The sequence below is a fragment of the Anabas testudineus genome, chromosome 7 (assembly GCF_900324465.2).
Source record: "Anabas testudineus chromosome 7, fAnaTes1.2, whole genome shotgun sequence".
NCBI classification, from domain to species: Eukaryota; Metazoa; Chordata; class Actinopteri; order Anabantiformes; family Anabantidae; genus Anabas; species Anabas testudineus.
In genome coordinates this window covers 590,645-662,733 of record NC_046616.1, presented here as the reverse complement: position 1 = coordinate 662,733, position 72,089 = coordinate 590,645, and the positions used below count along the sequence as shown (strand labels likewise).

The window sequence follows — 72,089 nt, the reverse complement described above, 5'->3', positions numbered from 1 at the left end:
AACCCACTCATGAATATCTGTAACCATTCCAGGACCTCTGGACCACAGAAGCCCTCAAAGATCCATCAGAACTGTTCAAGGACTACTTTAACCCGTCATGAACTAGCGGGACATTTGTGAGGAGGCTGAGATCCTGCTTGAGTGGGAGTAGAACCCGATGGAGGAAGGACGAGCTGCCACAGTTGATTTCCTACTTCAGTGGAGCAAATTTAATCAAACCAGCTTCTGGAGCTTTTTAAGGACCCACAGTAGGACCCTCCAAACCGCAGTCTGCTGATCCCTGAGACCCCCTGACCTTTGTCAGTGACATAAGTGAAACAGTAGAATGTGAGGTCAGCAGACAGCTGATGTTCCGGTGGTTCTCTGTCCTTCACAGTTTTTAAAGTAAAGTTTTTGGATTTTGAATCAATCCTGATCAAGACTGCATCACCAACCTCCTGGCACCCGGGTTTACACTGCCTCATTCGGGTCGAGGTGATTTGATTCAATTTGCTCCAGTGACGACGACTCCACCCTCGCGGCTCCAACCCTTGCCAAGTACAAACCTAGTTTCTGTGTCGTAACATTCCTTGTGCTAACCCTAACCCGGATCAGCACCACCCCTCCACTGATTCCCAGAACATTAAAACTAACTAGTTCTGAAACTAAGAACACAGAGCCCGAGAACCTCACAGTGGAACTCCAACGCGACCTCAGAGAGATAGAAGATCTGCTGCAGGTGATTTTACCATCAGCGAAGCAGAAAATCACTGAGTGTGTGACCGACCTTCAAAAGGGGACTGCAGCAAAAACCACTGCAGCATTAATCTGAGGGGGGGGGGGGGGGGGGGGGGGGGGGGGGGGGGGCAGAGGAGGGGGAGAGGAGGGGAGGGACAGAAAGACAGAAAGACAGAAGGGGGGATGGATAGAAAGACGGAAAGACAGAAGGGGGGATGCTGCATCGTAACGTCAGTTTCTCTGGAACTATTCTGGGCCCCGAGCCACGGCTTCAAAACCAGGAGGTCAGAGGTCAACGATCTGCAGTGGAACCACGCTGCTGCAGCACAGACGATGATCAGGAAGGTCTTCTTTGTCCTTCTACCTTCGTCCTCTCATCTTCACGAGACTCTTCTTCTTCTAACGGACTCCAATATGAGTCTCTTCCAAACGTTATCACTCGTTATCTTTGGACGCGTCCTCCCTGACGCTACAGCTACAAGACGATAATGTTAGCTAGCATGGAGCTATGCGAGGACTCAAACACACAAATATCGTCGTCTACTTGTCCCACAGACGAGACATCACCACCCAGAGTCTAAGTTAAATACCAGGAAGTAAATGAACAGCACCAGTTTTTGGTGCATATTCATTCATGACATTCTATGACTTGAATTTCAGTCCAGAAACAACTGAACAACAAATGACTACCGAGGTTTTAGTTTCCAGTCTGACACCGATGCTGCAGGACGAAAGGTTGTGAGGACGTGAGTGACGACAGGGAGCCGCTGCCTTCAGAGCTTAAAAACAGCAGAATGGTCCTTTAAAGAGGGTTTGGCCTCAGCCCCAGTTTGATAAATCAGGTGCTGAAGGAGGTAACCTTTACAGACGCTGTGAGAACGGAACCTTTTCTCTGTGATTTAACATGAGCCTGACCTCCTCCACCACCTCCACCTCCACCTCCCTCTGTGTGAACGTACAGACCTTTCTCCCCCCCCCCCCTCGACTGTGTGACTGAGACCTTTCCAGGTGAGTTCATATAAAAGACTGATCCAGATTAAACGATGTGATAAAGTTGTTGTTCTCTCTTCTTTCCTTCTCAACGGTCTCGCTGGAAATCAGCTGCTTTTATCCTCGGCTCTAATTAAACAGTTCAGCTGGAGCCGAGGTCGACTAGATGTAAATGTCACGAGCTGCGACTCAGCAGCTGCTGCTGTCACATCAGGCTGTTACGTTTATTCTTCCTGTTCATCATTTCACACTAACACGTGTCTTTTATAGGACAAATCAATGTTTATGTCCTATTATCTGTTCTTATTACTGCACGTACTCGGTTCTCTCTGCAGCCTGTAATACTGGATGTACTCTGTGTATTTTGCTGCGCGTGCTTGAAGTGTGGAAACTGGTTCAGCGCTGATCTATGTATAGGTCGGCTCCACTGTACATACCAAACCATTCCTGTGCTTCTCTTACTTATATGTGACCTGTTTGGACTTGTGCTGCTGCAGAAGTTCTTCTTCCCTCAGGTTCAATAAAGTGTGATCATAAAGAGCAGATCGTACGTGTCAGGTCTCTACAGGGAGGACAAAGGTTCCAGCTTCACTGCTGATTAATGTGAACTGTCCCCCACACACAAAGATAAGATGGAGCTGCTGCAGGTGGAGTGTGAACGTTGAATTTCACACACAGATCGAGCACAGAGACACAAACACAAACAGGAAAACAGCCAAACAGAACGGGGGGTCTGAGCCCTGATTCTTACAGTGCATACAGTTCTACACTTCAAGGCGTCGTATTCTGATTTTCATGTTCTGGCTGATGGTCAAACGTGCAGGTTCAGCCTGGACTGTTCAGTTCAATGCTGCAGCGATTATTGTCCAACATTATGGAAATGCATAAGGCGCCATCAGCGTTGGGCTCCTACACCCACTGAATGCACCACAGCGTGTTGGTGCAGAGGTCGACACGTCTCTCAGAGGACACGGGACTGACCAGAGGAGCGGCTGCACAATAACATATATTTGAAAATCAGCCTCAGAGTAAAATGTAAACCCTGAACTAAGCAAAGAGATATATGACCACTTCAAGGACAAATCAGGTATTAGTGTTTTAATGTATTTATACTCCCACTCTACTACATCTTAGAACTACATGTTGTACTTTTTACTGCATCAGTTACTTTATAAATTAAGATTTGTGTCACGTCTTTAGTTTGTTTCTATGATCTGAGGATTTTCTAACTACAATTTGAATCATTTTAATATATGAGGTCTGGAGTAAACAGAGGCAGTGAAGGCATCGCTGTCTCCTGATTCATTAGGTAGGAAGATAATCAGCTAACGAAGATGATCCATGACTGACAGTCCTGTGGCTGCACACATCAAAACGTGAGAGAGGATGATGATCAGCCAGTCACTGATCAGCCAGTCACTGATCAGCCAGTCACTGATCAGCCAGTCAATGATCAGCCAGTCACTGATCAGCCAGTCACTGATCAGCCAATCACTGATCAGCCAGTCAATGATCAGCCAATCACTGATGAGCCAGTCACTGATCAGCCAATCACTGATCACCCAATCACTGATCAGCCAGTCAATGATCAGCCAATCACTGATCAGCCAGTCAATGATCAGCCAGTCAATGATCAGCCAATCACTGATCAGCCAGTCAATGATCAGCCAGTCACTGATCAGCCAGTCACTGATCAGCCAATCACTGATCAGCCAGTCACTGATCAGCCAGTCAATGATCAGCCAGTCACTGATCAGCCAGTCACTGATCAGCCAGTCACTGATCAGCCAGTCAATGATCAGCCAGTCAATGATCAGCCAGTCACTGATCAGCCAGTCACTGATCAGATCCTAACAACAACAGTAACAATAATAAAGTGAATCTGGGTGTTAACTGTCAGTGAACCTGCACTTCCTGTGCTTCTTCTTCTTGACAGGTGCACGTGTGTGTGCAGGTGTGTGTGTGCAGGTGTGTGTGTGCAGGTGTGTGTGTGCAGGTGTGTGTGTGAGTCTCACCTCCTCCGTTCTTGTAGCACAGGTAGGGGAACCTCCACACGTTCCCCAGTCCGACAGCGAAGCCGACGCAGGACATCATGAAGTCCATTTGCCGCGTCCACGTTTCCCGCTCCGGGTACCCTGGTCCCGCCCCCGTCACGACGCTCCCTTTCTTGTCCGGGCCGGAACAAGCACCGGTGGACCCCCCCACCGCTGCCGTCAGCGGCACCAGGCTGCCGTTAGCAGCCGCCGGGGGGTAACTGCTGCTGCCGTTAGACAGGAGGAGGGGGCTCTTCTTGGTCTCCTCCAGGAGGACCAGGGAGCAGGAGGAGGCCGGGAGGACCTGCTTCTCCATCACTCACAGTAAGAAAACCAGTCAGGAACCAGTCAAGGAGCCAGTCAGGAACCAGTAAGAAAACAAGTCAGGAACCAGTCAAGGAGCCAGTCAGGAACCAGTCAAGGAGCCAGTCAGGAACCAGTAAGAAAACAAGTCAGGAACCAGTCAAGGAGCCAGTCAGGAACCAGTCAAGGAGCCAGTCAGGAACCAGTAAGAAAACAAGTCAGGAACCAGTAAGAAAACAAGTCAGGAACCAGTCAAGGAGCCAGTCAGGAACCAGTAAGAAAACCAGTCAGGAACCAGTAAGAAAACCAGTCAGGAACCAGTCAAGGAGCCAGTCAGGAACCAGTAAGAAAACCAGTCAGGAACCAGTCAAGGAGCCAGTAAGAAAACCAGTCAGGAACCAGTCAAGGAGCCAGTAAGAAAACCAGTCAGGAACCAGTCAAGGAGCCAGTAAGAAAACCAGTCAGGAACCAGTCAAGGAGCCAGTAAGAAAACCAGTCAGGAACCAGTAAGAAAACAAGTCAGGAACCAGTCAAGGAGCCAGTCAGGAACCAGTAAGAAAACAAGTCAGGAACCAGTAAGAAAACAAGTCAGGAACCAGTCAAGGAGCCAGTCAGGAACCAGTCAAGGAGCCAGTCAGGAACCAGTAAGAAAACCAGTCAGGAACCAGTCAAGGAACCAGTAAGAAAACTAGTCAGGAACCAGTAAGAAAACCAGTCAGGAACCAGTCAAGGAGCCAGTCAGGAACCAGTAAGAAAACCAGTCAGGAACCAGTAAGAAAACCAGTCAGGAACCAGTCAAGGAGCCAGTAAGAAAACCAGTCAGGAACCAGTAAGAAAACCAGTCAGGAACCGTCTCAGTCTCATTCAGCAGTCTCTGTCCCCTAACTGGACCGGTTCTGTCCCCCTTCCTCCGAGTGAGACACCAGTTCAAACCCAGTCCTCGTATTAATCCTAAAGCCTCCTCAGTTTGAGTCCAGAACCACCAGAAACCAATGAGAGGAGGGAGTCCGGCCCGGTCCGGCTCGGTCCGAGCTCTGGGACAAGAATCTAAAAGATGGTTTGAGTTCTCGGGTTTTTGTCGTGAATCCAAAAAAGAAAAGAACCGAAGAAAACGAACCAGGAGAGTTTGGATCGAGTCCGAATGAAAAGACACGAACGAACCGAACTAAACGGGGAGAACCGAGACCGGAGGACCGCGACCTTCAAAAACAATCCACGAAACACTTGAATGTGAGTCTGAAGAATCGCATGGGAACAGAGAGTCACGGAGGAGACGGCGGCCTGCGGGGGGACGGACGAGTCCGGACGGTCCCCGTCAGGGAGCCGGACGGCGAGCGGCGGAGGGCGGCTTCAGAGCGGGGGCTGCACGCCGAGGAGGGACGGTGGCGGCTCCATCCGCCGAGGAGAACAACCGAGGGAGGATCGAGGAGAACCGGCTCCGGCAGCGGTCGGAGTCCCGTTACAGGAGCGGAGTGAAGCGTCGCTCTGTCGCTCTGTCGCTCGGTCCGACGCGGCGGCGGCTTTAAAGGGGACGCGCAGGCTCGTGACGTCAAGGGACGCGGAGGGAGGGGGGAGGGCCCTCCCCTCGTCTCCATCTGTCTCCATCTCCTCCCCCTTTCTCTACCTGTCTCTCTCCTCCATCTGTCCTCCCCCTCCCCAAGTGGAGCTACAGGACGTTCCAGCTACATTCAATGAAGGACACACCAGAGAACCAGAACCGGAACCAGAAGCAGAGGTCAGGCCCCGGCTCGGAACCAGAACCGCGGGTCAGGAGGTCGGGGCCAGAGTGCAAGTAGCCGGGTCACAGTCCCTCTGTCCACCAACAAGAACCGGGCTCAGACTGATCGTGTAAAACGTTAGTTTCAGTCAAGAGAAGAAGAAACTGAGAAAGTTCAAAGTTCAACTTGTTTCATTTTATTTTATATCAGAGTTGGATTTTTATTTCTGACACATGGAAATATTACTTACTAGTACTGCTGTAGTAGTACTAGTACTGTAGTATCAGTACTGCTGTAGTAGTACTAGTACTGCTGTAGTACTGTAGTATCAGTTCTGCTGTAGTAGTACTAGTACTGCTGTAGTACTGTAGTATCAGTACTGCTGTAGTAGTACTAGTACTGCTGTAGTACTGTAGTATCAGTATTGCTGTAGTAGTACTAGTACTGCTGTAGTAGTACTAGTACTGTAGTATCAGTACTGCTGTAGTAGTACTAGTACTGCTGTAGTACTGTAGTATCAGTACTGCTGTAGTAGTACTAGTACTGCTGTAGTACTGTAGTATCAGTTCTGCTGTAGTAGTACTAGTACTGCTGTAGTACTGTAGTATCAGTACTGCTGTAGTAGTACTAGTACTGCTGTAGTACTGTAGTATCAGTATTGCTGTAGTAGCACTAGTACTGTAGTATCAGTTCCGCTGTAGTAGTACCAGTACTGCTGATAGAATAGTATTTCTACCAGCGTTGAACTCGTCCAGGTCTCAAACTGTTTCCTCGTTTCTCATAAAACAGGTTCCTGTTGTCTCGAGTTTCAAAAACCTGCTGAGAACAGAACTTTAAATGTCTGAAATATTTTTAACATCTCAAAGAGATCACAGACAAATCCACATCTTATAAAACACACAGTTTGTACAATCATCACATGTGCAGTAGTGGAAGAAGTACTCCGAAGTACCACAGTGTACAAATACTCCTAGTTCTGATAAATGTAGTAAAAACTAGAATATTTCCCTGTAAAATGTGGTAAAATAAAAATACTTCTTATTTTCTATTTCCGGTCCAAAACAGGTGTTAACAGATCAGATCCACTCAGAACCTCTAATGAAATATCCAGAATTCAAAGTAAATCCTCAGCGTGTTCAATCATCAGTTTTACTTCACCTCTACTATGTTGTCATTTATTCAGTACTGTATTTGAATCTGTCTGATACATGAAGCCGAGTATTGAAATGGAAATACTCAGATAGAAGTACATCAAATTTGTAGTACATATAATACGTGTATGTAGTTACTTACCTCTGGTAGATGAAGGGCTGTGGCCAACACCTGGAAAAAGACTGCAGGGTTTTAATAGCATTGCGTGGAGGACCCTGACTAATACTTGGTGTATGGTTGTCCTGGCTCCTGACTAATACCTGGAATTGGTGACGGTCCTGTCTAAAACCTGCTTTCTCTGCTGGTTTGTTGCAGCTTCAGGAGCTTTTTAGCCAAAGTCTGAAGTGAGAGCAGCTGATCTTAGAAAACAAATCCTTTGTTCCACTGAAGCTACAACATTCAGATGCTGTTCCTTCTTTCTACCTCCTCCCAACGTGACCTTTAACCTCACTTTCAACCTGTTTAGGATCTACCTGTGTGTGTTTGGCATGTTCACCTGCAGCTTCCTGCACGTTTCTTCTTTGAAGGTGGGAGCCAGTGGAACAGTCACTGTCGCCTCCCAGTGGCTCCACAACCAAACTACAGCCAAGTTTTATACAATTTAAAACTCCATGAACACTGAGTTGAGAAACATGTTCTACTTCAGTTAAATCATCTGAGCTGCAGAGAAATGAACATAAAACAGTTGAAAGATGAAAAGTGAACAAAGGTTTAGATTCACAGAACAAACTAATAACTAATAAACTAATAAAAGAATAAAACTCAAAGTGACTCTGTGGGAGCTGAGGAAGTGTTTAATCAGATGTCAGGTAGGTGTTCACACGATGAGCTGCAGAATAAAAAGTTAGTGTTAGTTAGTTTGTTCAATTCAATTCAATTCAATTTTATTTGTATAGCGCCAATTCACAACAGAAGTTATCTCAAGGCACTTTACAGTGTTTAAGGTTTAAGACCTTACAGAAAATATTTATACAAAAAATTATATAGAAAACCCAACAATCCCATTTGAGCAAGCTTTAGGCAACAGTGGAGAGGAAAAACTCCCTTTAGAGGAAGAAACCTCCAGCAGAACCAGGCTCATAGTGGGCGGCCATCTGCCTCGACCGGTTGGGGTGAGTGGAAAGAGAAGAGAGAAAACAACAGCAGGCAATAAAGACAACAACAAGCATCAAGAACATTGGGCAGATGAACTGGATTCTGGAGATGTACAGCTCCAGGCCGAGGATACCTGCAGAAAAGTACAGAGAGAGGGAGACAGAGAGGAGGAAACACAACTAAAAGAGAGAGAAGACACAAAGTTAATGACATGAAATGGTAGAATTTCAATGGATAGAGGAGAAAGGAGAGAGGAGAGGAGCTCAGTGTATCAGTAGAGGTCCCCCAGCAGACAAATCTATAGCAGCAGAACTAAGAGATGGTTCAGAGTCACCTGATCCATCTCTAACTATAAGCTTTATAAAAAAGGAAAGTTTTAAGTCTAGTCTTAAATGTAGAGAGGGTGTCTGCCTCCAGAACCTGAACTGGGAGCTGGTTCCACAGGAGAGGGGCTTGGTAGCTAAAGGCTCTGCCTCCCATTCTACATTTGGAAACTCTAGGAACCACAAGTAAACCTGCAGCCTGAGAACGTAGAGTTCTGCTTGGAAGATATGGAAGTATGAGTTCTTTAAGATAAGATGGAGCCTGATTATTAAGGGATTTATAAGTGAGGAGAAGAATTTTAAATTCAATTCTGGATTTTACACGGAGCCAATGGAGAGAAGCTAACATAGGACAAATATGATCTCTCTTACTAATTCCAGTCAGAACTCTGGCTGCAGCATTTTGGATTAACTGCAGGCTCTTTAATGAGTTATTGGGACAAACGTGATTAGACATAGTGTCTCTGAGGTTTTTAGGTCCAAACAGTATAACCTCAGTCTTGTCTGGATTTAGGAGAGGGAAATTGGAGGACATCCAGGTCTTTATGTCTTTTAAGCAGCTTGAAGTTTGACTAATTGATTGGTTTCTCCTGGTTTCATAAATAAATATAGCTGGGTATCATCTGCATAACAATGGAAATTTATAGAGTGTTTCCTAATAATATTGCCTAAAGGGGACATACAGTATATAAAGTGAAAAGAATCGGTCCAAGCACATATCCCTGTGGAACTCCATAGCTGACCTGCTGTGCATGGAAGACTCATCATTAACGTGTACAAACTGAAATCTATCCGATAGATACGATTTAAACCACTCTAGTGCTGTTCCTTTGATCCCAATGACATGTTCCAGTCTGTGTAATAAAATGTTGTGATCTATAGTGTCGAATGCAGCACTAAGATCTAACATGACGAGTATAGAGAGTAGTCCATTGTCTGATGTTAATAGAAGATCATTAGTGACCTTTACCAGTGCTGTTTCTGTACTATGATGTACTCTAAATCCTGACTGGAAATCTTCATACAAGTTATTGCTGCGCAGGTGGTCGTACAATTGCTTAGAAACTATCTTTTCAAGGATTTTAGAGATAAAGGGCAGATTGGATATTGGTCTATAATTCGCTAAGACCCCTGAGTCCAGAGTAGGCTTTTTGAGTAGTGGCTTGACTACAGCAACCTTAAAAGCCTGTGGTACGTAGCCTATTTGTAAAGATAGATTGATCTGATCTAATATGGACGTGCTGATCAAAGGTAAGACATCCTTGAGGAGTCTAGTCGGGATGGGATCTAAGAGACATATTGATGGTTTAGAGGAATTTATTACTGGAATTAATTCAGAATGATCTACAGGGAGGAAGCAGTCTAAGTACGAGCGTGGATCTAGAGTTGTTGTACAATCCATGCTATATGCAGGGATGATCTGATAAATTTTTTCTCCAATAGTTATGATTTTATTTGTGAAGAAATTCATGAAGTCATTGCTGCTGAGAGTTGAGGGAATACTAGGGTCAACCGAGCTATGACTCTTTGTCAGCCTGGCTACAGTGCTGAAAAGAAACCTAGGGTTGTTCTAATTTGCCTCTATTAATGAGGAGTAATATGAAGTTCTAGCTTTACGCAGGGCTTTTTTATATATTATTAAACTATCTTTCCAGGCTAGGCAATATTCATCTAAATTGGTGGAACGCCACCTCCTTTCCAACTTTCTGCTTTAAGCTACGGATTTGTGAATTGTACTATGGAACTAACTTCCTCTGACTCACTAGTTTCTTTTTCAGAGGAGCAACAGTATCAAGTATTGATCCAAGTGAGGCACCAGTACTATTAACAAGATAGTCCACTTGTGCTGGAGTAACATTGAAATAACTGCCTTCCTCTGTGTTGGTACATGGTTAGTAGCCCTAACTAACTAACTAACTAACTAGCTGACTAACTAACTAACTAACTAGCTGACTAACTAACTAACTAACTAGCTGAATAACTAACTAACTAACTAACTAACTAGCTGACTAACTAACTAACTGACTAACTAACTAGCTGACTAACTAACTGACTAACTAACTAACTAACTGACTAACTAACTAGCTGACTAACTAACTAACTGACTAACTAACTAGCTGACTAACTAACTGACTGACTAACTAACTGACTAACTAACTAGCTGACTAACTAACTAACTGACTAACTAACTGACTAACTAACTAACTAACTGACTAACTAACTAACTAACTAACTAACTAACTGACTAACTAACTAACTAACTAACTGACTGACTAACTAACTGACTAACTAACTGACTAACTAACTAACTAACTGACTAACTAACTAACTGACTAACTAACTGACTAACTAACTAACTAACTGACTAACTAACTAACTAACTAACTAGCTGACTAACTAACTAACTAACTAACTAACTAACTAGCTGACTAACTAACTAACTAACTAACTAGCTGACTAACTAACTAACTAACTGACTAACTAACTAACTAACTAACTAACTAACTAACTGACTAACTAACTAACTAACTAACTGACTGACTAACTAACTGACTAACTAACTGACTAACTAACTAACTAACTGACTAACTAACTAACTAACTAACTAACTAACTGACAAACTAACTAACTAACTAACTGACTGACTAACTAACTGACTAACTAACTGACTAACTAACTAACTAACTGACTACTAACTAATGACTAACTACTGACTAACTAACTAACTAGCTGACTAACTAACTAACTAACTAACTAGCTGACTAACTAACTAACTAACTAACTAGCTGACTAACTAACTGACTAACTAACTAGCTAACTAGCTGACTAACTAACTAACTAGCTGACTAACTAACTAGCTGACTAACTAACTAACTGACTAACTAACTAACTAGCTGACTAACTAACTGACTAACTAACTAGCTAACTAGCTGACTAACTAACTAACTAGCTGACTAACTAACTAACTGACTAACTAGCTGACTAACTAACTGACTAACTAGCTGACTAACTAACTAACTAGCTGACTAACTAACTAACTAACTGACTAACTAACTGACTAACTAACTGACTAACTAACTAACTAACTAACTAACTAACTAACTAACTAACTAGCTGACTAACTAACTAACTAACTAACTAGCTGACTAACTAACTAACTAACTAGCTGACTAACTAACTAACTAGCTGACTAACTAACTAACTAACTAACTGACTAACTAACTAGCTGACTAACTAACTAACTAACTGACTAACTAACTAGCTGACTAACTAACTGACTAACTAACTGACTAACTAACTAACTAACTGACTAACTAACTGACTAACTAACTAACTAACTGACTAACTAACTAGCTGACTAACTAACTAACTGACTAACTAACTGACTAACTAACTGACTAACTAACTGACTAACTAACTAGCTGACTAACTAACTAACTAACTAACTAGCTGACTAACTAACTGACTAACTAACTGACTAACTAACTAGCTGACTAACTAACTAACTGACTAACTAACTAACTAACTGACTAACTAACTAACTGACTAACTAACTGACTAACTAACTAACTAACTGACTAACTAACTGACTAACTAACTGACTAACTAACTAACTAACTGACTAACTAACTGACTAACTAACTAACTAACTAACTAACTAACTAGCTGACTAACTAACTGACTAACTAACTGACTAACTAACTAACTGACTAACTAACTGACTAACTAGCTGACTAACTAACTGACTAACTAACTAACTAACTAACTTACTTTCTGGTTTCCCACCTCCTCTTCAACAACAGTTTCTCTGTTTGTTCTGTGAACAGGAACAAAAACCAGAACCTGGGATCTGAAGGATCAGTGACAGTGAATCAGTGACGTTCAATCTCTGAAGATCCTGATGGCAGAAACAGTATAAAGGTACAAGTACTACACCTACTACTTGAGTACTGAGTTTGTGTACTTTTACTACTTCTGCTGACAAAACAGGAAGTTTCTGTTGTGGATCAAACGATCTCCTCAATGATACACGACGAGTACATTCTTCGTTTTTAGTACTGAACCTTTGTTCTATCGACTTCTTTTCTTTTCTCTCCAACACGATGTTAAAAACTAAAACAGATCTGGGAGTCGACACTTTCAGCCGTCTGCTGATAAACAGATCCAACGTGATCAAACTGTCAAGTATTCATACATACATAGAATTTAAGGACTCTTTGTCAGCCTGGCTACAGTGCTGAAAAGAAACCTAGGGTTGTTCTAATTTGCCTCTATTAATGAGGAGTAATATGAAGTTCTAGCTTTACGCAGGGCTTTTTTATATTATATAAACTATCTTCCAGGCTAGGCAATATTCATCTAAATTGGTGGAACGCCACCTCCTTTCCAACTTTCTTTTTGCTTTAAGCTACGGATTTGACGTGACCTTTAACCTCACTTTCAACCTGTTTAGGATCTACCTGTGTGTGTTTGGCATGTTCACCTGCAGCTTCCTGCACGTTTCTTCTTTGAAGGTGGGAGCCAGTGGAACAGTCACTGTCGCCTCCCAGTGGCTCCACAACCAAACTACAGCCAAGTTTTATACAATTTAAAACTCCATGAACACTGAGTTGAGAAACATGTTCTACTTCAGTTAAATCATCTGAGCTGCAGAGAAATGAACATAAAACAGTTGAAAGATGAAAAGTGAACAAAGGTTTAGATTCACAGAACAAACTAATAACTAATAAACTAATAAAAAGAATAAAACTCAAAGTGACTCTGTGGGAGCTGAGGAAGTCATTGTTTAATCAGATGTCAGGTAGGTGTTCACCCGATGAGCTGCAGAATAAAACGTTAGTGTTAGTAGTTTGTTCAATTCAATTCAATTCAATTTTATTTGTATCGCGCCAATTCACAACAGAAAGTTATCTCAAGGCACTTTACAGTGTTTAAGGTTTAAAGACCTTACAGAAATATTTATTACAAAAAATTATATAGAAAACCCAACAATCCCATTTGAGCAAGCTTTAGGCAACAGTGGAGAGGAAAAACTCCCTTTAGAGGAAGAAACCTCCAGCAGAACCAGGCTCAGGGTGGGCGGCCATCTGCCTCGACCAGTTGGGGTGAGTGGAAAGAGAAGAGAGAAAAGAACAGCAGGCAATAAAGACAACAACAACAAGCATCAAGAACTTTGGGCAGATGAACTGGATTCTGGAGATGTACAGCTCCAGGCCGAGGATACCTGCAGAAAAGTACAGAGAGAGGGAGACAGAGAGGAGGAAACACAACTAAAAGAGAGAGAAGACACAAAGTTAATGACATGAAATGGTAGAATTTGAATGGATAGAGGAGAAAGGAGAGAGGAGAGGAGCTCAGTGTATCAGTAGAGGTCCCCCAGCAGACTAACCTATAGCAGCAGAACTAAGAGATGGTTCAGAGTCACCTGATCCATCTCTAACTATAAGATTTATAAAAAAAAGGAAAGTCTAGTCTTGAATGTGGAGAGGGTGTCTTCCTCCAGAATCTGAACTGGGAGCTGGTTCCACAGGAGAGGGGCTTGGTAGCTAAAGGCTCTGCCTCCCATTCTACATTTGGAAACTCTAGGAACCACAAGTAAACCTGCAGCCTGAGAACGTAGAGTTCTGCTTGGAAGATATGGAAGTATGAGTTCTTTAAGATAAGATGGAGCCTGATTATTAAGGGATTTATAAGTGAGGAGAAGAATTTTAAATTCAATTCTGGATTTTACAGGGAGCCAATGGAGAGAAGCTAACGTTGGAGAAATATGATCTCTCTTGCTAATTCCAGTCAGAACTCTGGCTGCAGCATTTTGGATTAACTGGAGGCTCTTTAATGAGTTATTGGGACAAACGTGATTAGACATAGTGTCTCTGAGGTTTTTAGGCCCAAACAGTATAACCTCAGTCTTGTCTGGATTTAGGAGAAGGAAATTGGAGGACATCTAGGTCTTTATGTCTTTTAAGCAGCTTGAAGTTTGACTAATTGATTGGTTTCTCCTGGTTTCATAAATAAATATAGCTGGGTATCATCTGCATAACAATGGAAATTTATAGAGTGTTTCCTAATAATATTGCCTAAAGGGGACATATATAAAGTGAAAAGAATCGGTCCAAGCACATATCCCTGTGGAACTCCATAGCTGACTTTGCTGTGCATGGAAGACTCATCATTAACGTGTACAAACTGAAATCTATCCGATAGATATGATTTAAACCACTCTAGTGCTGTTCCTTTGATTCCAATGATATGTTCCAGTCTGTGTAATAAAATGTTGTGATCTATAGTGTCGAATGCAGCACTAAGATCTAACATGACGAGTATAGAGAGTAGACCATTGTCTGATGCTAATAGAAGATCATTAGTAACCTTTACCAGTGCTGTTTCTGTACTATGATGTACTCTAAATCCTGACTGGAAATCTTCATACAAGTTATTGCTACGCAGGTGGTCGTACAATTGCTTAGAAACTGTCTTTTCAAGAATTTTAGAGATAAAGGGTAGATTGGATATTGGTCTATAATTCGCTAAGACCCCTGAGTCCAGAGTAGGCTTTTTGAGCAGGGGCTTGACTACAGCAACCTTAAAAGCCTGTGGTACGTAGCCTATTTGTAAAGACAGATTGATCTGATCTAATATGGACGTGCTGATCAAAGGTAAGACATCTTTGAGTAGTCTAGTCGGGATGGGATCTAAGAGACATGTTGATGGTTTAGAGGAATTAATTACTGAAATTAATTCAGAATGATCTACAGGGAGGAAGCAGTCTAAGTACGAGCGTGGATCTAGAGTTGTTGTACAATCCATGCTATATGCAGGGACGATCTGATAAATTTTTTCTCCAATAGTTATGATTTTATTTGTAAAGAAATTCATGAAGTCATTGCTGCTGAGAGTTGAGGGAATACTAGGCTCAAAAGAGCTATGACTCTTTGTCAGCCTGGCTACAGTGCTGAAAAGAAACCTAGGGTTGTTCTTATTTGCCTCTATTAATGAGGAGTAATATGAAGTTCTAGCTTTACGCAGGGCTTTTTTATATATTATTAAACTATCTTTCCAGGCTTGGCAATATTCATCTAAATTGGTGGAACGCCACCTCCTTTCCAACTTACGTGATTTCTGCTTTAAGCTACGGATTTGTGAATTGTACCATGGAACTAACTTCCTCTGACTCACTAGTTTCTTTTTCAGAGGAGCAACAGTATCAAGTATTGTTCAGAGTGAAGCACCAGTACTATTAACAAGATAGTCTAATTGTGCTGGAGTAACATTGAAATAACTGCCTTCCTCTGTGTTGGTACATGGTTAGTAGCCCTAACTAACTAACTAACTAACTGACTGACTGACTAACTAACTAACTAACTAACTAACTAACTAGCTGACTGACTAACTAACTAGCTGACTAACTAACTAGCTGACTAACTAACTAACTAACTAACTGACTGACTGACTAACTAACTAGCTGACTAACTAACTAACTAGCTGACTAACTGACTAACTAACTAACTAACTGACTGACTAACTGACTAACTGACTAACTAACTAACTAACTAACTGACTAACTAACTAACTAACTAACTAACTAACTAACTGACTAACTAACTGACTAACTAGCTGACTAACTAACTAACTAACTAACTAACTAACTGACTAACTAACTAACTAACTAACTAACTAACTAACTAACTGACTGACTAACTGACTGACTAACTAACTAACTAACTAGCTGACTAACTAACTAACTGACTAACTAGCTGACTAACTGACTAACTAACTAACTAACTAACTGACTAACTAACTAACTAACTGACTAACTAACTAGCTGACTAACTAACTAACTAACTGACTAACTAGCTGACTTACTGACTAACTAACTGACTAACTAACTAACTAACTAACTAACTGACTAACTAGCTGACTAACTAACTAACTAACTAACTAGCTGACTTACTGACTAACTAACTGACTAACTAACTAACTAGCTAACTAACTAGCTAACTAACTGACTAACTAACTGACTAACTAACTAACTAACTGACTAACTAACTAACTAACTGACTAACTAACTAACTGACTTATAACTAACTAGCTGACTAACTAACTGACTAACGCTAACTACTGACTAACTAACTAGCGACTAACTAACTAACTAACTAACTAACTAACTGACTAACTAACTGACTAACTGACTAACTAACTAACTAACTAACTGACTAACTAACTAACTGACTAACTAACTGACTAACTAACTAACTAACTAACTAACTAACTGACTAACTGACTGACTAACTAACTAACTAACTAACTGACTAACTAACTAACTAACTAACTAACTGACTAACTGACTAACTAACTAACTAACTAACTAACTAACTAACTAACTAACTAACTAACTAACTAACTAACTAACTGACTAACTAACTAACTAACTAACTAACTAACTAACTAACTAACTGACTGACTAACTAACTGACTAACTAACCAACTAACTGACTAACTAACTGACTAACTAACTGACTAACTAACTAACTAGCTCACTAACTAACTAACTAACTAACTAACTGACTAACTAACTAACTAACTAACTAACTAACTAACTAACTTACTTTCTGGTTTCCCACCTCCTCTTCAACAACAGTTTCTCTGTTTGTTCTGTGAACAGGAACAAAAACCAGAACCTGGGATCTGAAGGAATCAGTGACGTTCAATCTCTGAAGATCCTGATGGCAGAAACAGTATAAAGGTACAAGTACTACACCTACTACTTGAGTACTGAGTTTGTGTACTTTTACTACTTCTGCTGACAAAACAGGAAGTTTCTGTTGTGGATCAAACGATCTCCTCAATGATACACGACGAGTACATTCTTCGTTTTTAGTACTGAACCTTTGTTCTATCGACTTCTTTTCTTTTCTCTCCAACACGATGTTAAAAACTAAAACAGATCTGGGAGTCGACACTTTCAGCCGTCTGCTGATAAACAGAGTATTCATACATACATAGAATTTAATGTCACAGAAAACACAGCAGAAACAGTTGTGGAGGCATCGAGGTGAACGAACCAAAGTACAACATGGAGAAAAAGACTTTTTCATGTGAAAATACTGTAAACTTTCACAATAAAAGCTTTAAGGTCACTTGAGGTGAAAGTTGCCTTTAAACAAACATCAGGTTCTTTAGTGTTACAGACGGTCAGTGTTCAAATCTTCAGTTTGAACTGGAAAAGAATAAATATGACCTTTTATTCTGAAAGGTACATGTTATTAAAAACTAACTAACTAACTAGCTGACTAACTAACTAACTAACTAACTGACTGACTGACTAACTAACTAGCTGACTAACTAACTAACTAGCTGACTAACTGACTAACTAACTAACTAACTAACTAACTGACTAACTAACTGACTAACTGACTAACTAACTAACTAACTAACTGACTAACTAACTAACTAACTAACTAACTGACTAACTAACTGACTAACTAACTGACTAACTAACTAACTAACTAACTAACTAACTGACTAACTAACTAACTAACTAACTAACTAACTAACTAACTAACTGACTAACTAACTAACTAACTAACTAACTAACTGACTAACTAACTAACTGACTAACTAGCTGACTAACTGACTAACTAACTAACTAACTAACTGACTAACTAACTAACTAACTAACTGACTAACTAACTAGCTGACTAACTAACTAACTAACTGACTAACTAGCTGACTTACTGACTAACTAACTGACTAACTAACTAACTAACTAACTAACTAACTAACTGACTAACTAGCTGACTTACTGACTAACTAACTGACTAACTAACTGACTAACTAACTAACTAACTAACTAACTAACTAGCTGACTTACTGACTAACTAACTGACTAACTAACTAACTAACTAACTAACTAACTAACTAACTGACTAACTAACTGACTAACTAACTAACTAACTAACTAACTAACTAACTAACTAACTAACTAACTAACTGACTAACTAACTAACTGACTAACTAACTAACTAACTGACTAACTAACTGACTAACTAACTAACTAACTGACTAACTAACTAGCTGACTAACTAACTAACTAACTAACTAACTAACTGACTAACTAACTAACTAACTAACTAACTAACTAACTAACTAACTAACTAACTAACTAACTAACTAACTAACTAACTAACTGACTAACTAACTGACTAACTAACTAACTAACTAACTAACTAACTAACTAACTAACTAACTAACTAACTAACTAACTAACTAACTAACTAACTAACTAACTAACTGACTAACTAACTAACTAACTAACTAACTAACTAACTAACTAACTAACTAACTAACTAACTAACTAACTAACTAACTAACTAACTAACTAACTAACTAACTAACTAACTGACTAACTAACTGACTAACTAACCAACTAACTGACTAAGTAACTGACTAACTAACTGACTAACTAACTAACTAACTGACTAACTAACTAACTAACTAACTAACTGACTAACTAACTAACTAACTAACTTACTTTCTGGTTTCCCACCTCCTCTTCAACAACAGTTTCTCTGTTTGTTCTGTGAACAGGAACAAAAACCAGAACCTGGGATCTGAAGGAATCAGTGACGTTCAATCTCTGAAGATCCTGATGGCAGAAACAGTATAAAGGTACAAGTACTACACCTACTACTTGAGTACTGAGTTTGTGTACTTTTACTACTTCTGCTGACAAAACAGGAAGTTTCTGTTGTGGATCAAACGATCTCCTCAATGATACACGACGAGTACATTCTTCGTTTTTAGTACTGAACCTTTGTTCTATCGACTTCTTTTCTTTTCTCTCCAACACGATGTTAAAAACTAAAACAGATCTGGGAGTCGACACTTTCAGCCGTCTGCTGATAAACAGAGTATTCATACATACATAGAATTTAATGTCACACAAAACACAGCAGAAACAGTTGTGGAGGCATCGAGGTGAACGAACCAAAGTACAACATGGAGAAAAAGACTTTTTCATGTGAAAATACTGTAAACTTTCACAATAAAAGCTTTAAGGTCACTTGAGGTGAAAGTTGCCTTTAAACAAACATCAGGTTCTTTAGTGTTACAGACGGTCAGTGTTCAAATCTTCAGTTTGAACTGGAAAAGAATAAATATGACCTTTTATTCTGAAAGGTACATGTTATTAAAAACTCTTAAAAAACTTAAAAGTTCCTAGAATCTTAATTCAGTCAGTTTTTAGTTGATACAAAAACAAAATACTGTTTTCTTCAAAATAAAGAATCTGAGGATAATTCATTCCTTAGTTTACAGTTAAAATAAGATCAATAATAAAATTATTATTGTCATATTAACATGGTCTGATTCTTTCAAAATAAATGTCTCAGTCATTAAACGACAATGCTTTGATATTTTCACAACAAAAACTGTGATATCAGTTCTGTGATAATACTACAGAAGCCTGGAATAATAATACTGCAGTACTTCAAAGCTGCAATATGATGCTAGCACCACAGTACTATGGTAATACTACTACAGTACCATAATAACACTGCAGTACCAAGTTCTGTAGCTGTGACTGGCTGAATAAAAACCATAAAGAAGTAAACGTTGGTGTCCGGTGGACGTGAGCAGGTTGACGGCGTCCTCAGGATCCTTTCTCTTTACCTGCACCACACCTGGAGGAGGAGGAGGAGGAGGAGGAGGAGGAGAAGAGCAGGTTAGCCTGGTTTGTTTCAGTTCACTACATTTCCCATGAGTCTTATAGTACCTTCAGGCGTAACGTCAGAGAACCAGAAAAGTTAAGACGGTCAGATCAAAGCAACACACAGTAAGTGAAACATATGTTTTTACGTTTTAACAGATGTATTAAACATCAAAAACTGAAATATTCCTCTGATGTTTAAATATCATGATCTGTGTCTGGAATTGGTCTGGACCCCAAACTGGACTCAGTACCGACCGATTTAATGTTGAATTTACTTTAGTGATGACATAGTTATATATATTTCTATTTTTTTTTTCTCTCCTAATGTTCAGACGTCTTTAACCTTGAGATTTTACACCGTTAAAATTCTGATATCTTTTTAGTTATTAGTCTTTGATCATCTGTTTGTTTGTGAAGCTCACTACCGAGTCTGCATCCACAACTTTATTTAAGAAAAAGTACAAAAGTGACTTTATAAGTTACTTTAACTTTACTTGTAAAGTACAAGTATCTCCATTTAAGATGCCACTTTTACTCAACTACATTTATCTTAAGTTACTTCAACATTTTAGCAGATAAATCATACGAAGAGCTTAAAAGATGTTTCTTAGTGAGTGAAACCCAGCGAACACGTCACCGTTTGCTGATTTATCACAAACCCAACAATTAATTCATCCTGATAAAAGTAATCTATTACTTACAGCCTTTACTGTTCAAACTGGCTCCACTTCATCATCAGCACCAGTGAAATGTTAAGTTGTAGCAGAGTGTTAATGTGCAGTTTGAGGGTTTTAGCTGAGACCCGTCAGAAAAAACACTGAGGTGATGATGAAGAATTAGAGCTGCAGCTATGACCAATGTGAAATATCAGAGAAGATAATCCACATTCTTATAAGATAACTGCATCATGATTTTTGTATGTTTCTATATCTGATCAGTGATATGTTGCTGATCAGAGAGAATCAACCTAAAGACAGATGGATGGATTTTATCAGATTAGCGGCTCGTTGTTAATATTAATGTCAGTTTTAAGTCTGGTTTGAATATTTCATCAAACTGCAGAAGCAGCTGATGACAGAATGAAGCTAAACCTTCAAATTAAGACAAACTGCAGAGTTTCAGAGTCCATGAACTTGTTTATATAAAACTTTACCAAAAGAAGTATGTACAGGAGTCAGAGGCGTTGGCACAAATCAACAGTCAAAGTGCAAACTAACAGATCAGTGATGATTTCATACGGACCAAGCACAAACTTCCAGACAGTGGGAGGAAGTTTTAAGAATATCCGACAAGAAACCCAATCATGTGATGGAGATTCGTTTTTTTAAAACCAGACGTTGGATTCAACAGAAACTGAAACTTGAGTTGATTCATAATCGGGAACAAACTGCATTTGCACATTTTACACATTTCTAGTTTTGGAAGAACAAACATATTTTCAGTTTAACATAAAGTTCAGTGAAACAAAATAAACGTCTCAGTTTCTTTGCTTTTCTCAAAAATCTGCTTCAAGTTTACTGCAAAACACAAAAGGGTCAAATTATGATTAAACACAAAAACAAGCAGACTTAAAGTTAGAAGTTTTCCTCAGCTTTAGTTTTTGTTTTTAAAAAGAAAATTAATTCAAGTTATTTCCTCGACATTTTTTTACTTTTGCTTTCTTGAGCTGTTTTATCACTTTAAATATCCATTTTCTTTCAGCTCCGACAGTCGTTGGGACTCTCGGGTTATTATTCATTCATTTAGACAATAACATAATATAACACGATGTTAAGATCATTCATTTTCCTTCAGCTTCTGTGTGAAAACAAAAAGTCACTGTCGTCGCAGTGACTGTTGAATCCTGAACTCTGATAAACTTTTTCCTCCTCGTTCACCAGCACCAGAAAATAAACCAAAAATCAACCTTCGATTTGCACCTTAAATAACAAAACTCATATTATTAGAGGAATTTCCGCTCAGCTGATTTCCTTTCACAAAAACACAAAATAACTTCTTAGCTTTTTTGTTTTCCTTTCATAGTTCCCAACAACCACGTTTAATTCTGATGATATAAAGCAAAAATATTTAAAGTTCTTTTTGCACTTTAGGAGAAAATAAAGTGTTAATTTTTATCCCCGGTGTCGACCTGCAGGAGCCGACGAACATTTCTCTGTCCCGACAGATTATTCACGAAGAATCTTCGGTTGTTTTCAAGCGAAGTTGAGAGGAAACGTAATGCTGAGTCATGTTCTTCAGTGCAGTTTGTGATTAGTAAAATGTGAAGCAGGCTCCTGCCTAAAAGCCACTGGGATGCTGAGTGCTGGTTTAAAATAGAAATTCAGATTGAAAACAGACTCTGCCATTCTCAAGCTTCCTGAAGCGACACGGAGACTAAAACTAAAAGTTTCCTCCCAAAGTCAAACAGCAATGTAAACACGGAGAAGCAGCTCAGCTGACAAACACGACTTCCCTCCATCCACCTCAACTGTGACCAACACGACGAGGAGAAAGGAATTTGTCTGAGCAGGACGTCTCCTCCAACAAGACGCCTGCAGCAGGAGAGTTTGGCGTTTCCCCTCTCAGCTCCGCTCACGCTTCAGCTGCTACTCAAAAGCCCGACTGAGCTCAGAATAAAGAAACATCCGTCCTGTTGTATGTACACTGCTAACTTTACAGCAACACTTTACGACCGTATGGCTTCTGCACAGACGAGAAGAAAAAGGCACCGAACACAAACAGTCCATCTGCAGCTCAGCGTCTTCCAACGGGAAACGCTGAGCTGAGCTACGACTGACCCACAAGAGGTTTTCACTGTGCAGCCGCCTCAAGTCCTGAATCCAGAAATCTTCAGGGGATCCGATTAAATGTCTTTTTGGAAATGTCAGTGTTTTAGTTCATCTGTAGGATTAAACTCAGCACGGCTCTTTTTTCAAGATTAAATATAAACTTAGTTATTCTGACAATTAATTCACTGAGAATAAAGTCGCTTTGATTCTGCGATTAAATAAATAGATTTCACCAAAATAAATCTATAGATTTACAACATTTTCTCTTTGGATTTCTTTGCTGCAAACATACACAGACTAAAACCAGCATGAAACCTGGTTTTGCTTCTTCCTCGGTGCCACAGAGCTCGCTGCTGGACTTTATCTTAGAACAGATGTGACCTCTGACCTGGAAGACGAAATCCAACATGAGCGTTGATCATTAAGTGCTGATCTGTGGAACGACCGCTAGACTCACTGCTAGATGTGTTTTAACAACAGTGGAGCCCCGTGGCTCAGAGGAAGAAGCTACGTCAGGTTCAGGATTCACAGATTCATTCATTCTCGTCTGGAGCTGAACTGCACAGTGAAAACAGTCAAACTGCAGATTCTCCTCCAGCAGAACGACGACTATTTACAACGTAAGGCGTTTTCTCCATTCAGAAAAGAGTTTTAAGGCAGAGAGGGCGGAAAACAGGAGACAGACAGTCAGCCGGTGGTCAGGGTTTCTGAGACGCTGCAGCTCCTTCCTCCTCCTCCTCCTCCAACAGTTAGTCTGTGATGTGGATGGCAGGGGGAGGTGACGCGTCGCCTCCCTGAGTTCTGAGGGGACGGGGGTGAGGGAGAAGAAAGGAGACGTTAGTCATTAAGAGGAAAGAGCAGAGTTAAAACCAGTCGAGGGAAGCTGCCCTCCTCCCTCACCTCACCACCAGTTACAGTTTGAAAGCTACACAGCTGGAAAGAGGAGTCAGCCTCTGCTCTCACCTGCATCACAAACCAAAAGTTCAAGCTCCGAGGAGGTCAGCACCTCCTCTGGTCTCCTTTCCATCACAGCAGAAGGAGAAAAGACACGAGGAGGTCAGTTTTTAAGTTCAGGAGGTTGTGATGAGGAGCAGAGTCAGGAAGAAGAGGAGTTTTAGACAATAGTGAGAAAAATAAAGCAGCTTCTCCTCTCTTCTGTCCTCAGAGAGCTCAGGGGGAGGTGGGGACAGTGGGACGACAGGAAGGAGGAAGGAAATCTGGGGGAGCTACAAAGGAGGACAAAGGTAGGGGATCAGGAAGTAGTCAGGATTAGAAGGTCAAGTGGGGGGAGGTCAGGAGGGGCGATGGGGCAGGTCAATGGGTGATGGGGGAGATTGTGAGCTCAGGAGGTGAGGAGGAGGTCGACTCAGGAGTCCGTCAGAGGGCGGGAGCCCTTTGCAGAGAGCAGCTGAGAGAGAGCGAGCGGCAGCAGCAGATGAACCTCAGTTTATCTCTAGATTCCCAGTTTGACCTCTGACCCCGGCAAGAGCAGACAGGAAATGAGCACCAGGAGACGCCACACAGAGGGAGAGAGGGAGAGAGAGAGAGAGAGAGAGAGAGAGAGTCACTTCACCAGCACTGACTTTGGCAGGAACGGCTCCACGTCTCCGTCTTTCCTCTGTGACGCTGACGACGCCGAGGAGGCAGAGGAGGAGCTCGGGGATGAAGAGCCGCCCCCGGGCGCTTTGGGGAGGCTGTACATGTAGACGGCGCCAATCACGAGCCCCGCCCCCGCCGTGAAGAGCAGGTCCACGTGGAAACCAAACAAGTAGATGGACGTCACCGTGGAGACAATGATGGAGAAAGATGTGGCGAAGCCCTTGAGGATGTTGTCGGCGTACTTCACCACCATGGCCACCAGCAGGCCACCGAACGCCTGGTTGAAGATGACGCACCACACCATGTCGGTGTAGCCGAACAGGAACCCGCGCTCTGCGATGGCGGCGCCGTCGTTCCACCACATTCCCAGCAGGCCGAGCACCGTGCCGAAGATCCCCAGCTGTACGTTCCTGATCCAGACCGAAGCCGAGCTCCCCTTCAGGATCTTCTCAAAGTAAACACCAGCGAATCCTGACGACAGGCAGCTGATCACCACGGCAACCAAACCCACCATGTAATTCTGACTGGAGCTGTCCGACACCGACGCCTCCTTGTTCCCCTCCTGCTGCACCTGCAGGGAGACCACCAGCAAGACTGTGTTAGTACGGGATCCAGCTTCTAGTTTATTTTGGACTAAAACCGTTTTAATCAAAATACATCAAATCTATTGATTATTGGAACAAAATGAAGAACTGCTCATATTTAGCTATGAAGAAGGATTTTAATGAACTTTAAACTAAAACAGTGAATATGACACAGATGGACTGTTTATCATCGTCACACTTAGAGAATCTACAAGTCTTTGTTTTACCTGATTCATCAATTCATTCTTTCACCTCCACACAGCAACAAACATGACACAAAGTGGGAGTAAATGTTGGATCAACAGATTTTAAACGTGACCACAGACGATATGGAGAAGCGTGTTTTTGTGGGTTCAACCTGATGATGTCTTGGAAAGACCACAAGTCCCACTCAGTGAGACGCACTGGAGCTCCCTGCTAACACAGACGGTTTTAAAATGATTCATGTGCTGCCAGAAATTTTAGTCGCGTTCGTTTTAGTTTAAAAAAAAAAAAAAAAATTTTGGTTTAACAGCTGTCTCCATCTCTGTTGTGTCCCGTTTCCTTGGTTACAGCTGTTGTTTACTGGTCCCTCCGCTCTGATTCTAAAGCTTCTCCTCCCAGGTTTTTAGTCACAGTGTGAAAGAATTAGCTTCTGGACCAGTTCTGAGTTTTCCACTGACGTCATGAACACGTGGAACAACAGTAACTTCCATAAAACGTGAAAGTTAGAAAATGCTGAACAAAAAGCTCAGACTAAATATTCCAGTGACTAAAGGTAACAGGTGAGAGCAGGTGACGGGACGTACCTGTACGATGGCGACACCGGCGAACAGCAGCACCAGAGAAATCCACTGGACTCTGGACAGAGACTTCCTCAACATCAACACGCTGAACAGAGCTGTAGTGAGGATCTTCAGCTGGTAGGTCACCTGAGGGGGGGAGGGGTGCGTTTTATTAAGTACACCTGTCTAAGACTCCGTCTGATCCAGCAATAAAACTAAAAACTGTTTTCTGTTATTTGTGTGCAGCAAATATTAACACAGAGCATGTGAGGAGCTGTACTGACGGTGGGAGGTGTGAGCTACATCAAAGTTACCGAGTTCCTGCTCCAAACTTTACCTACAAGCGAGAGCTGTGATTGGCTGCTCGTGTTGTGTTCTCACCTTCACAGGAGTTTCCTCCTTCTGAAGGTTCAGGCATCTGACACAAAGATTAAAGTGCAGCTAGCTGCTAAATAACTAAAATCAAATGTGAAAAGTTCGATGTTTAGCCAGTGACACACCGAACCTAACTGACTGACTAATGGATGAAGTTTTGTTAAGTGAAGGATAGAGGTCAGTGTAGAGCCCTAATATGTTTTCAGGTCATTGAACCTGTAGAAAACAGAGGGAGAAACAACAGATCTTTCATCTTCCAAGTTTCCATCAAAGGAAACAAAACAAGACAAACCGTCAGCAGCAGCAGACACTAGCTCAGGATCAGCTCCTCGGTCTGTTTATCCAGAGCAGTGGGTGAAGCAGAACTTAATGCTCCAACTGGACTGAAGACCAACTCCACTGTGCTGAAAATGCAAAGTGCAGCTCACAGCATGAGAGGCAGGGGAGACTGTGCATTGATGGTTGGACTAAAGGAGTTCCACTGTCTCCTTGTTCCCACCACCCTCGGCATGCTGGGTTCAGTTTGACTTGCAATGAAAGACTGTTGATATCATCATCCTCAGTAGATTATTCTCACGCCACTTTTATCCTCAACAAAAGGAAACAGAAGTAAAAACCACAGCTGGAATTCGAACAGATTAAATCTCAAACGACTATCGGAAAGAAAACAAAACTACAGTAAGCATGACGAGTAGCTCACTGTGTTTCACAGAGATTAGAACAACAGGTGAAACCTGAAACCAGCACTGGTTTTGATCTGCACGCAAGAGTTGTTGAAAATCATCAGTTAACCTTTAAGTAAAGTAAAAGAGCAGATTTTTACAGAGGAGTCAGACTGCTCCTTATCAGCATCCGGACTTGAGCCTAAAGTCTGACCTGGAAGGTGGCGGCCGGCAGGTTGGAGATGGCGATGTACTGCAGGTTGTTCTGCAGAGTGTAGATGAGTGAAGGAACGGCCAGTTTCAGGGTGTCTTTGTACTGAAACACGATGGAGTCGAGCAGTAACAGCACCGTCTCCTTCACATTAACTGCAGGGACAAGACAGACATACAGTAAACATGAAACGGACGCATCACGTTGAGTTCCTACTAAAAACTCTTCTCATACTGAAGGTTTTTCAGTGTAAGTTCCTGAAATGCTTTATTTTGATGGTCTTCAGGTTTGGTTCATCTGAAGAGTGTCAGCATGATGATTTGTCTGCTCTAAAAGGGTTATGTTGATTTCTAATTCCATACAAAGAGAAGCTGCAAATGTTTGAGTAAAGTAAAACTCTGAAGCACCGTTTCTGCTGTTTCTGACTGAAATAATTATCAAAACAGTTTCACAGTGATGTCGTTAAACCTTTTGAAAACACCATCCGACACCATTGATGCTCCTGCTGTGACCACCAGTGTGAACTCTTTACACTACAATATGCTGTTGCCATGAAGATGAAACGAGTAACAAAACTGACCGGAGAGCTGAAAATGAATTAATTTAAATCTAAAATTAATTTTTCTGAGCTCTGCGATTGGCTCTTTGCTGGTGAAATGCACCCTGGGACTTGTATTCCCTTCTGTTACTCAGTTTTTGGGACTTCAACATCTGGACTGTTACGTATTGTCTGATGAACTTACGTCTCTTCTGCAGCAGGATGATAAGCAGACATGTCAGCACCTTCAGGACTTCTGCCATGACAACAGCCGACGTCGTGAAGAAGCGGTCACCCGGCAACGTGCGGACATATCGGATGCTGAGGATGAGCGATGCATTTTGGACCACCAGCACCGCGAGGCTGATGTACTTCAACCTCTTGTTAACTGCAGGAAAAAAACAAACGCACAAATGAAAAATCCAGATAAAACCACAGAAGTGACACAGACATGAACCAGTTTCTAGTTTTATTTTACATCGTCTCCTCAGATCATTTTCAGAAAAGGCTCCTTGTGATCTTCCTGTGCTTGGTTGTTAAGTACTGGGAAATTTTCCATTAAATGTGATATGGGACTTGGGCAGATATGAACTGTCACGCTGTTAAGTTGGACTTTAAGTGAGAGGATGGTGAGAGAATGCAACAACAACTCTCAGCCAACGACTCTGCCTCTGTCTGGAAAGGGCTTAAGGCCATCACCAACTACAAGCCCAGAGCCCACCACTCTGAAAACAACCTGCGTCTGGCCAACAACCTGAACGAGTTCTATTGTCGTTTTGACAGACAATGGGATGGACCTGTGACCGCCCTCACCTCTCTCTATCAAAGAGAGAGATGTTAACAAGGTATTTAAACGACTGAACCCCCGCAAAGCCGCGGGCCCAGACTCTGTCTCACCCTCTGCCCTAAAGCACTGTGCCGACCAACTGTCTCCTGTGTTCACTGGCATCTTCAACACCTCACTGGAGATCTGCCATGTGCCACTCTGTTTTAAAACCTCAGCCATAACCCCTATTGCTAAAAAAGCAAAAGCCACAGGACTCAAAGACTACAGACCCGTTGCCCTGACTTCTGTAGTCATGAAGTCTTTTGAGCGTCTTGTCTTGTCCCACCTCAAGGACATTACAGCCCCCCCTGCTGGACCCCTTGCAGTTCGCCTACAGGGCCAATAGATCTGTAGACGATGCTGTAAACATGGCTCTCCACTTCCTCCTCCAGCACCTGGACTCCCCAGGATCCTATGCCAGGATACTGTTTGTGGACTTCAGCTCTGCCTTCAACACTATTGTTCCATCTCTGCTCCAAGACAAGCTCTCTCAGCTGAACGTGCCAGACTCACTGTGCAGGTGGATTACAGACTTCCTGACAGACAGAAGGCAGTTTTTTGAGGCTGGGGAAGCATGTCTCAGACTCCCGGACCATCAGCACTGGATCCCCCAAGGCTGCGTCCTCTCTCCTCTGTTATTCTCCCTATACACAAATGACTGCACATCTGGACACCAGTCCGTGAAACTCCTAAAGTTCGCGGATGACACCACCCTCATTGGCCTCATCTCCGATGGAGACGAGTCAGCCTACAGGAGCGAGATGGACCGTCTGGTGTCATGGTGCAGCTTGAACAACCTGGAGCTCAACGCTCTCAAGACAGTGGAGATGATAGTGGATTTCAGAAGAGACCCAGCCCCCCTCCAGCCTGTCATCCTCTGTAACACCCCGGTCACCTCTGTTGAGTCCTTCCGTTTCCTGGGCACCATGATCACCCAGGAGCTCAAGTGGGAGCAGAACATCAGCTCCCTCACCAAGAAGGCTCAGCAGAGGCTGTACTTCTTGCGGCAGCTGAAGAAGTACAACCTCCCAAAGCAGATGCTGACCAACTTCTACACTGCCATCATCGAATCCATCCTCACCTCCTCCATCACAGTCTGGTTTGCTGCAGCCACTGCCAGGGACAAGGCCAGGCTGCAGAGAACCATACGTTCTGCCGAGAAGGTGATTGGCTGCAGCCTTCCATCACTCCGGGACCCAGAGACGTGCATCCAGGATTGCAGCTGATCCCTCTCACCCTGGCCATGCATTATTTCAGCCTCTCCCCTCTGGCAAGAGACTCCGGTCCATCAGGACCAGGACCTCACGCCACAAGAACAGTTTCTTCCCTGCTGCTGTCAGCCTGCTGAACAGTTCCCCAGATAACCTCTGCACAAACCCCCCCCTCCCAACCGACTGTGAATATGTGTATTTACGTTTGTTTGTTTTTCTACTATTCTATTTTATGCCTGCACCTAACATCAGGACAAATTCCTAGTGCTGTAAAATGCCCTTTATCGCACCTGGCAATAAAATGTTTCTGATTCTGATTCTGATGATGTAGTGGAGACCTGAAAATAGTTCATGAGATTCTTAAAGAGACAGAAAGAAAGAAAATGTGAGAAAAGAGGGGTTGTAGTGGCATTTTATTAGTTGATCCAAGTTTTTTCAGCAGCTAAAGACGCAGAAATGATCAAAACAAATGCTGCAATGGATCAAATAAGGACACAAACCAACCAAATACCAGCCGAGTCTTAGAAAAGTGTGAGCGAAGTTTCCAGGACAACATGTGGTCAGAACATTTTAATCCCATTAAACATTAGATCTATAGATTGTGTTTGCCCTGTTCTGTTTGTGTTGAAAAGTACAGGTATTAGTCAGGTCCACCTCACAATGGAAGGAGGCGTTTCAGGTGTTTCTGCCTGCCAGGTGTGACTGTTCAGGTAATGCTGGTCACCTCACAGCCTCCAAGTTCAGACTCCTTAGTCACTTCTGATGTTTGTCTGAAGATTCTCATCCAGGTCCTGGTTCTCCTGAAGGTTCTGTTCAGAGACAACTGGATTTATTTTAAATTCTTTTCCTTCAGTTCTGTCCGGAGTGGCTTGAGTAGCAGGTTTATTGATCCACCCCCCCGAGCCCCCTCCTCTGTTTAACGAGGGTCTTTCCGCCCCGACATGAACGCCCTCCTTCGCGCCGTTCTCGTACCACCTGTCTTCTCTGTCTCAGAATGGGGAAGAACAGACAGAACAACGTGTGGCAGGAGGATCTTCGTAAACACAACATCCCTGTACAAACCGAGCAGCACTGAGGCGGACACTGGTCCAACCGCAGCCGGTAAAACGTGTGTGAGGACAGAAAAGGGATTTGACTGTCACACAAATGATGTTTTTGTTGTTAGTCGTCACCTGGTAGAAGTCGTCTCTCAAACTTGTTGCTGCAGCTCAGCTGCTCGTCCTCAGAGTTGACTTCAGCATCTTCATCTGTCAATCTGAGTTTGCTCTATCAGCGCTGGTCCCAGCTGAGTCCTACTCTGCCCCCTCAGGAACCTTCAGTCCAGCCTTGTTGGGACTCAGAGCAACAGTCGTATTTCTAACAGGTGGACACAGCTGCAGGTTGACTTACTGATCAAATCCACCTGAACCTGATCTTCACTGGATCAACTGGTTGAGGACTCCGATCGTCCTGTTTCTAAATGCTCACAGCTCCAGTGAGTTCCTATCAGACTTTTGAAGCGGTTCAGTTCATCTGCAGCCGGAAACCTGGAATCTGGAAAAACCTGATGACACGTTTACACATGAGCAGGAACAGAGGAGGGTGTGTGTGCTAATACAAAGGAATGAATGTTACCTGCACAGGTGAGTCCTGACTACTCAACACACCGGGTCTGTTCCGACCCCGCAGCCCCTCCCTCACCGAACCAAAGCTCCACGTCACCACCTGCACTTGACTGACATTAGATGTTACCGCTGACTGACTAGGACGTTATATACTGAGCATTGGTGCGTTAGCATTTAGCTCCACACTGTGACAACAACCCAACATTAACTGACACCGGCGGTTCGGTTCGCTGCACTAAACTATTGTTAGACTGATGAGAAGTGAACTTAGCTGCTGGGAATGAGCGCAGCTTTGTACATTAGCTTCCACGTCAACTAGCATGCTAACAAGAAATAATGAAGCGAATAACGTCAAATTACAGACTCGTTATATTTATACAAAGGCTGAAATGTTGTCTAACACCGTGGACAGTTAAACACACTCTAGTTAACTTTTATGTTTGAACTCTATAAATATTCATCCGCATTTTGCAAACTAAGTTTGGTTAGCCGCTAGTTAGCTAGCTCCCCTAGCCAGTTGAAGCTCTCCTGTGTCAGGATGCGTTCAGGTCGCAGTGATTCCCGTCGGATTATGTAAAGTTAGTTCACGGGTGAAAGTCGAAATGCTCATGAGGTCTTTTCTTAACACTAAATGCTGATAACGTGGTTCATCCTCGGAACCCCTTCTACCGATCCGGGGTATAAAATGTTCAGTCCACTCATTTATAAAAAGACATTTTAAGTTGTTTCCCAAGTTGAGACTGTGCTTCTGAACCCAAACAAAGATGGCGGACCGTCATTATCTCGATGTGAAACTTGGGAAAAGAGGTTTTTAATCTTTTTCTGTGGCTCAGTGGACAAAATACTTTTCATCCCGGTGGTTACAGAATGATCTAATGATCCTGAAAAGCAACGTCAGAATTACAGAAGACGTTTTAAACGAGCTTCTGGATTTTCTGAACTTTGCCTGATAATTAATTGAACCAAACCTGAGGTTTGCTGTGTTAGGGTTCGATCAGCTGATGAACAGGGTTCGATCAGCTGATGAACAGGGGTTCGATCAGCTGATGAACAGGGTTCGATCAGCTGATGAACAGGGTTCGATCAGCTGATGAACAGGGTTCGATCAGCTGATGAACAGGGTTCGATCAGCTGATGAAAGGGGTTCGGGTTCCTCCGGAGCTGACGACCCTTCACCTCACAGACACACGCCGAGAAATGTTGTGTTTCTCATTTTAAAATACATTTTAATTCTTCTTTTAATGAACCAGTCCCCCGTCGAGCTGTCATCCCCGTTTCGGAGCCCTATGGGCCGTTTGAACTGAAAACAGCTCCCCGTCATCGGCTCTCTTCTTCCCCGCTTACCTTCACTCTGACCCCGGCTCGCTGTCTTCTCCTCCACCCCCTGGCTGTGGCTCCCTCCGGCCATGCTGCTCTCCCTCTGTCCGCCGCCCGGACCGAGGCTTCCTCCCCGGCTGCCTGCTCGGCTAACGCTCCGCTAGCCTCCCGGCAGCTAAACCCCGGCTCCTCGTTCAGACCCAGTCGGACCAGCACCGATGTCCGCGGGTTTGTTCTTCAGGTTACCGAGCGAGGTGGACGGTCTGTCGGATGTTAGACCGGAGCTGAGGTTGGAGGAGCCCGCAGAAGAAGCACCGGGACCATCGAGAAGAGAATACTGCGTGAAGGAGCTGAGGTGTCCAGGAAGTGAAGGGACTACAGCTACAGAGAGCAACCGTCCGACAGGAGGTGTCACTCTGATAGAGAAAAAGCAAACCCTGATAAATGGGAAGTGAAACTGAAGAAAATAGAAAATATGGAGGAAAAATACTGCAATACTTTAGTGAAATAAAGGTACAAGTACACCAATAGGAGAAATCTCAACATTCATAAAAAAAGAGCACACGTGATGTGGGCTTCTACACAGTTGAAATAAAGGGACTTTAAATAAACGTTATTATTATTTATAGTTTATTCAGGTTTTCTTGAATATGTTTCATTATGACTGAAATAAATTATTATAAATTCAACGACTCTGACATTAGACAAACAGCGCTGAAGAAGAGCTTCAAATAAAATGTCAACGTGAGACCTCTTCACCGGCATCTTCTTCGATCCCCCTTCAGCGTATCGGAGGAATCCTATTGGCTGCTGGGCGAACACCTCACCTGTCACATGTTGAGCGCCACCTGCTGGTTCACCTGTGGAAACAAGGACAGGTTCATCTCCACCAGACATTTGTGGACTATATCAGGTTTCAGGAGAACCGTTTACACACGAATACTACTACTACTATTTATAATAATAATACATAACCACATGATGAGTACTTTTACTTCAGGAACTCTTTGTATTTGATCGGTTCAAACACCTGACTTCGGAATCTCATGGTTGGCAAATCAGAAGAAAAGGTTGCAGTGGACCAAGACACTCAAACTGCGGACTTGAGCTGACTGGAACCAGGTCTTGTGGACTGATTAGTCCAATTTGAGGTTTGGATCCAAGTGAAGAACAAACAGTACAGAGGTCATGAAACTTGATAGACGCCTGTTTAGAGGTGGAAACGTCATGATGTGGGGATGATTTGGAAATGGAGGAGTGTGAGTTCTGCATCGTGAGCTCCACCCTGTACCGAGACAACAGCTGACGGGGTTAACCTCATTCTACAGCAGCACAATGATCCCGGTCCAGGAAACCTGTGTGTGAAGGTTTAAACTGCATCTGAACCATCGAGCTGCTGTGGGAGAAACGGACAGCAGCTCGATGACAACCCTAAACCCAAACCCTAACCCTGACCCTAACCCTAAACCCCTAACCCTACAGTAGAACTTCGAGAAGTGCTGCAGACGTTCTGGGAGGAAATCACATCTGATTCTCAGTAGAACGTCAGATTTGTCAGGAAGTTGCTGCTACAAAGGTGTTTTTTTAACATTAGATTGGATCATTATTCTGTGTTTAAATATACTTTTTTTGTTTTTGACAATTTCTGTCTTATACTTTCATTCATCTTTTTACATATCCTGTACATATATTGAGTTTCTGTATTGATGTTGCTGTGTATCTCTCCTGGTTCGTGTTCCCTTTCTTTCTGTCTGTGTTGAGAACAACTGTAATGAGGAAAAACTATTTCCTTCTGGGATTAATAAAGTTTTTGAATGCTGAATTGTTCATGTTATGATCTATTTAAAACATAAGATGTTTCCGACCTTTCTCTGTGTTCTGTATTTAAACTGTTGTGAGGTTTGATGTTCTCTCTGATTTTATGTTTTCGTCTAAATAGAACTGTCACATTCATTCATTCGAATCATTAGTCGCTGCCCTAATAGGACGATGTTTCTGTTTGTGTGGATGAAGACTAAGACGACCTGGTGACTTGTGTGATCAGGACAGAAAACAGACAAAGTGATGAAGTGAAACGTTTTATTCCAACGTTGGATCTTTAGTTTTTTCCTCTTTCGAGCTTTAAATTCTTATTTAATGTAAATAAACAGAACCAAGTGACCGACGAGCCACTTCCATCATTAGGCCACAGAAAAATACACAAGTATTTACAGTGACGTCGGGTCACTACGAAACACATTCACCTGTTCAGAACCTAGATTCTGACACAAAGTAAAAATAAATCTTTTGACTTTAACTTCAAACTGAGTCTCTGAAAGTAAATCTGGCCTCAGAGCTGAAGAACTGAACTGAGACCTGACTGGGAGCTCTACTGACTGGGAGCTCTACTGACTGGGAGCTCTACTTTCGCTTTAATCTTTATTTTATTCAGGTTCACAGGAACTTGCTGCTGTGTAAATGTACTTTTCTTCTTCAACACACTGAGGAAAATGGAGAAAGACTTCAGAGTGTGGATTCTTTAAGAGTTCGTCTCCAGCTGCTAAATTTCTAAACTGAGATTTTTCCCCTCATAAAGTCTGAACGGTGATTGTCGAAGCTGCCAAAGTTTTCATGACAGGTCTTCTACTTCTTCTTCTTCTTCTTATTTTGTTAGAGCTCAACACATTTGTCCACCAACATTAAGATAATGAAGAGTATTCTTCAAGCAGCTATCTAAATGAAAATCATTCAGTATCAGTGTTTGTTAGGGAGCTCTGTGGTTCACACTGTAAAGATCAATATGAAGCTGAAGCTGCTCAGGTGAACTAATCCTTTGCTTTCTCCATTTTTCTGATAGTTATACACAACAGGTTCCCAGAAAACGTCCAGAACACAGTAACGGAGCCAGAAACTAAAGGCACTGTCAGTCTGCAGAGAAGCAGAACCAGAGTTCTCAGCTGGAAAAGAACCAAACAGAAATAAATACAATAAATAACCAACAGGAGGTCAGTCAGATAAATAAACACGAGTCGGCTGCAGCCAGATGAGAATTCAAATAAATAGTTTCTTTGTGACGTTTGTCCAGTGTCCAAGTTGACGACTCGCCGTTCGTAGATTCATTCTCTTCTTTCAGTTTTACTCTACATCAGGCGACAGTATAGGCTCCTCGTTGGTGCCTTCAAGGACCCTCCTACATCAGAGCTGGTGCTGGACGTAGAACCTGATAAAATGACTGACTGGCTCCCTTGAATCCAGTGTCGGCTTTTAAGGATCTGGACTAGCAGAGTCCGGAACAGTCTGAGATAAAGAACAAGACACCCAGAGTGGTGTGGAGCTCAGGTTGAGTCCAGAGAGTTGACACATGTAGGTTAATTGTGATTTGTCCAGAGCTCTGTATGCTCAGGGTTGTGCAGTTAAAGGGACTGGCTGGGCAGAGAGCTGTGCTCCTCCTGCAGGTCCTCCCCCGTCTCTGCCTCCTCCACCTCTCCTCCCGCCATCCAGGGGTGAGACAGGATCTCCTCCAGAGTGGGACGGCCCTCAGGTCGATAGGACAGGCACCAGCGAATCAGAGACTGACATTCTGGGAGGAGAAAGAGTGAGTGGCTGAGGTCAAAGGGGGTTAACACATTTTTAATTGAACCAATCAGATTTCACAAGTGTAGAAAGGTGGGCGGAGCCTGTACTCACCTTTAGACACCCGCCTAGTGAAGATGGGCTTGGCCTTGACGATCTCCTGGTCACGCTCGAAAGGGATGTCGCCACAGACCATGTCAAAGAGCAAGACCCCCAGAGACCAGACGGTGAGAGAGACCGCTTCGTAGGACTGAGACAGAATCCACTCAGGAGGACTGTAGACCCGAGTACCTGAGGACAGAAGACAGGTGTGTTATCTAGTCTGCAGCTGGCTGACGCTAACTCCTCAGAGCGTTGCTACAGAGCTCCGATGTGTCTGTACCTTCGAACTCGCTGTACGGCGTCTCTTTGAGCGGAGCTCCGGATCCAAAGTCGATGATCTTGACCTCAAGCGTCCTAGTGTCGACCACAATGTTCTCGTCTTTGATGTCTCTGTGCACAACGCCGTGAGCGTGCACAAACTGCAGCGCCTCCACGATCTGACGGAAAAACCTGAAGGACGCAGAACGCACAGAGAACGTCAGCGCCACCGAACGGAAACAGAAGCAGTAACAGAGTCCAAGAAAGGAGAACAGAGTAGAACCTGAGTGCGAGGTGTTCGGGCAGCGCTCCCCTCTCCGTGATGAAGTCGAACAGGTCCTGACACTGTGGCGGCCGCTCCAGCACTAGCAGGAAGCCGCGTCCCTCCACCTCGAACCAGTCCAGCATGCGGACGACCCCCCCATGACCCCCGACCTCCGACAGCCTCTGCAGCAGAGCCACCTCCATGGGCACAGGGCGGACCTCACCGGGCTGAGAGGGACAGAGAGGAAGGTTCAACATCATCATCATCATCATCATCGCTGTGGTGCAACAATGATCAAACTGGTGTCTGAGTTCCGAATCGACCCCTTAAATAACCCCGGTGCAGGTGGAGTTACTGGAACTAGTGAAAAGTGTAACTTTGAATTTCTCACTAATTCTGAATCAGAAACCCAGAGTTAGTTTTTCCCTGAATCATCAGCTGCAGCTGTTCAGGTGTTTTTGTGATGGTGGGGGGGTTCCCGGTTCTGCTTCCTACTCAGTGGGGGGAAATCCCGCATCGTTATTAATGGAACCGTTACGTCACAGGTTTCCGTGGGAACGGGAGTGCCCCCGCCCCCGGCTGTAACTCTGCTGTCTTCCCAGCAGGGGGCAGAGCTTCATTAACCAAACATTAACCCACATTATTTACATTAGTTTCTGTTTTTATGTTTATCATCACAGTCAACTGAAACTCTCTGGGTTCTCGACTGTTGGTCAGACAATAAACAGTGTGAAGGCACCTTGTTTGACATTTTATCACTACCCACTTAATTATATTAACATTTACATTAAAATAATTGCTGTGTCACTCACCAGTCGGGCCCACTGCTGAACTTTGTCTCTGTAAATCTGTTTAATGGCAACCTGGACGGACCAAACAAAACACCCAGGAGAAAGCAATTAGAGTGGAAGTGGAAACAGCTGTACAGTAAAATCATTTCTTCTTGAAACAACACGGATGAACTGATACGAGTGTGAATGCAAAGACAAGAAGAAACCAATGCAGAAATATTCTAACCTGCAGTCCATCAGAGAGCCTCTGGCCTGAAAAGACTGAACCAAAGCCTCCACTGCCGAGCTGCGGACCACAGCGATACTGACTGCAGAAGGGTTCCTTCACTGAGAGACAGAAAACACAGTGTCAGTCAACTGTGGACATGTTATAGAGAGAAAATACAGGTGCACATCAGCAGCTCAGCCAAATACTAAACAAATGAGCACACTCCGTCTGCTGATGAAGTCACTGAGATGTGGTTAAAAGACTACTGCTGGCTCCTGAACTAGTGAGGAGAGAGAAATCTGTTAGTGTGGGATGATCGTGTGGTGGATTTCATGGTCTAAATACTCTATATTACAGTAAACATGCAAACAGACCAGTAACATGATAGGCTACAGGAAACCAATGGACACTTTGTACTAAATACAAAGATTCCTCTTCAGTGATAATAGTCATCATCTGTAGATTAACTAGCGTTTGGAGTCTCTGTGCTGGGTTTATTTGTTGTGGTAACAGAAACTGAGCTCAGCTCTAATCGTTCACTTGTGTTCTCAATAAAATTAAAAAGTCCTTCAGGAGTCTGGAATTAAAAACGATTGGGGCTGATAACAGTCCAACTTTTTTTAATATGAGAGTTTAACAGCAAAACTAAAATCACCATAGAAACGATGTTTGTCTATATGAACCAGATTAACCTTGGTATATGAAATTAGTTCATAATACCAACAGGCAATACTAGCACGCTAAGCCGGACGCTTAAATTCGAGAATGTTTAAATGGAGTTTGGTTTGAGCTTCGCAAAAAGCGAATCTACAGAACACAACAACAGTAAAGTAGTGAGGGAAGTCTCCCATAGCAGATCAGATCCGCTTTATTCTTATTCTTAGTATTGTTCTTATTATTATTCATATTCATATTAATAATCTTTTTATTATTCTTGTTCTTATTCGTATTCTTATTCATATTCTTATTTTTTATTAACATTCCCGTTCATATTCGTATTCTTATTCATATTATTAATATTCGAATTCTTCTTAATATTTTTATTAATATTCTCGTTCTTACCGTTTTTCCCTCTCACTTCTTCCTCCGGGTGAAAATCCACTTCTCTTTTGTGCAACATTTTGTTGAAGTTCTCAGTTGATTAAATCCATGTTTTATTGTCAGTGAGTCCTTTAAAGCCACCGTCTCTTCTTCTTCTGTCTTATAAACTCTTCTTCTGTCTTATAAACTCTTCTTCTTCTGTCTTATAAACTCTTCTTCTGTCTTATAAACTCTTCTTCTGTCTTATAAACTCTTCTTCTTCTGTCTTATAAACTCTTCTTCTGTCTTATAAACTCTTCTTCTGTCTTATAAACTCTTCTTCTGTCTTATAAACTCTTCTTCTGTCTTATAAACTCTTCTTCTGTCTTATAAACTCTTCTTCTTCTGTCTTATAAACTCTTCTTCTGTCTTATAAACTCTTCTTCTGTCTTATAAACTCTTCTTCTTCTTCTTCTTCTGTCTTATAAACTCTTCTTCTGTCTTATAAACTCTTCTTCTTCTTCTTCTTCTGTCTTATAAACTCTTCTTCTGTCTTATAAACTCTTCTTCTGTCTTCTTCTTCTGTCTTATAAACTCTTCTTCTGTCTTATAAACTCTTCTTCTTCTGTCTTATAAACTCTTCTTCTTCTGTCTTATAAACTCTTCTTCTGTCTTATAAACTCTTCTTCTTCTGTCTTATAAACTCTTCTTCTTCTTCTCCTCTTCTCTTCTTCTTTCTTCTCTCTCTTCTTCTTCTTTTCTTCTTATTCTCTTCTCTGTCTTATAAACTCTTCTTCTGTCTTATAAACGTCTCTAAACTAAACTCTTCTTCTGTCTTATAAACTCTTCTTCTTCTGTCTTATAAACTCTTCTTCTGTCTTATAAACTCTTCTTCTTCTTCTCCTCTTCTTCTTCTTCTTCTTCTTCTTCTTCACCGATCAACAAACCGTCGTCACTGCTCTTCGTTACTGTTTTGGTCTCTATTTATATCACCGCCTGTCGCCCCGCCCAGCCTGCGCTCACCGTCCAATCGGCGCCCAGACGTGTGCTCAATGTTTTGAACTTTCCGCCAATGAGCTTCAAGCTGCGCTGGTTTTCGCGGTCATGAATATTCAAATCGCGCGAGAAGAATTCGTAGAATTCGCGGCAGCTGACGGGAAGGCGGGAAAACACACAAACGCGTTGGTCTCTCTATACGTGTGAGGACACGGCCGAGCAGTACCACAAAGTAACGAAGTACTTTACTCAAGTAGAATTTAGAGGTACTATTAAGGTTCAATACATGAACCCTTTATGTTCCAATAATAATCAGCACTTATTAAGATTCCTTAGAAAAGTACAGGTAGGCCGGGTTAGGGCCCGGGGTTAGGGTTCAGGGGTTAGGGTTAGGGCCCAGGGGTTAGGGTTCAGGCGTTAGGGTTAGGGTTCAGGGGTTAGGGTTCAGGCGTTAGGGTTAGGGTTCAGGGGTTAGGGTTCAGGGGTTAGGGCCCAGGGGTTAGGGTTCAGGGGTTAGGGTTCAGGGGTTAGGGTTAGGGTTCAGGCGTTAGGGTTAGGGTTCAGGGGTTAGGGTTAGGGCCCAGGGGTTAGGGTTCAGGCGTTAGGGTTAGGGCCCAGGGGTTAGGGTTCAGGGGTTAGGGCCCACAGGTTCGTTCAGGTGAGTGTCACTAAATGTACACAGAGAAAGAAGAAGAAGGTTTTGTGAGGAGGTTAGAAACAGCCCAATGTTCCTGTTGCTATAATGAACAGTTGAACGTCCACAGGAGCAGGACGTTTCTGCAGGAGGACCAGTGAGAACGTTCTACCTGTAGAAGAACCACCAGCTCAGTTCAACAGAACGAGAGTGGAAAAAGAAAAAGAAGCAGAGCAGCTGAAGGAAGAGGGCTTCCCTCACATGTGCCTTGTTCCTCTGTGGGACAATTTCTCCGCCTCACTTCTGCTTTTCCCACACGGTCAGATCCCTTCATTCATTATTCTGATGTCATCATATCTGAGCAGTGAGTTTAATGGACGTCCTGTGTCTTCATACAGTCCTGAGGCAAATACGCAACATTTCACACTGGATTTTCACGTGTGATCCGTCCATCAATCGTGTCCATCATCCAGTTTTGATCTTCTTGAGTTCATGTTTGGTTGCCATGTGTCCGTGTTTGATCTGTGATTTTCAGCCTTTTGCTGGACATGATGTCCATTTGTGGTCATTTCTCATGTCTTTGGGTTGATTTATGGTCATCATGTGTCAGCTGTTTTTTACTTTATGTAAAATACTTTAAAATGAGAAACCATGTTTCTGCTGCATCAAATTCTCATTCATCATCAGAAAACAGCTAAACAAAGACAAGAGACATATTTTAATGCAACAAGAACCTTTACATTTTGTACACTTCCCTAATTATACAAGCATTTGTGGTAAAATAAAAGAATAATGAGTAAAAGATTAAATGACATCAAGTAAAAATGTCCCCACAAACACAGGTGTTCACACACAGACTAACTGAGGGGCTGTATTAAAATAAACCAACGATTTCCTCTCAGTCAAATTACAGCTGACCGACTTTTCCTGGTAAGAGTGTGAAGACAGAAACAGGCTTCGGCTCAGTTTCTGATAAATAAGGTCAGTTTCCTGTTCCTGTCATCATAAATGTGTCATAACGAGAAGTTAAAAAAAGGTAAGTGACCAAGATAGGCTGCGTTCAGCAGACGAGGTCCACTTCCCAGCAAGCGAGTCAGGGCCCTAAATATTCAGCCGCTCCTAGCTGCTATTAACACATCAGTTTAATTTATTCTACATTATGTCTTCATGTTTCCAGGAAACGACCACGTTGTTTGGTGCTAACCCCAAACAAGACAAAGCTCTGATATTAGTCATTAAAATCCCTTGTGTTGAGTTTATCAAGTTCCACTAAAACGGCTCAGTTTAAACCCCAGTGTTTACTCTGCAGGTGTTTTTTTACTACTGGAAAGACACATGATCTTTGTGACTGCATCTGTTTGGAGCCATTTTGCGTTGCTTCTTAGATGTTTTGCAGCCTTTTAATTGACTTTCCAACCTGAGATTAGACGGCAGAATTTCAGTATTTAAACCAGTGCATTTACTAGTTCATTAGAATCTATATGACCGTTCATTAGAGATTAGAGGGTAACGATGGATTCAGTGTGTGTTTGTGTAATAAATGTTTCAAACAACGGCTTCAGAAAAATTTTCTCTTTTTATTCCAAGAAAAAAAAAGTCTTTTCATCCCAAACGACAAAATAAAACAAAACAAACTTATATTATTAATAATAACAACAAGAATAATCAATCATTAAGGGGATAAGTATGACAATTCTATTTTTCTCTCCTTTTTTATTTGTCACCTTTTCTCTATGATGATATTGGTCGTGGTCAATTAAACATGCAGCTAAATAAGTCCCATGATGATGATGATGAAGGAGGAGGAGGAGGATGAAGAGGACGAGGAGAAAGACGGAGGAGGTGTCACAGCTGGACGTTTTATTTCTCAGATAACAACGACGGGGACATGATCTTTCTATTGGCAGCTAAGCTAACTGTAACGTAGCCTGTTAGCAGCATTATAAAACCTGGAAACTGCAGGAACTACCTTTAAAACTTCTGTAAGACTTCACGTGATAGCCTGCTGGCTAAAGAGCACGCTAACAGAGCCTGTACGCCTGGTTTGTCATTTTTAAAACAAAATGGCTGCTTCTAGGAGCTACGACAGGAGCGGGAATCAGCAGAACTAGCTTTACGTTCCAGGTGACAATTAGCTTTTTAAAAACCATGCTAACTTAGCCTATCACGTTTTGATTGGCCAGCTCAGTTCTCATTAAAACAAGACTTAACGTTAGAGTTTGTCACTGAGGAACATGCTAACTTAGCCTGAAACCGTCTTTTTCCATTCTGATTAGTATTTCTAACACAAAAGGGAAACGACGGCCATCTTGTTTGACATACGCTAACACCGGGTGCTGTCGGCTCAGTTAAACAGCTAAAGCTGCTAAAGTTGAAGCTGGTTCGTCTTGTTCCAAAATGGAACCAGCTAGCATCAAAACATAGTAAGACTTAAGGTGGTAGCATGTGCGCTAAAGAGAAGGCCAGCTTACAGGACACTGATGTACAGTACCTGTGGAGTGGTTGTTTTCTCACTTCTGGTTAGCATTCCTCATTGAAACAAATGGCCCTGATAGCCACCGAGCTACCTGCTGTGACCTAAACAAAAAGATAAAAATAGAAAGTCATGATGCCTGTCCAAAGCTGCCCAACATGATGTTCAAATGTCATAAATGATCCCAATTTTTAAGACGGAGCTCCGTCCAAGTGATAACCAGAAAATGCTGGGTGGGGGAGGAGATAAGAGGGAAGGAAGCAAGGAAACAGGGAAGCAAGGAAGCAAGGAAGGAGAGACAGTAGAACGGAGAAAGAATAATGACGAGTTGAAAGAGGAAAAAAAACAAGTGTGCATTTCTTTGTTTGATGTTTTATTTTTCCCTGGTCCATCTCCTTCTGGGGGTCAGAGTTGAGAGGGGGTTGGATGGTGCATGGGGAGGTCAAAGGTCATCGTTGTGTTTGTGTGCGTTTGCGCGTCGGCTGTCATCAGCTGCTGTCCGGCGACGGTTCTCTCTCTCGATGCATGGCGGCACTCTGATGTTTCATGCTGTCCAGGTACTCCTGCTGAGAGACGGCCAGCACCGAGGCCAGGATCTCATCGTCCTCCCAGTCCGTCAGGCCTGAAACCGCAGGACCACAAACAATGTCAAACAACAGACTTCATCAAACATAAGACGGCACTAGGCGCTGGTGGGTGACTCAGAGAGATATCAGAGCTGCTGTTGGTAAAATACACATTTCAAACCGTGTCATTGTCAGTAATTTAATTTTCATGAAAGGTGAGGTGCGTTCACATGGTTGGATGACTTCTTACCATTTTTGTGAAGTTAATGACTACAACTACAAACTTTTGGCTAGAAAACGATGAGAATCATGTTTTATTTTTATCATATTGTTGCTCGTCTGCCGTTATTCACTACAAGTAATGTTGTTAACCCTGCCCTCCGCTGCCCGTCAGCCACCACCACACGCTTCACCTTTGTGTAGTCCATGTGTAATCGGGCAGACGCTTCAAACTGCTCACACAGCGACAATGTGATCACGTATAAACCTCCTGAATCATTACAGCTACACATAAGCAAATACAGAAGCATTGATTAGTGCTATTTATAGAAGTTGTAGCATGCGCTTTTAAAACCGACCCGACTAACTCAGCTGAGCGGCCTCATCGTTTCAAATCAGGAACATTTTTCTAAATAGCCTTAGTTCACCATTCTAGATTCAGTTCAACTTCGTCCAGTGTGAATCACCTGGTATCTTGTAAAGCTGCTTTCAAAGTAACTTCCCCAACACTGACCTACAGGTACTTTAATGTTCCACAGATATTTAGATTGTTTTGGATGAACTGACACTACCACGAATCCATTTATTTCAAGAACGACAGCTGGATCTGTAGAAGTTGTTGCTAAACTCTCCTGACTTCTGCAGCCTTTCGTCTCGCCGACTATAATTTAATATATAAAACTCTTCGATACATTCAAGCAGCGTGCACAGAGGGAGACACAAACACAGGAAACGTGTTTGTTTGTTTTTGGTGGATAATTATCAATTATCGTCAGTGCACTGCTTTTATTGGATAGACTCTAGTAAAGAGGTGAACAGGAAATGCGTGAGAAGAGAAAGCAAAGGTTCCCATGTGGAATCTGCCGCAGTTATGTGGCATGAGTTTGAGCTTCAGCTTCCAGCTCTGTGTTACTCTGCATCTACTGTACATTTATCATTTATTATCTTATCTTCTGCAGCGTCATCAAAGCTGTTGCTACATTCTTATTTCCAACAAAAGACTAAATATAGTTTCCTCTTTTTTTCATTAGTACAGCAAGTTTTCAGTTTTGCTTCCTCAATGCAGTAATATTTGCAGTAGTGGTATTACTGCAAACATGAAGCTTATGTAATCCCAAAAGTTTTTCAAACATAAGACACACAGCTGCACTGATAATGAAAACTGCTGCACTGCAGTGTGAACACTAAAACTGGAGGTCTGCAAAGGCTCTGATAGCAACAGATGTCCCATTAACACTGTAAATGGACTGTAAAACAGTTCAAATTTCCTCAGGATGACACCGTCCTGCACTTCACCTCAGTCACCCGGACAAACGCCGCGCCCCGCTCTGCTCGGCTGCTTCCTGTTGACTCAGGCTGAGGTTTGACAGTAAACAACAGAAACTGAGTGACAGCTGCGGAGACGAGCACGAGAAGAGCAGGCAGCAGTCAGTGTAATAATGAAAACTACAGTTCTGCAACAGTTCTTACAGAAAAAAGGCTGAGTTTACACAACTGAACAATAGCATTCATTTCAAGTTTAGTGCTGCCAGTTTCAGCACAGGAGGGAAACAAATCGAAGTCAGCTTCTTCAAGTGTGCACAAATTCTTCACATTTCATCACATTCCCTTCAGTTCGTCACCAACAACTGAGCCAATTTTGCTAAAAAAAGATTCCACGTGAATATCGAAAAATGAAGCTTGTGTTGCTGAGGTGGATCTACAGTAGTCACCGCTTCTAGTGACTTAGCTTCTTGAAAGATTACCTACATCAGAGGCCACAATGTCAAACGTACAGAGCGAGCTGGACTCCAAAGTCTGGAATAGTTTCGTACTTTGCAACAACACCAACAAATGCAGCACAAGGATCAAGCACACAGCTACTACAAAGAAGACGACATCAGGATGCTGAATCAGTGGAAAACCGCAGACGTGCAGGAGCAGTCAGCTGGAGGAAGGTGATGCTAACAGAACCATCACATTAGCTGATAACTCCGCCCAGTCAAAGGCAAAAACTGGATCCATAAGCAAAGACCATAGAACATAAACAGCAGAAGTCCGGTGATCGAGAAATAATCCATCAGGACTTCTTGTCAGCGTGCACGTGACGGAAAGAGTTTCGCCAGTGTGTGCGAGTTTCTTACCAAACGCTGTAGGTGACATCTCCTGCATGATGGCTCTGTACTCCAAATGATGACGACTCTGGTTACTAGGACCTGAACACACACACACACACACACACACACACACACACACACACACACACACACACACACACACAGTTAGTCCATCCCACTGTGCTGGACCGGATTATCAGAGACTCTGTGAGGTCATACAGGTGCGTGTGGTGTTACCTGGCGCACAGGGGGAGGGGGGTTTACTCAGTATGAGGGCGGCCCCGGCGGGGGAAGGGGGCTTGTTGTTGGTCGAAGGGGCGGTCGTGAGGTCGGAATGGGAGGGGTCATTGTCACGTTGCCGCGGCGACCGGGCACTCCAGTCGTCCAGTCCGCTGGAAGCAGCCGCCGTTGCCGAGCTGCAGGTGGCGCTGGCCTTACGGGGCTGAAAACGAGAAGATGTTTACAGTCAGACTTTGTGACACCTTCTTTTTCTGAGACCTAGAGTCTTCAAGACCATTAGCTTGATGCCCCCCTCCAGTACCTGTCTGGCCTGTTTCTCCTGGTCCTGCAGCCACTGCAGGTAGGACTCCCGGGCCACCTGCTCTTCGATGGCTTCGTTAGTGGCCTCCCAGTCCGTTGCCCTCTTTTTATCCTCCAACATCTGCTGCTCGATCCACGACTCCTCTGACGTCTTAATGGCCGACTTCATCAGAGACTGCTCTGCGTACTGGGGGGAGGGAGGGGGAGGGTGTTAATGTTGGGTAATTACGTGGTTACCAAACTACTTTAGGACAAGGGTTTTCTTACACTGGGCTTGAAACACTGCTTTAAAACTCCAGCTCCCACAATGCTCTGGGGGACACTAACAGATGAATGCCCATGTTCTAGCCCATACTATATACAGATACTAATTTCCTGCATGCGCATCCTTCTTTCTACATTTATTCCTACTTGGTAAATTGTTCCTATTAAAAGCAGCAGAATGGTCTGTGATCAGCAGGTTACTGCCACTGGATCACTGAGTGACGAGAAGCGTCTATTCCATGTGGGTTTTTACACCTGTCCAGTTTTGTTACCCCGGGTTTGAAGGCGGGCAGTCCCAGTCCGACCCCGATCGTGGCCTTGTTGGGATTCACCACGGAGTTGTAGTGGATGTTGCGGTGGTAGCTCACTCTGATTGGCTCGTCGTTGTTCTGGTGGATGCCGTGGAACGTGTTGATTGGTTCTGAGACAGGAGGAGAAGAAAGATGGGGGGTCAGCTTGGTGGCATGTGATTGGCTGCTGGCGACAGACATGCAGGCTGTTTCTAGACAGGTGGACTCACCTGTGCTGTACTGGTACACCTCCACCGGTCTGTTGTACATCTCGGCCATGGCCTGCATCTCAATGTGGTTGCCATGGCAATTGTTTTTCCTCTTCCTGTTGATGTATGTGGTGAAGTCCTCTGTCACGTAGTTGGAGAAATAGTCAGCGTTCTTCATCTGAAGGAAGAGAAACAACTTTATTAACAGGAACACACCTGAACACACGTCAACATTAATCAATTAATGTGGGGTGACTCACCAGGTAGTCCATACAGTGTTTCCTGACCACTTCATGCATGTCCTGATCCCCGTAGACTTGATCAGCTGAGAGACAGAAGAATGACTCTCATTAGAAACTCACCCAACGGTCGTATAAGGTTCAATTTAGCACCACCAATTTAGTTTTAGAGCCAAAGTTTGACGGAGCAACAGGGCGGTCAATTATTATTTATTATTACGAAGTCACATTTGTTAGGGCTTTTCAGCAGTATACAGCGGTTATTCCAATTCTGGACAAGAATATGAACAGATTGATGGACTGATCAATTAAATGTTTGTAATCTTAGGAAATGAGTCCATTAAAAGAAAACTGGTAACAACTAATTAGAAGTTTATGTGTAGTAGCCACGTGTCATGATACAGTGGTTACGATTCAGTATATTGTGATATTCTGAAATTTTGCAAATCAACTTAAAAGAAAGCTTGGCTGCTAGTTAAACAGGGTTTGTCAGATAATTAAGGAAATTAGCACCAGGTGCTAAATGAACACCAATAACGGGGAGGTATCTGAAAGTGTTCTCTAATTTAGATCAGTTTTTCAAATATCTCATTTAAGTTTTTTATACTATGCTTCAGAATCGATGTAACTACTGAAATATGCTTAATATCTTTTACTCCTCATTTCAAATAGGACTGAGCAGGGACCTTGACATTTAGCAAATTGTAGGTTGTTCTCTAATTTCGAGGCTCATTGTGGCTCTAGAGCTGAACTGTGACACAACAACCTGAATCCTGAGGATTCCCGCCTCAGAGTGTGTTTATAATGTAGGCCAGTCAAACCACTCTCTCTCTCTGTCTCTCTCTCTCTCTCTCTCTCACACACACACACACACACTTCTGCAGCGTTATGCAAACGAGCAACACTTTGGTCTGATTTCCAGCAAGTCACATGGTTCGTCACCGCAGCGATTCTCAGAACCCCCCCGACAACTTCCCTTTTCTCAGCAGCGGTCGGTGTGTGATGGAGGTGAAGCTGCTGAACGATGAACCGAACAGAAACACACTCAGAACAAAACTAACAGCAGCAGGTGTGTGAATAAGAACGCACACAGGGAATCTCCCAACAGCGTCTGCGTTGGGGGGGGCGCTTACCTTCCCTGGTGTACAGATACCAGTACTAATATCTGATACACTTACTGTTTCCATCCACGTGTTTCTATTCAGGCAAACATCTGCATAAAAACTGACGTGGAAATAAGAAATAGTTCAAACGTGAGTAATAGCTGTTGTCGAAGAAGGAGACAAGGACACAAGGAGAGGAGACAAGAGGACATAAATATACAACATTTATTTTCATCCATATAATTATGGACATAAATATTTAAAACCTTAAAACCACTTGTTCTGGTTCTTAGCTCAGTCACTTGATTCTGGTCTGATGACTCTCTCTCTCTCTGTCTCCTCCAGACAGCAGGAACAACTGCTGAAAATAGTCCCTAACACGAGCATCATATCCTGCTGTTTTTTATTTAGAAATGAAACTGGACTTTCTATTTACCACAGGCAGAAAAGTGAAGTCAGACAGTTTGACAGGTCGGAAAGTTCAACAGAGAAAAAAAAAACAGACTGAGTCAGAAACACATGAAGGGAAGGAGACATGGAGAGGAGACATGGGGAGGAGACATGGGGAGGAGACATGGGGAGGAGACATGGGGAGGAGACATGGGGAGGAGACATGGGAAGAGAGGAGACATGGAGAAGAGAGGAGACATGGGGAGGAGAGGAGACATGGGGAGGAGAGGAGACATGGGGAGGAGAGGAGACATGGAGAGGAGACATGGGGAGGAGACATGGAGAGGAGACATGGAGAGGAGAGGAGACACATGGAGAGGAGAGGAGACATGGGGAGGAGAGGAGACATGGGGAGGGGAGGAGAGGAGACATGGAGAAGAGAGGAGACATGAGGAGGAGAGGAGACATGGAGAAGAGAGGAGACATGGAGAGGAGAGGAGACATGGGGAGGAGAGGAGACATGGGGAGGAGACGAGACATGGGGAGGAGACATGAGGAGGAGAGGAGACATGGAGAAGAGAGGAGACATGAGGAGGAGAGGAGACATGGAGAAGAGAGGAGACATGGAGAGGAGAGGAGACATGGGGAGGGAGGAGAGGAGACATGGGGAGGAGAGGAGACATGGGGAGGAGAGGAGACATGGGGAGGGAGGAGAGGAGACATGGGGAGGAGAGGAGACATGGGGAGGGAGGAGAGGAGACATGGGGAGGAGAGGAGACATGGAGAGGAGACATGAAGAGGAGACATGGAGAGGAGACATGGGGAGGAGACATGGAGAGGAGACATGGGGAGGAGACATGGGGAGGAGAGGAGACATGGAGAGGAGAGGAGACATGGGGAGGAGAGGAGACATGGGGAGGAGAGGAGACATGGGGAGGAGAGGAGACATGGGGAGGGAGGAGAGGAGACATGGGGAGGAGAGGAGACATGGGGAGGGAGGAGAGGAGACATGGGGAGGAGAGGAGACATGGAGAGGAGACATGGAGATGAGAGGAGACATGGAGAAGAGAGGAGACATGGAGAGGAGAGGAGACATGGAGAAGAGAGGAGACATGGAGAGGAGACATGGAGAGGAGACATGGAGAGGAGAGGAGACATGGAGAGGAGAGGAGACATGGAGAAGAGAGGAGACATGGGGAGGAGAGGAGACATGGGGAGGAGAGGAGACATGGGGAGGAGACGAGACATGGGGAGGAGACATGAGGAGGAGAGGAGACATGGGGAGGAGAGGAGACATGGAGAAGAGAGGAGACATGGGGAGGAGAGGAGACATGGAGAGGAGAGGAGACGAGGAGAGGAGACATGGAGAGGAGAGTACACATGAAGGGAAGGAGACATGAGGAGGAGAGGAGACATGGAGAGGAGAGGAGACGAGGAGAGGAGACATGGAGAGGAGAGTACACATGAAGGGAAGGAGACATGGAGAAGACACATGGAGAGGAGAGGAGACAAGGAGAGGAGACATGAAGAGGAGACATGGAGAGGAGAGGAGACATGGGGAAGAGACATGGAGAGGAGACATGGAGATGAGAGGAGACATGGAGAGGAGAGGAGACATGGAGAAGAGAGGAGACATGGAGAGGAGACATGGAGAGGAGACATGGAGAGGAGAGGAGACATGGAGAGGAGAGGAGACATGGAGAGGAGAGGAGACATGGAGAAGAGAGGAGACATGGAGAGGAGAGGAGACATGGGGAAGAGACATGGAGAGGAGACATGGAGAGGAGAGGAGACATGGAGAGGAGACATGGAGAGGAGAGGAGACATGGAGAGGAGAGGAGACATGGAGAGGAGAGGAGACATGGAGAGGAGAGGAGACATGGAGAGGAGACATGGAGAGGAGAGGAGGGAGCAGAGCAGGGAGGCTGATCATCGATCAATAATTATGATTCAATAATTACTGAAATTCTACTTTTACTTTAGTACTTCAAGTACTTTTTTCAGCAAATATTTAGACTTGCAGGACTTTTACTTGAGCAGAGTATTTCTACTTTACTACTCTATGAGAGTCACTGTGAGCGAGTTACTGAGAAACACACAAATACAATCTTCCACAGAATTAATGAACCACACCAGGAAACCACAGCGAGCGATCTGATTGGTCGGCCTGGACTTTGTTCTCAGAAAGGTGGGGGCGTGTGCGTCCATCCTGTTGCTTTTATTTCTGATGTCGATAAAGTTTTTATCTGAACCTCACAGACGCTGGATACACCCTGACCACCAGTAAGCTGCAAAGCATTCTGGGTCCTGTAGTCCACTGGCAGGCTCCGTGTGACCGCTTCAGTCTTCTTCTCTGAGTCGTATTTCGTCCAGAGTCGTGCAGCTCTAGTGAATCTGTGGATTCTTGTTTTGCTGTTCCCGGGTTTTTATTCACATTTTCAATTTGTGCAAAACTGAAAATTCAAAAATAAAACTTGAGTTGTGCAGAAGTTGGTAAAATGGAATAAAATGCAATGGAAACGGAATAGAATAGAATCCGAAGTTTCCCTTCGGAGATTTCTAAAGTTGATCTAATCTTAGAATAAAAGCTCACGCATGTATGTAGATCTGTTTCTGATGCAGGACAGTGTGGTAGTAGTACTTTTACTTTAGTAAAGTACCTTCTCTTGTGTCACTTTCTGCTGAAAAACGTTTATCTCACTGCGTCACTGACTTCTGCAGAAGTCTATCAGCGCTAGTTTTACAGCACGGGAGGAAGAAGTACTCAGATCTTTTATATGTAGTATAAGTTGTATGAAACTAAAAGTACTGCATTAAAGAGTCCTGCACTGAATCATACTAGTAACACGAAAAGTATAATAAGGAAACAGCACTCGTGACTGTTTTAGTATTAAATAGCTGCAGCAGTTTTTCACTATTCACTATATTCAGGAAGAGCAGACGGTGTTTGTCCGATGGATCAATGGATTAATCGGATCAATCAGCTGATTGATGAAAGAACATTTATTAAATATTACAGTGGTTTAAAAGGAGAAGCTCAGATTAGAGAAACTGGACTAATTGATGTTTCTGAACCACACACACAGCTCAGGCTGCTGATTCTGGATCAGTTCTCAGTGACCTGGGTCCAGGTGACCCGATCCACCCTGACCCGACAGTTAAACATTTGCTGACCTGCAGCAGGTTTGTGTACCTGTTGTTGTTGTGACCCAGCCACTTGTCATTAAAGTCTTTTCCTCTTTTGGCATCAGATGGTTTGTGGCCCCTCCCTGATGGATGAAGATGACTTATTCGTCTGTACAGTAACACATGCTGATGACTGGTTACTACAGTGACTACAGTTCAGGTAAATCCTGCTCAGGGATTCTTGCTGTGAGTTGGAGACACTGACTCATTCACAACGTTTAACCCCTGAACAAAAACAGTGTCAAACATTCTCTTACAACCGGCATTTAAAGTTTGTTGGACACATTTATACAGATAAGACTCTGTCACTCGGTCCTTTACGAGTCTGAGCTCGAATCTCATTGTTAAAACTAATTCTCCCCTGAGGAGAAACGTCCCCGGACACTGTGGTGCTGTACAGAACCAAACTGATGGATCGCTGCTCCCTGCTCTGCGCTAACGCCGTGTTAATCATGCAGCAGCAGGTTTCACCAACGTTATCAGTGCTGCTTGTTTCTGAGCGTGACTCAGAGTTTGTCCACGCTCACTGTTCACTGTTTACTCGACTTCTGTGTCACACCAGATAAAAAGCGAGAACAAATCTGTCAAAGAGGGAAAAAACAATCAAATCAGAGCTGCAGACAGAAAACAGAGACAGAGGTCAGTGTGTAAATACTGCTCAGTGGACTGAGCTCCAACCAGACACGCTGTGAAAGCTGGAAGTCTGAGTTGACCTGGAGGGAAAGTCTGCCTGTGACACTCAGAGAGTGGAGACTCCTCTTCACACACTGTACTGTTTACACAAACCGTCTGGACACAAACGCTCAGACGTTGTGTTACAGTAAAACAGGCCAGAGGGCACTTTGACACAAGTCTCACACACGTGGTCTTCACATGCACTCAGTGACTCAGTCACAGCTGGAGGACTCATCAGGATAGGGTTCAGTTATCGTCTTTTTACACTGTAACTAAGGATTTTTCAAGTGAGAACCTCTACATTTCAGGCCTCCCACCGTAAAACGCCTTTCTCAGACCTGGATATAGTCAGTTTGTCCCGTTCTTCCTGACACCTCCTCTCAGGAGCCGCCCGACTGGATGTGAAGTGTAGTCTTCAGGTCTCTCCACAAATGTTCTGTGAGCTTCAAGTCTGGGTTTTGTTTGGACCACTGAATGAAAGTCAGAAACCTGTCCTGACGCTCCAGTGTGCTCTTGTTTGCTAAAAGCTGAACCATTACCTCAGTCTCAGTTTTTATGAACTCTGGACTAGGTTTTCTTCATTAACCTCTCGGTATCTGGCTGCATTCATCCATCTCTCAGTTCTGACCAGGCTCCCTGTCCCTGCTGCCGAGAAGCCCCCCCCATAGCATGACGCTGCCCCCACCATGGACGGGCAGTGAGTTTCTGCACCGACTGAATCTTTGTCCTTATGTTCTCAGAGTCTTTTACTGTTGTTTAACAAACTGGTTCATCAAACCATAAAGGTGTGATTGATTGTGCTCCTGGGAACACTTCAGAGATGGTTTTATATCCGTGTCTTGATCTGTGTCTGAGGTCTATAAGGAAGTCCTTGGACTTCATGTCTTGGTTTTCTGGTTGCAGGATTTCAGCAGAAGAATAAAGTGTTTAAAGCGCCCGTTAATATTCTGTCTTACTGACACATACAAAACACAGTAATTCCTCAACTTCATGAACAGAAACCATGAGGAAGGTTCTGTCCAACTCGTCCTCTGGACTTCTATACAGCGTTTATGCTGCACGTTATGTTGATGGGCTCAGTCTGAAACGTGGCTGTTTTCATAGAAAATTACAAATCTGCATTTTGTTTTTGCTCAAAATCTGTTAAGTGTTTTTGTTCCTTATGTTCTCCAACCAATTCATTCATTCAAGTTTACCACCACCACACAGCATCTTCTGTATTCAGACTCTATCCTATACAATATTCCTGAATTCCCTTCAGGGACTAATAAAGTATATCTTATCTTATTTATCTCATATACTGTGTGAGACAAACTGTCAGCAGCAACATTTCAACTCACATTCATTTGACAGTTTCCAGACAGTCCAACTGAAGAAATGAGGTTTGACCCGTCTGGTGATGATCTGATGAAAGGTCAGTGACCTCTGTTCTCCAAACAATGAGGAAGCAGCAGCACATCTATTTTTAAAGATCAGCTGATCAGTCAGCAGGTCACATGACTAATGAACAGGCGGACGATGTTAGAGATAATCAGCTGAGGAGGAATGTTGACTCTGCTGCAAACAGACAACAAACCAGTTCCCAGCCTCCTGACCGAACAGTTTGGTTTATTCTTTCAGAGAAATGGAAATGGTAGGTAGATTTTGACAAAGGAACTTCCTGAGACAGCACCTTAGAAACCAAATGGATCACGATTAGTCTCCTTCTTGATCTTAGTTTTCAGTGTTTTCTACTTTGCTTACTGTCAGAATGTAATCCAAAATATCTCCACGATGCTGAATATCTCCATGTCCATTGGACGGTGGGATGTGCAGAACAAACATTAGCCCGTGTGCTGCTGCAGGCTGACTCCTCTGGGCTCTGTCCGTCACCCTGACCTGATGTGGCTCTGACTGTTCCGGGTTCGGTGCTCGGTGATATTTCTCATTATCACTGTCAGTTCATGTTGTGTGTCAATGCATGGGTGAAACGAGTCCCATCGTTGTGTCCATCTTAAAGTTGTATCGAGGAAATGTTAAAAAGTTTAATGATGATTATCTTTAAACTATAAAGAAAAAATGAAAGCTGATTATTTATGGTTGATATGAATAAACACTGTGAACTGGTTTTTAATGCCCAGAGTTCAGAGCAAGGTAAAGGTAAAGGTGTGACAAGGTAAAAGTTGTTATAGTCTTTTTGCAGAGCCCTATTAAATAAACAAAATCTTAATTAATGAACTACAGGAACAGTGGTAAGAATCTGTTGACAGACGACAGCACTAAACACAGCTGGCCTAACGGTAAGTGTGGACTGACGGGGAAAAGCCTTCAGGTAAGACTGACAGTGTTTCCGTGACAGCAGACTCCAAAATTCCAAAGACAGATAAGGCGGGTTGGTTCGGTGAGTTCTGAATGTGAATTTGTTCACGCCGTCAGTGAAACAAGTTCAACAGATACTACAGATACACACTATTACTTCCACACGAGTCAACTATTTTGGCCCAGATTCCAAAGTGGTCCAATATCAGAATCTTTGAGTGTTTCTTTGTATGTTTGTTTTCTGTCATCAGGAAAAACGCACGCGCTGGCCGGGTCTGGGTGGATTCTCTCCGGGTACTCCAGTCCAAACAGACACTGGAAGGGGACGCAGGCGCTGACTGTTCGCCACTTCTTCACTGTAGCACTTTGAGATTTGCCAGTTAAATGTAAAGTGCTTTACAAATAAAACGGATTATTATTGAAGAAGGAAAACTCAGTGACGCTGTTGTTAACAGCTAATGTTCTGGACCAGCTCAAATTTTTTAGTCAACAGAACAACTGCAAAGAGAGATGTCTGTGTTCAGTTTAAATGTTTCTGTAGTGTCTAATACGTTAAAGTCCGAACTAGTTTACGGATGATAACCTGAGAAGGACAGAGCTGGTTCTAAATAAAGCTAATATGTAATATACAGTACAATATGATAAATAAAGTATACATGTCCTCAGTTACCGACACTGAGCAGCTGATTTAATAAGGAAATCATTTTAAAAGATGATTTGATGTACTAATCAATTACACCTCTGAACCAGACATTTCTCAACAGGTCCGACGTAGGAGACGTGTCCGAAAAACCACCAATGTGTCTGACTCTGGGTGAAACTCTGACACACATGGTGTCTGAACTTTACTCTGCATGGTCCAGGTCCAGAACCTCCACAGTCCTGAACTGCAGTGGGATTGTCATAACTCATGTACTTTTTATTTCGCTTTGTTCATTGCGATACTCACTTTAGTTCCAGGCCAAACTCTTTATCCAAACCTTGAACAACAACTTCACATCTGTAACAAATGGCGACAAAGGTTCTCTCCTTCTTGATCTCTTCAGACCAGATCGAGGTCTGGAGACAGCAGAGACTCTTTAAAACACAGGTTTTACATAAAAACACATTAGACTTAGACTTGTCAAAGACCAAGAAACAGTGACGCACGACCGAAGTAGAAGAGGAATCAATACAACAGTGTGAAAGTTAAATACTCCATTACCTTTAGACATCACACATGCCAAGTCCACCTGTAGTGAAAGTTCACAGGTATAATCACCTGGTTTAATCCGTAAATCCACATGTGTAAAAAAACAACTTATTTCAATGGGACGCAGTTAACGAAGTGTGGACCGGCACCACAGGGCTCTAGAACTTCTGTAGCATCACATCTTTCACGTCGCATTTTAACCAGTTTACCTCAAAATCGTCACAACCAGTGATTTACAGTCGTGTCTGTGCTGGATTATATTCCATGGTCTCGTATGAAACACCTAATGTGCACAATACACAGTCTGACTGTGTGAAGTCTTCACAGTTGTCTTATGTTTTCATTCTAACTTTAAAAGTCTCTACAATACTGCATTCACATAAATGTAGAGTAGAAGTAGTAGAGAACAACCAACAAGAAGGAAGTCCAAGTTGCCATGACTCAACTGCCAGATAACTTCTCCTGGACGACAGAGAATCTTCACGACCAGTAGTACAGAAGTAAAAATTAGTAGTAACCAAAATTTTTAGTTGTACTTTCTCACATGTACTGTTTAATGTTTTATTTGCCTCATAATGTGGAAGCTGTTCTGGTGTCTGGTGTGTAGACAGAACCCGTTATGACATTATCCATCTCTCCTGGTCTGGGATAACCTCGGGATCCCCCAGGAGGAGCTGGAGAACACACGGGGACCTGCAAGTTCTGCCACCTCCGCCAGACCACAGTCCTGACCAGCAGCCGAAATTGGACCACAGGAAAAACTGAACCGTTAACAGAGCATCAAGTCTCTCTACACAGATTAAAAACACACACACACACACACACACACACACACACACACACACACACACACACACACACACACACATACAGACACACACACACAGACACATACAGACACACACACACAGACACACACAGACACACACACACAGACACACACAGACACACACACACACACACACACACACACACACACACACACACACACACACACACACACACACACAGACACACACACACAGACACATACAGACACACACACACAGACACAGACACATATACACACACACACACACACACAGACACATACAGACACACACACACACACAGACACACACAGACACATACAGACACACACACACACAGACACACACACACAGACACACACACACAGACACATACAGACACACACACACACACACAGACACACACACACACACACACACACAACACAGACACATACAACACACACACCACACACAACAACACACACACAGACACACACACACAGACACACACACACACACACACACACAGACACACACAGACACATACAGACACACACACACACAGACACACACACACAGACACCTGCCTACCTGAAACAGAAAGTGGACAGCCGGGTGTGAAAACAGTCCTGACACATCAAACACCTAACTACAACACAGAGTGTGTGTGTGTGTGTGTGTGTGTGTGTGTGTGTGTGTGTCTGTGTGTCTGTCTGTGTTTGTCTGTTTATGTGTGTGTGTGTGTTTGTATGTGTGTGTGTGTTTGTATGTGTGTGTGTGTTTGTATGTGTGTGTGTGTGTGTGTGTGTGTGTGTCTGTATGTGTGTCTGTGTGTGTGTGTGTGTGATGGTGTCTGTCTGTGTGTGTGTGTGTGTCTGTGTGTGTATGTGTGGCTGTGTATGTGTCTGTGTGTGTGTGTGTCTGTGTGTGTGTCTGTGTGTGTGTGTGTGTGTGTGTGTGTGTGTGTGTGTGTGTGTGTGTGTGTCTGTGTGTGTGGCTGTATGTGTATGTGTGTCTGTGTGTGTGTGTGTGTGTGTGTGTGTGTGTGTGTGTCTGTCTGTCTATGTGTGTGTGTGTCTGTCTGTGTGTGTGTGTGTGTGTGTGTGTGTCTGTGTGTGTGTGTGTGTGTGTGTGTGTGTGTCTGTTTGTCTGTGTGTGTGTGTGTTACAGAAGACAGGTGATTTCTGTGAAATGAGCCTTGGAACAAAAAAACAAGCCCCTGAAAAAAGAAGTGAGAAGAATCAAACATCCACTGAAACAAGAACTAAATGTTTGAAGGCTGAAGACTCCAAAAAAAACTATAAGAAAGAAATTAAAGCTAATTATTCATGTTGAATATGAATAAAGACCCAGAGTTCAGAGCATCCCAGCTTTTCACAGAGGTGGACATCCAATACGTTTGTGACAGTCGCTATTAAAGTATTAACACGTTCCACAGGTGAAGCCAACACAGGTACGCTGCTGCTTGAGAGGCAACGCTATAGATGCTAACAGACCCTGTCAAGAATAAACATTTTCACCAAAACACAAAAAAAACACGACATTAATATTAACTTTGTATTAAAAAATAAAAATCAGCTCAACATAAACAAGATCCATTATTTTTAAAATCCGTCCAAATTTATATTTTTAAATTATTACAATGTTTTAGGAATTCAAGACTTTTTAAGACCAAAAGTCTACCGAACTTTAGTTTTTAGACTTGAAAATGGAAAACAAACTTGATACATATGAATTACTGGTATCTCAGTAATTCATGATAACAGAGAAAACAGCAGCGACAACAGTGAGTTTTTCTTTTTTGTTTCAACTACTTCACAGACGGCGGTCAAAGAGCTGATGTGACACTGCTCTCCTCAGGATGACGACCACGGCCACCGACTTAAACATCTATTTTTAATATTTTAATACTGCCCTTGTGTACTAATGCTCATTAAGCTGCCTACCTGCAGCTGGCAGTTTGGAGACGGTTTAAGAGAAGTGACAACAAGAACCGTAAAGTTACTTTACTGCTCTGTGCCCCAGAGGGACGGGAGGGCAGCTCACACGGACAACAGGCTGCAGGAAAGGTTGGACGACACGTAACAAAATCTAACATGTTAATAAAGGAACTTTCTCTGAAGCTGAGAGTGAGCTCAGGGGACATGATGATGATGATGATGCCACAGTTAAGATTCAGTCGGTCGCACTGAGCTCTGCAGCAGCACATCTCATGTTGGATCAGCCTGAAAAGACACCACTGTTCATGACTTCCTGTTGCTGCTGCATCAGGTTCACAGCTCTGACTCTCACCTACAGACTGGTCACCTCAGCAACACCTTCCTACCTGAGCTCCCTGATCCAGGTCTACAGACAACAACATACTGAGCTCTGTCAAACAACAGATTCTGGTCCCCGCCCCACACAGAAACAGATCCCAGGTAAAGTTTTTCACCTCAGTGGTCCCACAATGGTGGTAGGGGCTTCCCGCCTCTGAGACCAACCACTGAAGAAGGAAATTCTCTGAAGCTTTGTGTGCAGTGAGAAATATCTATTGTCCTAACATCTGATGAAACTGAGACATTTCAGTATCTTCTTCCTGACTGAGATATTTGCTGCTTTAGACGAGCAGCGACTCGGAAGAACGACTAAAAGTAAATGTAAAGAAAGAATCTGTGCAAAAAGCTAATAAACGGACATTTAAAGTCTGAGGACCAGACGTGTCCACACAGTGAACAACAATCTGCCTAAAACACACACACACACACACACATGCTGAGGTTGGTGTGATGACAAAACAGCAGTGGGATAAAAGCTGTTATCTGAAATAACTTGAATGAAACACACACACACACACACACACACACACACACACACACACACTTTATGGTGTGATTACAGCGCCCCCATTTGACAGAAAAGACCTGGAGCCAGTTTACTCTCAGTGATCATTTACAAATATTAATAATATTTATAATAATAAACTACATCAGTCTCATTAAGCCACTAACAGCTGATCTGTTTGGGGGACGTGTGTGTGTGTGTGTGTGTGTGTGTGTGTGTGTGTGTGTGTTACTCTGTGCACACAGTGAAGCAGGTGACTCAGAGGAATCAGGTTATACAGGAAATCAGTGCACTGTAGTGACCTGCTTACTGGAAACTCCCTCAATAAACTCGTCCAGGTTGTAGAGGAGTAAACGTGTCATTGTTGATCGTTTGATTTTTATTACACAACATTAATATGTTTTCAATTTTTGTCCGTATACAGTACAGGGTTTTCTTTGTCTTCATCTTTGCCATTAATCTACAATCCCTCTCGACCACTGTGAACGAGGTCTTGTGGTCCCCTAACCTCCAAACATCCCAGACTGAACTTTTCAGCTCAGTGGTTCCGTGATGGGGGATCTACCCACCTCTGCACGCTCAGCTGCATCAGACTCAACTTCCAAAAACCTGGGGAAAACAGAACCAGCGGCAGCGATCCAAACAGAAAAGACGTGTCAGCCCTGTTCATCCTCTGCTGGTGAGGATTCACACAGAAACAAGAAATGATTCTATGGATGAATTAGGGACCCTGTTTAACGTCTGTGACATCAGGTCATTTTGAACCTTGGATGGTTTTAAAAGTCTTTTAAAGAGCAAATAAACAAAACCACACTGACAAATAAAAGTAGAATCCACAATCCAATGTGATAAAGACAGGACCACAGAACACAAACATACAACATACACAGGTTAACTGAGAGGGAAATACATCACAGACGCTGCTTGTCTGGTCCGTCTTTTGCATCATGTAGAACCCCAACATCAGATTTTTCCCTATACTATGTGGACTCGCCTGACCACAGAACATGTTTCCACTGTCTCCACCTTACATTAGCTCAGACCCGGAGAACTCCACACAGAGCCGATGTGCGGCTTCCATCCACCCATTATCCAGTCGACCACAGGGCTGATCTATAAAGACAGACAAACACTCACACCTATGGACAATTTAGAGTCACCAGCTAACAGACACGTGGAGAACACCTAAACTCCACAGAGGACAGCATCTGGCGTTTGAGGTTTTGAGTAAAGCTGCATTTCTGCATGTGAGCTATGTTAAGTGACAAAGTCCTCCTGAGCTCATGTGACTATATTCATCATGGTAATGTCAGTTTCTTCATGCAGTGCCGCCTGGGGGCTCGAAGGTTACATACATTTAACAGTGGTTTCCGCGTTCAACCTTTTAAAATTTACTAAAAACAAAATACAATCAAGTTGTTCAGTGGAAACACTGAAAATCTTTTCTTTGATAAATCTTTTGTCTGATTAATAAATGTTCAAACAAATGAACAAATCAAAGATTTGGTTGTTGTTGATGTTGAAATGAGGTTTGTACTTTTACTGCGATAGTTGATGTACAGTACATTTTACTCACAATACTTACTTCCTCCTACTTACATAGGATTTTTAAATGGATGTCTTATTCTTCAAGTGGAGTATTTTAAACCATGGTACTAGTACTTTTATTGAAGTCAAAGATCAGAGCACCTTTTCCACCACTGTGTAAAACACAGAACCTGATGTAACACTGACACCTGCTGGAGACCAGAGGGACTGTAGAGACACACCTGAGGACAAACTCAGGCGCATCTCAATTCTCAGTATAGAATTATATGCATACACACACACACACACACACACACACACATATATATTTATATATAAATATAAAAGTGTTCATCTGTCTTAATTAGACTGTGTTCAAATCAATTTTCATTTTGCTTCAACGAGGTTTCAAATCATATTTACATTTACATTGACATTTAGTCATTTAGCAGACGCTTTTATCCAAAGCGACTTACAAGTGAGGAACAAGGCATCAAACAAAATCTAAGTCAAGAAGAAACAACATCAAAGCAAAGTGCTGTTAAAAAGTGTTTCTGTTTCAAGAGATATGAGAACGAAAGGGTAGAAAAGTTTTTTTGTTTTTTTTTTTAAGTGCAAAGGAAGATGATGAAGAGTTCTGTTTTCAGCAGTTTTTTACAGATTGCTAGTGAGGTGGCTGACAGTGCAGAGATAGGCAGCTCATTCCACCATCGTGGGATCACTGAGCTGAACAGTTTTCCTTGGTCCGAACGGACAAAGCAGCGGTTAAACTGTAACTGACATGTGAGTCCCACTGCAGACAAACATGAAGCCAAACATCCCCGGACGCTTACTGATTATAGAGAAAGACAAGATGAGCATCAACACAGTGAAGAAGGACTGAATGCACACAGCAGTGGTTTAACACGTCTTCAGCCCGACTCCAATACTGAGCTTCACAGAGCAGAGTAAAAACTCGGCCTCAGTCAGGTCTTTGCAACAAAGCCGTCTGGCAGCAGCCGTGAACTAAAATATTTGACCTTCTTCACCCGACAGCAAGCATTAAAGGTATTTAAATATTTATTTCACCTTTCGGACCTTCTCTGAGGAATCGGATCTGCTTTAGATTTGAATAAAGGAGTGAAAGACGTCAGTGATGAGGTTTTGTGCGAGGTCATCTCCGTCCTCTGTCTTAAGACTGGGACAACTTCTAAACCGGGCCAGATGTATCCCAGCCGTGTGTGTGTGTGTCACTCACCCACGGCTCTGAACAGACACGCTCCGTCCTCCTTCATCTTCTTGATGACGAAGCCTTTCTTCTCCCTCAGAGCTTTTTCAAACCAGTGCTCCTGCTGAACACACACAGACACACAGTCAGCTTTTACTGGACCAGGTCTGGTCTAATCCAGACTAACAAACTGATATCAGGCTAAAAATAATCCTGTTTAAACACAAACAAATAATGAATCTTTCACGTGTGACACGTGGCGTTTTACATCTAATTATTTAAAAATTAATAGTTGATGAATTTCAGTTGTCCACATATCAACACTCAATCCAGCGCGAGCTGTGAGTGGAGCAGCTGCTGCCAACCTGAGAGGGTGGGACGGTGTACTTAGTGGGTGTAGGAGCACAAACCAGATCACCCGTTACAGAACACTTGACATCAACCGATGCAGCTTTCAGAAAAAGCTCTATAATACCAGACTGGACCTTTCACAACCAGACAACATGAAAACAAGTTCACCTGAAGCTTTGAGCGTCTGACTGTGTAACATGGACTCAAAACGTCACAACAGTACAGATGTAAGATCAGAACAGGAGGAACAGAATATGACACCAGACCAAAGAAAGAGAAATTTCTTTAAGAAATGAATCATCAAACGTTGCTGAGTCAAATTTGAGTTTTCAACTTTAATTAATCCACTGATCATTTCATCTGTTCTTCATGCGAAGTTTTAAAAGAATCAAATAGGAGTTAATAGTTTGTTACTTTACAGGTACAACTACAACTTTTACTTTTTGTCAATAAAATGTCAGAAATTGTAAAAACTGCCTGTTCTTGTTTGTCACAGCTTAATGTGACATCTTTAAAAGTTATTGAAGTACTTCTCTTCAATGTTACGTGTGAAAAAAAAAAGCATCAAATCCTGAACGTGCAAAAGCTGGAAATTATTTCTTCAAGAGTTCCACACAAGAGTTATTAATTACCAAAACAGCTGCTAGTTCACTCAAACACGTGGCAGCGCTAGAAGCTTGCTGCATTTTGTTTGTATGTGTCTCATCAGACGAGAATAAGACAACAGAAGATTTTGCTGCATCTATTACTAATGAGTAACTGACCCGTCTGTGACATTAGCATCTTAAAAGTTTTTTACACCGTTAGAATCAAGAAGTTTTGTTCTTCTCAGCGAGGTACAGTTTGTAAACACGTATGTTCCCCTAATGGACCTGCCTCACGATGGATGATAACAAAGCTCAAGGCTAACCTAGACCACATGAGTCTCTTTAAATCTGAGGGTCCCATATAAGTGAGTGGAGCCAATTATTAATTTCAGATATTTAAAATTACATTCTGACATTAAAGACATTTTATCTGCACATTTTAAAATACCTTATCATCTGTTATTAATTTAAAACATTAAAATGTGTCTGTACTACACCTCTGAGTTTGAAATACTGAGGACTATTACCCGTTACCTGTACTGGAATTAATACTCTGATCTTCTACGATCAGTGTAAAACTACTCTGTTTTAAAAAAAAAGTACTTTGATCAAAATGTTACTTCATTTGTAAAAAATAACTTACCAAAAAGTACCTTCATTATGCAGATTGACTCACAGCTGATTCACATTCATCAATACAGCATTTCTTTATGAAGAGTTACATTTGGTAAATACTGAGCTCATTTGATGTTTTCAATCTAATACTATAATTTAATTTACTTTATAGACCGTGTCGCTTGGAGAATATAAATGAAGCTGTATCTTATGGTGATGTGTTCCTATTATTACTGACTAGTAACCAGGGAGAAACCCCCCCCCCCCCCCACCACCACCTCTTTAATATTGGACCCCGGACACACAGAACAACCACAAACATGTCTGTCTGTGGTACTTCTGAATCCACCTGAGCTCTGTGAGTTTCAAACAAAACGTGGAACAGGGAATCTTCTCCAGGACCTCTGACCTCCGGTGAGCCCGTTCAGATCAATCTAATCCATGTGGGACTGAATTAAAGTTAGCAAATAAACGTAGCTCCGAGAGAAAACCCATATTTCCCTCTGTAAAAATAGTGTATAGCTGTATGAGGTAGCAGGAAAAGGTACTACTCAAATACTTTAGTAATTGTAATTCGTTACTTTGCATCACTACCTGTCACACCGATAAACACTTGATCCACCTGTGTAGCCACATTAGCATTAGCATTAGCTTCTTGCTAATGTTATGTTAGCTGCCGTTAGCTTCCTACCTGCTCCACAGTAGCCGGGTCCATGGACTGCAGCCGGGCGGCGTTCTCGTACTCGTCCTCGCTATTGTTCCCGGCTCCTTCCTCTGTGTCCTGGCTGGACCCTACTCCTCCCGGTCCTGTCACCCCGGGCTGGCCTCCTCCGGCTAGAGCCGCCACCACCCCGCCGGAGCAGGTGCCTGCCTGCCGACGCCGCTTGCTCAACCCGGGCCCGGAGCAGCAGCTGCCGATGCTTCCGCCGCATCCGACGACGCCGGCCGACACGACGAGCTCCCCGCGGGACCCGGCCACCATCCCGCCGCTGCTGTCCCGACCGTCGCCCGGCCCTACCGGCGACACGGAGCCCACGGGCGGCGGAGAGGCCTGCTGCGGCCGGGAGCTCGCCTCGATGCTCCGCCTGTCGTCTCTAGCAGACGGCGGTGCGGGCTGGTAGGACCACGGCGGAGGGGAAGCTCTCGGCCGGGCTCCGGTCCGCCCGGCGTGCGGGTGCTGGTGCGGGTCGGAGCCGCTCCGACGATCGCTGTCATCGGCGTGGTCCGACACGCCGACCCCGGAGCTGGGCTTCTTCTTCGGGAGAATCGTCATGGTGGTGAGTGTGTGAGGGAGGCAGGGAGGGGGTCAGAGGGTGACGAGTCCTCCCTTTCTGGATCAAATGTGTCGGTGTGTTCGCCCTCCGGCCCGGCCGTGTGGCTCTAATCACCGAGCTAAGGCTCTTAACGAACCGAAACGGGCGACAGAGACGACGACTCGGCTCCTTTTCGACGGTTTCGTTGAACAAAAACAAAAAGCGTCGCCCTCTCTTCCCGTTCTGCTGCCGACCAGTCCCCAAAACATCAACACAGGCTGACGGAGCGTCACCACGTCACTTCCTGGTGGCGACGCGTTTTGTTGCGTCATGACGTTTTCAAAGCATAACAAAAATAAAAGATTAACAATAAAAACTAATGTCTGCTGGTTTGTCCAAATTAAAAAGAAAACTGAGAGTCTGTAAATTAAAACGACTTGAATATCTCCACGGTTCGTTCAGTATTTCAGAGAAAGCTCATTCTGGATCGTTTCAGATCAAGTCCGCGTACAGACCACACAGAAAAGGAAAAGTGTGTCGCTGTCTAATATTCTCAGATTTCCAGCAAAACCAAAGAAAACACGTCCAAACTAACTGTCAGGACCGGCTGCACAGGTAAGATCCGCCCTCCATGCGGAAGACTGAGGTTCCGATCCTGGCTGCGGTCCACCTCCAGTAGGGGTCGTTAGGTTAGACCTCCTTCATCTTCCCCTGTCTGGAAGTCGCTTTGGATAAAAGCGTCGGACAAATGTAACTAAACGAGGAAAGTCTGCGCCTATCAGGAACAATAGAACAACAGAACAGACGTATGTAGGAACAACAGAACAACAGAACAGACGTATGTAGGAACAACAGAACAACAGAACAGACGTATGTAGGAACAACAGAACAGACGTATGTAGGAACAACAGAACAACAGAACAGACGTATGTAGGAACAACAGAACAGACGTATGTAGGAACAACAGAACAGACGTATGTAGGAACAACAGAACAGACGTATGTAGGAACAACAGAACAACAGAACAGACGTATGTAGGAACAACAGAACAGACGTATGTAGGAACAACAGAACAGACGTATGTAGGAACAACAGAACAACAGAACAGACGTATGTAGGAACAACAGAACAACAGAACAGACGTATGTAGGAACAACAGAACAACAGAACAGACGTATGTAGGAACAACAGAACAACAGAACAGACGTATGTAGGAACAACAGAACAAACGTATGTAGGAACAACAGAACAGACGTATGTAGGAACAACAGAACAACAGAACAGACGTATGTAGGAACAACAGAACAACAGAACAGACGTATGTAGGAACAACAGAACAACAGAACAGACGTATGTAGGAACAACAGAACAACAGAACAGACGTATGTAGGAACAACAGAACAAACGTATGTAGGAACAACAGAACAGACGTATGTAGGAACAACAGAACAACAGAACAGACGTATGTAGGAACAACAGAACAGACGTATGTAGGAACAACAGAACAACAGAACGACGTATGTAGGAACAACAGAACAACAGAACAGACGTATGTAGGAACAACAGAACAGACGTATGTAGGAACAACAGAACAACAGAACAGACGTATGTAGGAACAACAGAACAACAGAACAGACGTATGTAGGAACAACAGAACAGACGTATGTAGGAACAACAGAACAACAGAACAGACGTATGTAGGAACAACAGAACAGACGTATGTAGGAACAACAGAACAACAGAACAGACGTATGTAGGAACAACAGAACAACAGAACAGACGTATGTAGGAACACAGAACAACAGAACAGACGTATGTAGGAACAACAGAACAACAGAACAGACGTATGTAGGAACAACAAACAACAGAACAGACGTATGTAGGAACAACAGAACAGACGTATGTAGGAACAACAGAACAGACGTATGTAGGAACAACAGAACAACAGAACAGACGTATGTAGGAAACAACAGAACAGACGTATGTAGGAACAACAGAACAACAGAACAGACGTATGTAGGAACAACAGAACAGACGTATGTAGGAACAACAGAACAACAGAACAGACGTATGTAGGAACAACAGAACAACAGAACAGACGTATGTAGGAACAACAGAACAGACGTATGTAGGAACACAACAACAGAACAGACGTATGTAGGAACAACAGAACAGACGTATGTAGGAACAACAGAAGACGTATGTAGGAACAACAGAACAACAGAACAGACGTATGTAGGAACAACAGAACAGACGTATGTAGGAACAACAGAACAACAGAACAGACGTATGTAGGAACAACAGAACAGACGTATGTAGGAACAACAGAACAACAGAACAGACGTATGTAGGAACAACAGAACAGACGTATGTAGGAACAACAAGAACAACAGAACAGACGTATGTAGGAACAACAGAACAGACGTATGTAGGAACAACAGAACAGACGTTGTAGGAACAACAGAACAACAGAACAGACGTATGTAGGAACAACAGAACAGACGTATGTAGGAACAACAGAACAACAGAACAGACGTATGTAGGAACAACAGAACAACAGAACAGACGTATGTAGGAACAACAGAACAGACGTATGTAGGAACAACAGAACAACAGAACAGACGTATGTAGGAACAACAGAACAGACGTATGTAGGAACAACAGAACAGACGTATGTAGGAACAACAGAACAGACGTATGTAGGAACAACAGAACAACAGAACAGACGTATGTAGGAACAACAGAACAGACGTATGTAGGAACAACAGAACAACAGAACAGACGTATGTAGGAACAACAGAACAACAGAACAGACGTATGTAGGAACAACAGAACAACAGAACAGACGTATGTAGGAACAACAGAACAACAGAACAGACGTATGTAGGAACAACAGAACAACAGAACAGACGTATGTAGGAACAACAGAACAGACGTATGTAGGAACAACAGAACAGACGTATGTAGGAACAACAGAACAACAGAACAGACGTATGTAGGAACAACAGAACAGACGTATGTAGGAACAACAGAACAACAGAACAGACGTATGTAGGAACAACAGAACAACAGAACAGACGTATGTAGGAACAACAGAACAGACGTATGTAGGAACAACAGAACAACAGAACAGACGTATGTAGGAACAACAGAACAACAGAACAGACGTATGTAGGAACAACAGAACAGACGTATGTAGGAACAACAGAACAACAGAACAGACGTATGTAGGAACAACAGAACAGACGTATGTAGGAACAACAGAACAACAGAACAGACGTATGTAGGAACAACAGAACAACAGAACAGACGTATGTAGGAACAACAGAACAACAGAACAGACGTATGTAGGAACAACAGAACAACAGAACAGACGTATGTAGGAACAACAGAACAACAGAACAGACGTATGTAGGAACAACAGAACAGACGTATGTAGGAACAACAGAACAACAGAACAGACGTAGGAACAACAGAACAGACGTATGTAGGAACAAAACAGACGTATGTAGGAACAACAGAACAACAGAACAGACGTATGTAGGAACAACAGAACAGACGTATGTAGGAACAACAGAACAACAGAACAGACGTATGTAGGAACAACAGAACAGACGTATGTAGGAACAACAGAACAACAGAACAGACGTATGTAGGAACAACAGAACAACAGAACAGACGTATGTAGGAACAACAGAACAGACGTATGTAGGAACAACAGAACAGACGTATGTAGGAACAACAGAACAGACGTATGTAGGAACAACAGAACAGACGTATGTAGGAACAACAGAACAACAGAACAGACGTATGTAGGAACAACAGAACAGACGTATGTAGGAACACAGAACAACAGAACAGACGTATGTAGGAACAACAGAACAGACGTATGTAGGAACAACAGAACAACAGAACAGACGTATGTAGGAACAACAGAACAGACGTATGTAGGAACAACAGAACAACAGAACAGACGTATGTAGGAACAACAGAACAGACGTATGTAGGAACAACAGAACAACAGAACAGACGTATGTAGGAACAACAGAACAGACGTATGTAGGAACAACAGAACAGACGTATGTAGGAACAACAGAACAACAGAACAGACGTATGTAGGAACAACAGAACAGACGTATGTAGGAACAACAGAACAACAGAACAGACGTATGTAGGAACAACAGAACAACAGAACAGACGTATGTAGGAACAACAGAACAGACGTATGTAGGAACAACAGAACAACAGAACAGACGTATGTAGGAACAACAGAACAACAGAACAGACGTATGTAGGAACAACAGAACAACAGAACAGACATATGTAGGAACAACAGAACAGACGTATGTAGGAACAACAGAACAACAGAACAGACGTATGTAGGAACAACAGAACAGACGTATGTAGGAACAACAGAACAGACGTATGTAGGAACAACAACAACAGAACAGACGTATGTAGGAACAACAGAACAGACGTATGTAGGAACAACAGAACAGACGTATGTAGGAACAACAGAACAGACGTATGTAGGAACAACAGAACAGACGTATGTAGGAACAACAGAACAGACGTATGTAGGAACAACAGAACAGACGTATGTAGGAACAACAGAACAACAGAACAGACGTATGTAGGAACAACAGAACAGACGTATGTAGGAACAACAGAACTGACGTATGTAGGAACAACAGAACAACAGAACAGACGTATGTAGGAACAACAGAACAGACGTATGTAGGAACAACAGAACAGACGTATGTAGGAACAACAGAACAACAGAACAGACGTATGTAGGAACAACAGAACAGACGTATGAAGGAACAACAGAACAACAGAACAGACGTATGTAGGAACAACAGAACAGACGTATGTAGGAACAACAGAACAACAGAACAGACGTATGTAGGAACAACAGAACAGACGTATGTAGGAACAACAGAACAGACGTATGTAGGAACAACAGAACAACAGAACAGACGTATGTAGGAACAACAGAACAGACTCATGTAGGAACAACAGAACAACAGAACAGACGTATGTAGGAACAACAGAACAGACGTATGTAGGAACAACGGAACAACAGAACAGACGTATGTAGGAACAACAGAACAGACTCATGTAGGAACAACAGAACAGACATATGTAGCAACAACAGAACAGACGCATGTAGGAACAACAGAACAGACGTATGTAGGAACAACAGAACAGACGCATGTAGGAACAACAGAACAACAGAACAGACGTATGTAGGAACAACAGAACAACAGAAACAGACGTATGTAGGAACAACAGAACAACAGAACAGACGTATGTAGGAACAACAGAACAGACGTATGTAGGAACAACAGAACAGACGTATGTAGGAACAACAGAACAACAGAACAGACGTATGTAGGAACAACAGAACAACAGAACAGACGTATGTAGGAACAACAGAACAACAGAACAGACGTATGTAGGAACAACAGAACAACAGAACAGACGTATGTAGGAACAACAGAACAACAGAACAGACGTATGTAGGAACAACAGAACAACAGAACAGACGTATGTAGGAACAACAGAACAGACGCATGTAGGAACAACAGAACAGACGTATGTAGGCTGTACTGCCACTGACTGAGAAGAATACAGCTGATATTAATACTTGGTCACGGAGTTGGAACCTGGAGGAGGGGTTATAAAACTTATGAAAGACAGACTGTAAAATAAACAATAAACAACTTGTTTACTGAAAAATTTCAATTTGATCATTTGACAAAAAGAAAAACAAAACTTTTTTGCACCAGACTTGGACAGACAGACATTAAGACAGACAGTAAGATAGAAAGACATACAGACAGTAAGACAGACAGTATGACAGACAGTGAGACAGACAGTAAGATAGAAAGACATACAGACAGTAAGATAGAAAGACATACAGACAGTGAGACAGACAGTAAGATAGAAAGACATACAGACAGTAAGATAGAAAGACATACAGACAGTAAGATAGAAAGACATACAGACAGTGAGACAGACAGTAAGATAGAAAGACATACAGACAGTAAGATAGAAAGACATACAGACAGTAAGACAGACAGTATGACAGACAGTGAGACAGACAGTAAGATAGAAAGACATACAGACAGTAAGATAGAAAGACATACAGACATTAAGACAGACAGTAAGATAGAAAGACATACAGACAGTAAGACAGACAGTATGACAGACAGTAAGATAGAAAGACATACAGACAGTAAGACAGACAATATGACAGACAGTGAGACAGACAGTAAGATAGAAAGACATACAGACAGTGAGACAGACAGTAAGATAGAAAGACATACAGACAGTAAGATAGAAAGACATACAGACAGTAAGATAGAAAGACATACAGACAGTGAGACAGACAGTAAGATAGAAAGACATACAGACAGTAAGATAGAAAGACATACAGACAGTAAGACAGACAGTATGACAGACAGTGAGACAGACAGTAAGATAGAAAGACATACAGACAGTAAGATAGAAAGACATACAGACATTAAGACAGACAGTAAGATAGAAAGACATACAGACAGTAAGACAGACAGTATGACAGACAGTAAGATAGAAAGACATACAGACAGTAAGACAGACAGTATGACAGACAGTGAGACAGACAGTAAGATAGAAAGACATACAGACAGTAAGACAGACAGTATGACAGACAGTGAGACAGACAGTAAGATAGAAAGACATACAGACAGTAAGACAGACAGTATGACAGACAGTGAGACAGACAGTAAGCTACCTTCTCGTCTCTACCTTCTACAATCTTGACAGCACAGGTAAAGGAGACCAGGTGTGATTTGGTAAACCCACAGGTGAACATGTAAGAGTTC

General features: G+C 43.0%; 4 protein-coding genes across 6 annotated transcripts in view; all 4 read right to left on the bottom strand.

Annotated features, from left to right (window-relative positions):
* Positions 1 to 5,962, bottom strand: part of slc6a8 (solute carrier family 6 member 8) — a 26,148-nt gene extending 20,186 nt beyond the window's left edge. Inside the window, exon 1 of the mRNA XM_026367814.1 lies at positions 3,723 to 5,962. Within this exon, the coding sequence (XP_026223599.1) occupies positions 3,723 to 4,056 (334 nt within the window). The 5' untranslated portion in view covers positions 4,057 to 5,962. The remainder of the gene's footprint in view (positions 1 to 3,722) is intronic.
* Positions 5,963 to 19,270: 13,308 nt separating this feature from the next.
* On the bottom strand, positions 19,271 to 32,638 carry slc35a2 (solute carrier family 35 member 2). Of its 2 annotated transcripts, none has more exons than XM_026367353.1 (6): positions 32,528 to 32,638; positions 27,748 to 27,930; positions 27,008 to 27,159; positions 25,781 to 25,903; positions 24,393 to 24,979; positions 19,271 to 20,012 (listed from the first exon to the last, which is right to left on the bottom strand). In XM_026367353.1, the coding sequence occupies exons 1-6, from the start codon at positions 32,589 to 32,591 to the stop codon at positions 19,982 to 19,984; spliced, it is 1,140 nt and encodes a 379-aa protein (XP_026223138.1). In that variant the 5' UTR covers positions 32,592 to 32,638; the 3' UTR covers positions 19,271 to 19,981. The 2 variants fall into 2 exon arrangements, with proteins under 2 accessions (XP_026223138.1, XP_026223137.1); XM_026367352.1 differs by lacking the exon at positions 19,271 to 20,012 and adding an exon at positions 21,158 to 23,610.
* Positions 32,639 to 34,565: 1,927 nt separating this feature from the next.
* Positions 34,566 to 38,928, bottom strand: pim2 (Pim-2 proto-oncogene, serine/threonine kinase). The gene is made up of 7 exons (XM_026368904.1): positions 38,739 to 38,928; positions 37,695 to 37,795; positions 37,490 to 37,540; positions 36,696 to 36,904; positions 36,435 to 36,604; positions 36,167 to 36,343; positions 34,566 to 36,059 (listed from the first exon to the last, which is right to left on the bottom strand). The coding sequence occupies exons 1-7, from the start codon at positions 38,794 to 38,796 to the stop codon at positions 35,893 to 35,895; spliced, it is 933 nt and encodes a 310-aa protein (XP_026224689.1). The 5' UTR covers positions 38,797 to 38,928; the 3' UTR covers positions 34,566 to 35,892.
* Positions 38,929 to 41,907: 2,979 nt separating this feature from the next.
* Positions 41,908 to 65,483, bottom strand: otud5a (OTU deubiquitinase 5a). Of its 2 annotated transcripts, none has more exons than XM_026368933.1 (9): positions 64,659 to 65,483; positions 62,445 to 62,535; positions 47,244 to 47,308; positions 47,005 to 47,161; positions 46,757 to 46,905; positions 46,222 to 46,407; positions 45,918 to 46,122; positions 45,708 to 45,779; positions 41,908 to 43,421 (listed from the first exon to the last, which is right to left on the bottom strand). In XM_026368933.1, exons 1-9 carry the CDS (start codon positions 65,238 to 65,240, stop codon positions 43,288 to 43,290), a joined length of 1,641 nt encoding a protein of 546 aa, XP_026224718.1. In that variant the 5' UTR covers positions 65,241 to 65,483; the 3' UTR covers positions 41,908 to 43,287. The 2 variants fall into 2 exon arrangements, with proteins under 2 accessions (XP_026224718.1, XP_026224717.1); XM_026368932.1 differs by having other exon boundaries at positions 62,445 to 62,538; positions 64,659 to 65,482.
* Between the last annotated feature and the right edge of the window lie 6,606 nt (positions 65,484 to 72,089).

Bases quoted from the DNA above. Each gene is read 5' to 3' on its own strand.
- slc35a2 (XM_026367352.1), bottom strand. From the start codon at position 32,591: ATGGCCGGAGGGAGCCACAGCCAGGGGGTGGAGGAGAAGACAGCGAGC. The intron at 27,160-27,747 runs GTAAGTTCATCA...TTGTCCCTGCAG, and splicing joins CATCCTGCTGCAGAAGAGAC to TTAATGTGAAGGAGACGGTG. The intron at 24,980-25,780 runs GTACGTCCCGTC...GTCTCCCTGCAG, and splicing joins CCGGTGTCGCCATCGTACAG to GTGCAGCAGGAGGGGAACAA.
- otud5a (XM_026368932.1), bottom strand. From the start codon at position 65,240: ATGACGATTCTCCCGAAGAAGAAGCCCAGCTCCGGGGTCGGCGTGTCG. The intron at 46,123-46,221 runs GTACTGGAGGGG...TCTCGTTTTCAG, and splicing joins AGGAGAAACAGGCCAGACAG to CCCCGTAAGGCCAGCGCCAC. The intron at 45,780-45,917 runs GTAACACCACAC...GTGTGTGTTCAG, and splicing joins CCCCTCCCCCTGTGCGCCAG to GTCCTAGTAACCAGAGTCGT.
- pim2 (XM_026368904.1), bottom strand. From the start codon at position 38,796: ATGTTGCACAAAAGAGAAGTGGATTTTCACCCGGAGGAAGAAGTGAGA. The intron at 36,344-36,434 runs GTACAGACACAT...TTCTGTCCTCAG, and splicing joins GCCGTACAGCGAGTTCGAAG to GTACTCGGGTCTACAGTCCT. The intron at 36,060-36,166 runs GTGAGTACAGGC...TTCTCCTCCCAG, and splicing joins CACTAGGCGGGTGTCTAAAG to AATGTCAGTCTCTGATTCGC.